This window comes from Mizuhopecten yessoensis, unplaced genomic scaffold (genome assembly GCF_002113885.1).
Source record: "Mizuhopecten yessoensis strain PY_sf001 unplaced genomic scaffold, ASM211388v2 scaffold11069, whole genome shotgun sequence".
In the NCBI taxonomy this organism is placed as follows: Eukaryota; Metazoa; Mollusca; class Bivalvia; order Pectinida; family Pectinidae; genus Mizuhopecten; species Mizuhopecten yessoensis.
In genome coordinates, this window is record NW_018408864.1 from 710,327 (window position 1) to 772,292 (window position 61,966).

At 33.8% G+C, this 61,966-nt stretch overlaps 3 protein-coding genes across 5 annotated transcripts; 1 reads left to right on the forward strand and 2 right to left on the reverse strand.

Moving 5' to 3' along the window:
- The first annotated feature begins 2,092 nt into the window (after nt 1-2,092).
- On the forward strand, nt 2,093-14,211 carry LOC110465339. The gene is made up of 6 exons (XM_021521088.1): nt 2,093-2,711; nt 6,610-6,703; nt 8,674-8,768; nt 10,295-10,415; nt 11,696-11,825; nt 14,026-14,211. The coding sequence occupies exons 1-6, from the start codon at nt 2,421-2,423 to the stop codon at nt 14,054-14,056; spliced, it is 762 nt and encodes a 253-aa protein (XP_021376763.1). The 5' UTR covers nt 2,093-2,420; the 3' UTR covers nt 14,057-14,211.
- Nucleotides 14,212-16,226: 2,015 nt separating this feature from the next.
- Nucleotides 16,227-44,303, reverse strand: LOC110465326 (A disintegrin and metalloproteinase with thrombospondin motifs 1-like). 3 transcript variants are annotated; one of them, XM_021521059.1, is made up of 24 exons: nt 44,103-44,303; nt 43,239-43,305; nt 40,172-40,223; nt 39,062-39,317; nt 38,525-38,672; nt 37,196-37,371; nt 36,408-36,494; nt 36,076-36,176; nt 35,430-35,558; nt 34,863-34,979; nt 31,992-32,086; nt 30,658-30,737; nt 29,888-29,992; nt 29,263-29,420; nt 25,304-25,364; nt 24,826-24,964; nt 24,369-24,568; nt 23,296-23,413; nt 22,380-22,469; nt 18,898-19,067; nt 18,137-18,200; nt 17,552-17,635; nt 16,848-17,096; nt 16,227-16,414 (listed from the first exon to the last, which is right to left on the reverse strand). In XM_021521059.1, the coding sequence occupies exons 1-24, from the start codon at nt 44,157-44,159 to the stop codon at nt 16,386-16,388; spliced, it is 2,832 nt and encodes a 943-aa protein (XP_021376734.1). In that variant the 5' UTR covers nt 44,160-44,303; the 3' UTR covers nt 16,227-16,385. The 3 variants fall into 3 exon arrangements, with proteins under 3 accessions (XP_021376734.1, XP_021376733.1, XP_021376735.1); XM_021521058.1 differs by having other exon boundaries at nt 37,196-37,374; XM_021521060.1 differs by having other exon boundaries at nt 24,369-24,550; nt 37,196-37,374; nt 44,103-44,302.
- Nucleotides 44,304-54,023: 9,720 nt separating this feature from the next.
- LOC110465309 lies at nt 54,024-57,159 on the reverse strand. Its single transcript, XM_021521030.1, has 4 exons — nt 56,973-57,159; nt 56,623-56,789; nt 55,599-55,682; nt 54,024-54,721 (listed from the first exon to the last, which is right to left on the reverse strand). The coding sequence occupies exons 1-4, from the start codon at nt 57,100-57,102 to the stop codon at nt 54,416-54,418; spliced, it is 687 nt and encodes a 228-aa protein (XP_021376705.1). The 5' UTR covers nt 57,103-57,159; the 3' UTR covers nt 54,024-54,415.
- Between the last annotated feature and the right edge of the window lie 4,807 nt (nt 57,160-61,966).

Sequence of the window (61,966 nt, forward strand, 5' to 3'; positions counted from 1 at the left end):
GAGACTAGACATTCAAGAATCACGCCCCAAGGGTTGATATTTCTCTGAGACTAGCTAGGATTTCCCTGAGACTAGACATTCAGGTATCACGCCCCAAGGGTTGATATTTATCTGAGACTAGCTGGGAGTTCTCGGAGACTAGACATTCAAGAATCACGCGCAAAAAGGCTGGGATTTCTCTGAGACTAGACATTCAAGTACCACGCCCCAAAAGCTGGGATTTCTCTGTGATTAGATATTCAAGTACCACGCCCAAAGGCTGTTTTTTCTTTCTTAGACTAGACATTCAAGAATCACGCGCAAAGAGGCTTGGATTTCTCTGAGACTAGACATTCAAGAATCACGCTCTAAAGGCTTGTATTTCTCTGAGACTAAACATTCAAGTATCACGCTCCAAAGGTTGACCTTCACTGACATACCCATACTGCAATTGCAGTGTACAATACTCATATTCAAATAACTTTAAGCAGTCGCGTGTATCCCTAATAACAACTCCTGTCTCATGATCAAAAAAAGTCATTATCATCTAAATTATTTTCTTCCCGGATCCGGTCACTCGAATAACAAAGGTAATTATGGCAAAATGTTAAGATGGAATTTTAGATAAAATGTGATTAATTATTTATGTCGTGCGAGTTCTACGTGAGACACTTTCACACGGTGTTAACTCTGCTCCAGCCTACACTGTACTAATGTCTTCTGATCTATAAAAAACGTCTCTTTAGAATTATTTATAAGACAATGTTTCATGTCGTCTTAACCTATGCATGTTTAATTATCGATTGTTAGTTTGATTGATTTTACGTCCGCTTCACTAACGAGTAGTTCGGTTATCCAGCAGACGCAGAATCTATATCGATCATTCTCGATACCGGATAACGGGTGTTATTTTCACGCCAATCAGGAAAATAACGTTATTCGGGAAGTCTGAAATTAGCTATATAACTAGGGGCCTGTATGATTATAACTAGAATTCGTATGAAATTAGCAGTTCTTAAATAAATATATTAACTTTATGTATTTATCACATCAATACGTTAAGTTATATATATATCACTGTTGTTGGCGCGTGGGGGTCTTAATGTGGGAGGTAAACCGGATTACCCTTAGAAAACCGACGTTGTCGGCAGGAGACCCAATACCTTTTCACGTTGGGGAATCGAACCTAAGTCGCCTTTATGAAAGGCGAGTGCGCTATCCACTGCCCTAACCGACCACCCATGTGACTTGTTCTTATCTGCCGTGAAAAGCTTTAAACTGAAATCACCACGATCATTTCAACGCGCTGGCAGTAACATTGTAACCCGTCGTGATAACAAAAGGCGACTACCATGGTGTCATTATAACCATAAGTCGAAATCGATAAAACCTTGTCATTATAACCATAAGCCGCAATCGATAAAACCAGGTCAAGATTTGAACGAGGTGAACACTGATATTAAGACCATTGAAAAAGGACAAGAAAAATGAGCGCTTTCTCCATCATCGGCGACACACGCCTTTGAACCGAGGTCAAATCCAAGTAATATCAACTGTGACTGTACTGTTCATTAGCAGAAGAGACTTGGATATTATTACTAAGGAAAGGAAAGTTTAATATCTTCAATATCAGTTTATCAAATAGTGCGGTATAGAGGCGACCATTAACCATAATTATATTGTAGTGATGCAGTTGTTGAACAGTTCTTAACATTCAATGTCCACTGTTATATTTGGCAAACACATACATTGTTATGTTAACCCTGGCACAAAAGTGAGGAATATGGTATAACATCTGAATAAACCACAGACGACGTTAAGGATTTGACAGACTGAGATTTATTACTTTTTAATAACATGTTCACGGTAAACCAGTAATTGTCTAAACAATTTTAGAAACATTAGTTTTTTGCATGACTGCATACTGTAGAATTAATATTCATAATTCTCTTTCAATCATTATCCTTATCGGTCGTTTGTGATATATTTATCGTTATTGGCGCTTCGCTATCGATTTTATGTGAGTTCTGTATTTACGAGATTTTCCAGAGGTGCTAGAATTTGAAATTACCAAATATGTATCGGTTGAGGCGGAGCATTTGTTGTTGGATATCCAATACACAGAGAATCATTTAAAGGTTACCAACAGCGACGTGGAGGGACACCAGCAGAACTGAACTGTCCTACATTAATAGTTATCTAATATTGATACGTTTACCTTATCGTTCCTGCTTCTATTATACCAAACGGACTACAAATTATGTTCTGTGAGACGGACTGTGCGGAAAGATGTTCCTAGAATTGTTGTGAAAGGCTCTTGACGATTGAAGTCTTCTCGGTTGTCATGCGATTCCAGATCAATGTTTTACATATTTTAGATAGGTAGATTTGCCTGTTTCTTGTTTTGTTTCAACCTTAGTGGTTGTGTTAGCTACAACAACATGAAGTTTCAAGCATTTGCAGCCATCATACTATTTATAACGATAACCGGCAGCGTTGATATTGTCTTCAAAAGAGGCCCCTACTACGAGTTCCAGAGTTTTTACATGGTTTGGACGGAGACTTGGTACCAGTGTATACAGAGATGTTTTCACTACGGTCTGTGTGAAATGGTCATCTTCCAATCTTCAAGGTGCTTCATGTACCCAGTGGACAATGACGAAATGTCAACATGGACAGGTGCGGGCTGGTTACCTCGTCCCTATCTTGTAAAAAAGAAAGATGCATCCAAGGTAATGTATACGTATACGATACTTTACGTTTATCACTGGACAAAAGACAACTTCTTCATTTACAGACTATTTAAATGATGTTAAAGGTATCACTTTGATAATTACTTTTCATCTCTCGTGCCCATATAGTTACATCGAAGTGCAAATCCATATTGTTAAATTATATACATGTATGATCACTAGAAATACGACATAAAGAAGTTCATATGCCTTATTTTATTTGTGAATGGGTCTCCTAAATGCCTTATTTTATTTGTGAATGGGTCTCCTAAATGCCTTATTTTATTTGTGAATGGGTCTCCTACATGCCTTTTTTTTGTAAATGGATCTCCCAAATGCCTTATTTTAATTGTAAATGGGTCTCCTAAATGCCTTATTTTATTTGTGAATGGGTCTCCTAAATGCCTTATTTTATTTGTAAATGGGTCTCCTAAATGCCTTATTTTATTTTCGAATGGGTCTCCTTAATGCCTTATTTTATTTGTAAATGGGTCTCCTAAATGCCTTATTTTATTTTCGAATGGGTCTCCTAAATGCCTCATTTTATTTGTAAATGGGTCTCCTAAATGCCTTATTTTCTTTGTAAATGGGTCTCCTAAATGCCTGATTTTATTTGTAAACGGGTCACCTAAATGCCTGATTTTATTTTATTTGTAAATGGGTCTCCTAAATGCCTTATTTTATTTGTAAATGGGTCTCCTAAATGCCTTATTTTATTTTCTCCACATTTCCTAATCTTATTTATAATGGTGTCTTCCCAATTCCTGATTATATTTCAAATGGGGTGTTCAATTCCTGATTGTATTTAGATGAGTAAATAGAGGCACATATTGTGTTAAAATATCCATTAAAGTGTTGAAATATCTAGTCATAATTCTCATATTATATTGATATATCGTATGACAAAATTCTCGGATCAAAATATTAGGTCACACATATAATTGGAAATGACATAATACCATTGACGGTGTAAAAGATATTCTAAACAAATATTTCATTGATCACTATGTAAACTGTTAAGGTTTAACAAGCCTCCTAATATATTCTGTAGTCACCCTATATTTCAACCCGCCATAAGTCATATTCGACGACCTTGATTAAAAATCGGAACTTGTATATGTAATTTCAATAGATTGAACTTGTTTATTTGCTATTAAAAAATACACAAAGTCGAAAATAAGTCATTAAGGCTGACATTTCATAAAAAATAGTTTCACCAGACTTATAACATGTCAATCTCCTTTGCGACCAAACTGAGTGCTAAGAAATGATATATTATTTAAAGCTTAATTATATGCCTAGGTCATGCGGCGCTTTATTTCTCTTCTACTAGCTGGTGAAAGAAATTCCGACCTCAAATCAAGATAGATGTTACCATACGAAACCTATAAAATCATAGTTAAATCCCCAGGTAATATTTTCTAGCAGATTATGAATAAGAAAGCATAGGCTAAGCAATCTTGATCGAAAAATGAACTTTGGTGAAAGAAATTCCGACCTCAAATCAAGATAGATGTTACCATACGAAACCTATAAAATCATAGTTAAATCCCCTGGTAATATTTTCTAGCAGATTATGAATAAGAAAGCATAGGCTAAGCAACCTTGATCGATAAATGAACTTTGGTTGATTTGCCATTTGATTACATTCTGTGATGTTTTGAATGTGCTAGACATATTATAAACATTTAAACTGAAAAATACGATAACGTTTATAACATTTCTAGCTTTTTAATAACAACATTAAATGGTAAGAAAGGACAATTTATATGAAGTTGACGTAGTTTTTATGGTCATAGGTATATGGTTTTACACATATACAGTCGAACCTCGTTATCTCGAAGTCGACGGGGTCGTGGGAAAACTTCGAGTTATCCGAGTATTCGAGTTATACGGGTTCATAGATTTGGTATGAAATTTGCTGTTGGGACTTATCACTAGCAGTTGTTGGTTTTATTAATAGTTAATGCTTTTAATCAATCGATAAATGATATACGTAATCAATATAACAAATACAGCTATGTAATTTTACAAGAAACACGCTTACAAAAATAGATAAAGTTATTTCAGAAAAACGTACTTTCGTTTTTAAACGCGATCAAAATGGTTGGACCATTTTGTGAATTCGTTATTAAATATGGACGGGCCTAGTGATTAAATGTTGTTTTTTGCTAGTATAGATCTTGGCAAATCTTTCCAGGTCTGCATTTGTATTTATAAGTCCGTCAAGTTTTACTTCTGAAGTGTTACATTTCAAACCGAACTATCCCGCTGTCTCTGATCTCGTAGTTTACAATGCGGAAATGAAAGTGCGCAAGTCTAAAACAAATCACTGTAATGGAGCGTACGCATAGTTGATTCTGTAAATGAAAACACACAAACAAATTATATCGTACATGTGACACATTGATCCATTAAAGCCAAATATGACACCTGACAACTCCTCAACTCGATGCAATCAACAGCAATTATCGTTTTGTTCTTAAATCTATCGATCGACTTTCAAAGCCATACTGGCTCCTGTTAAAAAATTGAACCCGTAAAGGTGGCCTATGTTGTGATTTTAACTGTGGAACTCTTTTATGCATGACCACGCTTTGTGACCAATTTTCCGGTTTGCACTGTCGTCTGTTTAGGTGTACAAATCATTAAACGGACTCGCAGTAAGTACAGATTACTGTTGATCAACATTGATGCATTTTGTTTTTTATTATGAATAACATGGTTTTGACAGTCCGTAAACTTTACAGTTCTAAGCTTTATCGTAAATGCTTTTTGACTGATTTCATGCTAGTCTACTTACGAAAGATGTTCATAAACACGGAATGGCGAAATGTCGTACTTTTGCGTTTTATATGTATCAAAGAATTAACAAGTGACAAAATGAAATTTGGATACTACGTTGGATTGACGCTATTGAAACCAATATTTTACTTCGAGGTATCCGAGTTTTTCGACTTTTCAGGGTTCGAATTATCAGAGTTTTATTTACTAAGATAAAGAACAGATTTGGCCGGGACCCGAAAGATACTTCGAGATAAACGGGGTCTTCGAGTTAAAAGAGTTCGAGATAACGAGGTTCGACTGTATACCAGTAAAATATGTTACTCGGACATTTTTTTATGATGTTTGTACATTCCTTTACCTCAATCATTAACATTTGAGGCCGGTATGCCTTTCCACATCTAGTAAAGAGAAATAAGCTCGTAGGTATATAAATAAACTTTATCTAAGATGTCATTCCAAAGCATTCAGTTGAGTCGCCAAAAGAGATTGACATGCATGTCATAAGTCTGATATGGTATTTTTATGAAGACATTATTTTTGACTGCGTTAACCTGGTTATTTACCTTTTTAATAGCTAATACACACGTTCAATATATTCAAATTACACACATATATCCCGATTTTTGATAAGGGTCTTTGAAAATGACTTAACAGGGGATTGAAATTTAGTGTGACTATTACACCTTTCAGTTGGCTTGTTGAACATTAACATAATATTTATTTATCATTTAAGACCTTTTCGAGCTTTAAACAATACGCTAATATATGATTGCGCTAATATATGATTGCGCTAATTGAAGTTTCTGTATTTAGTTTCTTTATTGTATATATTATAATCGCGCAAATTAATCAATGCGCTAACATGTTAGGGGTTTGATATTTCATTAAAGAATGTGTCCGCTAAAAATGTTCTCTTGCAGTGTGTACCTTATACCCCAATTATTTAAATATTAAAATTAAGACGTGCAATACGACCTACTATTAATTGTCAGAGATAACGGCCGGGAAAAAACCGTTAGACAGGTCACCAATCAAATTTAGAAGACATCTGTTGTATTGATTCCAAAAAACTGTTGCAGTTTGCATACTTTTGAACATATGTTTTATTTAGGTTTTCAATGAGTCCTGTGCGAACTATTATTCTTGTCCATTGGATTCTTCCTGTGAACACTTACCTCAACTCGGGTTCATCTGTACTCCTATGTGTAAGTCTAGTAAACATACTGGTTTTAAGTTGTGCTTATATAATTTCAATACTATTTATATCGTTCGAGTGCATTGTATGTGTAGTTTTTGTTCAAGATGCAGGAATTGTAATTCAGTAAACGTGACATATCTTCGATTTAAACAGTAGACGCTTACCCTTCAGGATCACCTAGTCATATTCTCTTTTGTTCATAATCTTCCCTAGTTTCATAGATGTTGAGTTCGAGCTATTGTTTTGTTGACACTTCGGTATTCTCCTGTTGTTATTGAAATAAAGAATATGGTACAATTATATCCTGCTGTCCTTAGTGTAGCTCTGCTGCTTCATAGTGTCAGTGACGAAGTAGTGTAGTTTATTTTCCAACAGAAATATGTAAGATAGAAAACGGACAGCATCGTGAAAAAACAATAAAATATGTTGATCAGATATGAAATAGTGTGAGAGGAAGCGCTATTGGCTTGTAACTCTAGGAAATAACTACGAATACATATAATAGAACATTTATTGATTCCTCTAGCAACTACCTTCTTTGATAAATTATACATTTTCAGTTTGTAGTTTAAGACTTCCTTTTCAGTGATGAATAATTCTGCTGCGTTTGTGAAATATATATACATGCACATAATGACGTCAATATTCGTGTTAAGTTCCATGATGATCTGTTCAGAAATGCAACAGCTATATCGATAAAAAGGCGTGTGATTGTGAAATTGAACATTAGTAATAGTGACCGTTATCTAATTGCCATCGTACTCGAATAAGTCCACTGTACGTTCATGTCCAAAGCTAACATGTTTGTGAAGTCCAATGATAATTAGCCAAGCAAGTTGCTATGATGATGACTCAGAATGTGACGGTTGATTTGTTTTTGCTACAATGACCTTGACATTTGAAAAATGATTCCCTGTTCGAACTTTTACAAGGCATGTCAAAAATGTGAATTTCCTTGTATATCTGTCAGCAATGTAGTCGTATGAGTGATGACACGTAGTGTGATGGTGCAATTAACAATATCAGTAATAATGACCTTGACCTTTGACTGATGACGCCCAAATTTTTTCAAAGTTAAGATCAAGATCATAATATCTGTTTAAAAAAAATCCTAGAAAAATGCAGTAGCTAGAATGAAGGAGATTGTGACGATGAAATTCTTTTTTTAACAACAATGACTCTGGCTTTTTACTGATAATGTCTATAAGGCAAATAAACCCATGAAATTTTTTGAGAATCAATCAGGAAATGCAGCCACCAGAGTGATACAAGAGATTTTAAACAAAACTTTCAACTCGTTTTCAGCTTTATATTGTTAACAAAACTAACCAAGAGGTGTTAATTCACAATACTATCAAATAGAATAACATTGTGCAGACTTTCATTGCTTTTGATATTTTTAGTAGGTATATCTTGGCCATAGCTTCAGTCATGCAACAGCTAGAATTTAATTTGAAACTGGACAGAAACATTATCCATTAATTACAGCTGTTTTATGTTACATTTATATCGAAATGTATATAAAAATGTCATTTAAGATTACAAAACATTTTTTTTTGTATATTACATCGTTTGATGTGAAATTCTGCCAAATAAATTTAAAAAAAGGTGAAAGTTAGGAAAACCTTAACTAAATTCCAAGAATGTCAAATATTAGCAGCTAAACTTGCCCAAAAAATACTGGACGAGAAGAGGAAATGTAGTATATGATAATCGATATTTACAAACTTGAATTAATGGAAGAACAGATGTCAAGAGACCATTATAGGATGCAGCAACGAAGGACATAAATAATCCGTCTCGATTCTTTAGTCAGCAGAAAATAGATAACATGAACAATTATGTATTTCGTGATATAAATCTATCAGCGATACTATAATTGTTTACTTTTTATCATTGTATCTCAGTTATCACTTGGTGTATATTTCCTATTCTTTTTGATTAACGATACATTACATGGCATGCGTTCTTCACCAGATTTCACATGGACACTGTGCAAAGGAAGGTGGGTGCCATTCGAAGGCAGATGTATACAGATAAAGTCACCACAAAAGCAACAATCGGACGCACAGGTACCTTATTTTTTGGTGTAGAAAGAAACCTTGTCGGAAAAATAGCAAATAGAATGTTTTATTTCAGCTTTAGTGTTAATGTCGATCAACTTCACCTCCGACTTTTTATGGGAGAAACAGATGGTCTTTTTGTCTTTTGTTTTGTACGGATTTCTCCTTTTCCCTGTTGTTTTACTTTCTTATCGAATATGGGATATGAGTTCCGATTTGTTCTGGTATGTTGACGCTGTGATAGGTCATTTGATGAAAGTTGCATATTTCGAATTTGTATTAGCTCACCTGGTCCGAAGGACCATGCTTAGGTTATGCCATACCGCAGCGTCTGTCGTCCGTCCGTCCGTCAACTTTTCCTTTAAGACGCTACTTGTCCTGCCTGGGCCCAATAATAGGGAAAATAGAGGCGAAGCCTTTAAAATCCTTCTTCTATCGTAAGGACTAAGGGATTTTATCCTAATTTTGTCATAAGCATCCTTCGGCAAAGGGGACTTAATTTTGTATAAACGGTGGGTGTAGCCCCCCTGGGGGCAGAGGGATGGGGCCAAATATGGGAAATAGAGGTAAAGACATTTGAAATCCTTCTTCTCCCGTAGGGATTAAGGGATTTTATCCTGATTTGGTCTGGAGCATCCTTGGGCCAAGGGGACTTAATTTTGTATAAACGGTATGTATGGCCCCCATGGGGGCAGAGGGATGGGGCCACATATGGAAATAGAGGTAAAGACATTTGAAATCCTTCTTCTCCCGTAGGGATTAAGGGATTTTATCCTGATTTGGTCTGGAGCATCCTTGGGCCAAGGGAACTTAATTTTGTATAAACGGTATGTATGGCCCCCATGGGGGCAGAGGGATGGGGCCACATAGGGAAATAGAGGTAAACAATTAAAATCCTTCCACAATAGGAATCAAGGGATTTCATTCCAATTTTTTCTTTCCCCTATTGGGCCCCGCAACTCTGGGTTTGGACTTCCTTTTGGCAGAGTTGCGGGGCCCAATAGGGGAAATCAAGGTGAAAACCTTTGAGATCCTTAGGGATTTTTTCCCGATCTAGCCTCGAGTGTGAGGTTCCTCAGGTTGCTGAGAGTTGCGGGGCCAAATAGGGAACTTCGAGGTTTAAATCTTTGAATTCTTTCTTCTTCTGTACCATTGGAGGGATTTTATGTAATAAGAATAATTTCCCATGGTTGCTTTATTATCTAGGTGAGTGATACAGGCCCTCTGGGCCTCTTGTTGTACTTTCTCTATATTGCACTACAAAGGGATAGAGAAATTATGGTTTAAATATAAAGTCAGCCAGCACTAGAAGTCTTCAAATGATACTTTTTAAACTTTTGTCCACTTTTGATTAAAAAATAATTGAAAATATTACCACAAGCAAAAAGGAAAAAAGGAAAAACTTCTAAACTGAGAATTTGTTACGATAAATGGGGGTTAAGATACACATTATATAAATACTGACGTTATTTACAACATGTATAGAGAAAACTGTTATACTTTGTTTATTAAATTACGTTTATTTATCATTACAGGCTGCATGTGTTGATGACTCAGCGGATCTTGTTTCCGTGTTAACCAAAACGGACGAAAAGCTGATAGTAAAAATGACAGCGCATTTCAGCACCAGTGTTTCATTTGTTAATACTAGTTTCAGTAAGTTTGTAGATATTAGATAAGACATATAAAACTAATACATTCACATCTTTGATGGTGTAATGCAACCGTTGATTTAGCAGTATAGTCGCCAATTTCAAAGAATTGTTATATTCATTCAAACGTCCTACATAAATTACTTTTTATGATAAAATAAGAGAATTGGAAGATATTGACAACACAGCAAGTGTCAAAAAATAGCAAAATGGTCGGAGCGCCATCTGTGTAAGGTCGCTATGGCAACGACGCGCCGGGCTAATCAAAGTCTGAACGCTCATTCCTAAAGACGTTCCTCCTTGCAATTTGGAGTCCTGTTATCTACTAGAATAGTCGAGTATTTTGAGGGGGTATGGAGTACACATTTAGATGGAATCAAGATTGCCCTGGTTTTTATTCAAGAAAGTGTGTTCGCAAATGTAGCGAGGGAATGCTGTTATTTTGTGGCAGAAATCAGTATACCCTAGAATGGCCCCAAACAGTCTTGATCTCTACCCGATAAAACATTTATAAAATATTTAGTTGGACAGAGGGATACGATGCTGGCCGAATCCTCCAATCATTGTCGCTCCGTAAATGTTGGCGCTATAGGATTCAATGCACGAAAGTGTCCTAGCAGCTAATAATGCTCAAAAGGAGGAGTTACGTGCTCTGTTGATTGGTTCGATAATTCCATTTTTCGCGAGAACCACCTTGAGTCAACGTCAAATTGGATAGTTCATTCAATGTTCACAAATGCAATTCCCATAACAAAATGATTCTTTACCTTAAAATGAACATTATTGCTTCTAGGATAGGGAAATTCCACTAAAGTGTTTTTTAAATTGTGTTAAAAACCGAGGCTTACTGAGGTTTTTGGACATACTTGAAAATGCAGGATGTAAACTTTCCATTTCATACACCCCTGGGCATGAGTGAGTGTTTTTCACATTCATTCACCAAAATTAGATTTGAAACCACAAAAAAGGCGTCGTTATGTCAGAGTCGGGGCGTCGGAATGTTCCCGACTTCATAACGTCTCATCGTTGTTGTCCAGTGTGACGTCACAAGCGTGAAATGCTTTCTTACCCTGGCCAGTTCAGCGATATATTCACTGAATAAAAGAAAATCTACGTCATTTGAAGACAATATTGCTATTTTTCCTTTCAGTATATATATCCGTACACAGGAATAGTATTAAATGATGTATTTTCGAGGTCAAGTATAAAAGTTTGTTATGGACTTTCGAGTGCAGGTTTAGATAAACATTGTAATTAAAGTGATCTCCTCTGTTGTTCCTGTAGCGAACCTTTACTGGATCTCTATGGAACACAGTTCATCACAAGGGTGCTTTGCGCTGAGTCCGGACGATGCTGATGCACATTTCACAAGTAGAAACTGCAGTGACGAGCTTTACTACATCTGTGAGAGAACGTAAGTAACAATACCAAATAGGGCATTGTTAATTTCAAAATTTTGTCCCATAAAATTATATAAAAAAATAATATAAATATAATATATATATTTATATTATTTCTCTGGTATAGGTTTTAAGGAATGCGCACACGAACTGTATGTTCCAGTTTGTAACCTGTTTAATAAAACACTTGGGGATGGTATTTTTCCCGAGTGTTTTAATAAAGCTAATGTAATATTACTATTTAAGTCTGGTCTGAGAAACTGTGTTACAAATTATAGACCAGTGTCAATATTGCCAATATTGTCAAAACTCTTTGAAAAACTTGTTGATTGTGAATTCTCATCATTTGTAAACCCTCTAATTTGTAATGAGCAACATGGTTTTAGGCCTACGAAGTCTACAGTAACCAATCTCACATGTTTTACTGATTTTGTGTCTGACGCTGTTGATAAAAAGATTGATGTCCATGCTGTATATACTGATTTTTCTAAAGCATTTGACAAAGTGAGTCACAAGTTATTATTACATAAACTTCACGCTTATGGCATCAGGGGTAACATTTTAAACCGGCTCAACAGTTATCTCAGTGACAGGTAGCAAACAGTGACTGTTAACGGGGCGGCATCTGGGTGGTGCAATGTTTCTGCCGGTGTCCCCATATTTGCGCCCAATTTATTTTTGATTTTTATCAATGACTTACCTGCAGTTTTGAAACATTCTACCTGTTTTATGTTTGCTGACGATAGCAAATGTTGTAAAAGAGTTACATCTTTGTTTGACTGTGAACATTAACTAGATGATATTGATAGAGTATGCAAATTAATATTAAAATATGTTGTTCCAAAACGTTTTCCATGAAACGTAATCCAATTCTGTATTCTTACATGATGGGAGGCGAGTTTTTATCGAAGGCCACCCACATGTGTTAAAGACCTAGGAGTCTGGATATCGGATACTCTTAACTTCTCTCACAAAAATTAAAAACGTTGTGCCAAAAAGTATGCAAATGCTTTGATTTTCAAAACGTTCATGTAAACATTTTAAAAACGTATCAGTAATAAGGTCATTGTACATAACTTTAGTCAGAAGTCAATTGGATTATTGCAGCGATATCTGGTCACCGCACCAAACGACTTTTATACGCCAGCTAGAATCAGTACAAAGAAAGTGTTTATATTTAAGGGATATTATAATTTCCATAGACATTCTTATTCTGATATACGTAAACATTTTAATCTGCCTTCTTTGGAAAGCAGACGACAATATCTGGATATATGCTTCCTTTTTAAATGTATTCATTGGCTGTTCGACTGTTTGTTTTTAGTAGAAAACATTGGGTATTTTAGTTCCGAGAAAATTTCTACGTTCTGCTAGGATTTTACAATTTAGTTGTCCACCTAGTAGGATTAATGTCCGAAAATTTAGCACTATTCACCGTGCAGTAAGAACTTCTAACAGAAATGCCCGTGAGCTTGACTGTATATTTGATTGTACCTTGCCTTCGTTTAAGTCTCGCCTAAAGGCAGTAGGTTTCAGATGATTATTATGCTTCTGTATGCATGCTACACTTTGTATTTATCTGTGATACTTTATTATACTTTTGTTATCATTGTTATCAATTCTGTAATTAGACCATTGGGTCTGTTGAATTGAAATCAATAAATAGAACAGCATCATTCAAAAATAGCATGTACCAAAATGAAGTAAGCGATAATATAATCTAGTGCTATCATGTATAAAAATTACGTAAGGCGATAATACAATGTAGTACGATCATATACCGAAATCACGTAAGGCGATAATATAATGTAGTACTATCATATACCAAAATCACGTAAGGCGATAATATAATGTAGTACTATCATATACCGAAATCACGTAAGGCGATAATATAATGTAGTAAGATCATATACCGAAATCACGTAAGGCGATAATATAATGTAGTACGATCATATACCAAAATCACGTAAGGCGATAATATAATGTAGTACTATCATATACCGAAATCACGTAAGGCGATTATATAATGTAGTAAGATCATATACCGAAATCACGTAAGGCGATAATATAATGTAGTAAGATCATGTACCAAAATCACGTACGACATTATGCTACATGTAAGTTACAATGTGATAGGAAAGTTAACATTGAGGTTTCTTTTACATTATTTCAGTTTACAAAGTCATCAAATTTGTTTACTATTGTATTTTGTAGATCCACCTTTACTAATTACATTGCAAATTAATCAAACAAGACCTTTCCTGGCATTGATGATGTGATTGATCAGAAGGAGGATGAAAACGGACAAAATTTCAGAAGGATGAGTGTAAATCACACACCATGGTGCACACTTTTTTATGTCATAAAACTAACATGGTGTACAATTTCTTATGTCATAGAACTATCATGGCATACACTTTCTTATGTTATAGAACTAACATGGTGTACAATTTCTTACGTTATAGAACTAACATGGCATACGCCTTCTTACGTTATAGAACTAACATGGTGTACACTTTCTTATGTCATAGAAGTATCATGGTGTACATTTTCTTATGTCATAGAAATAACATGGTGTACACTTTCTTATGTTATAGAACTAACATGGATTACATTTTCTTATGTCATAGAAGTATCATGGTGTACACTTTATTATGTCGTAGCACTATCATGGAGTACACTTTCTTATTTTAAAGAACTAACATGGTGTTCCCTTTCTTATGTCATAGAACTTATATGTTGTACACTTTCTTATGTCATAGAAATAACCTCTAGTTCACTGTCTTATGTCATAGAACTATCATGACATACACTTTCCTATGTCAGAACTATCATGGCATACACTTTTTGATGTCATAGAACTAATATGATGAACATTTTCTTATGTCATAGAACTAACCTCTAGTTCACTGCCTTTGGTCATAAATCTGACAAATTGTACAATTTCATATATCAACGGGCGAACTTGCTGTAAAGTTTCATATGACATAAAACTAATATACGTAAACTGTCTTATGGTATAGGACTAACATAATGACAGACTGTCATATGTCATATAATTAACTCACTGTACACTTTCTTATTTCATAGAACAAACACCCTACTCTTTTATATGTCAAATGGTGTTCATTTTCCAATGTCCTAGAACTTACATTGTTACATTTTCAGTCATATCGATCTTGCATAATGTACACATTCTTTTGTCATCAAACTTATGTACCACACAGTCATGCAGTAGTATTTTGAACAAGAAAGTCAATGGATTAGCTTAATGTACACACTTATATCATTGAAATATTTACCGTATTCTGTACATCTTGATATGTCGTTTTAACAACACGGTGTAAACACATATGGCCACAAAATCTTGATAATATTCTGGAGTGGTGAATTAGCAATGGCATGTAAACTGATAAAGTAGAAGGCCGGTATGTTTTATAGGTACCTTGCGCCTGTTTCGGACCTTTTGGCTTTTGCTACATTTCTAAATATGTTTCGAAACATTTCAGACATATGCTTTCTCATGTTCATCTCAGAAAAATGCATACAAGAATTAAATCTTCTTTTCGTCAAATAGGCTGTCAGTTAAAGAACTAATTATTTCACCAGAAGAAAGGTAAACAACACAACATTCACAATTATGGAGCGATGTTCCATTTATCGACAAATGATGATTTAATGACATTATATAAAACTGTAATATAGAACGAAATAGGGGTTGTCATAATGAAAAAATGAATGGTCAATTATATAAAATCTTTGCTTAAATGTAATCAAAATAATCTCAATTAGGTGTTCCTAAAGTGATCTTCTGTATGTGATGTAGCCTCCGATCACAGTTGTAGTGTCTCTGTTTCGCTTTCTCATGCTGCTGGGCAGAGACTTGATCCTTAACATCAGAATTCTGCCCCATTAATGACATGTTACAGTAATCACGTTACTTTGTGTTTAGTTAATGAAATAAATGAAATTTCACTAGTTCCCGAAATTCTTCCTAATAAGGATGTCTGAAGAATGTAAAGCTACATGGTCGGCCGATTTATCTCCCTTGTTCTTGTTCAATAAACATCGTACCATCTTTCATGTCCATGACATCCGTACAATTGTTACGTATATTTCATTAATTTTTGAAAGTATTTCAAAACATTCAACATATACTGCGGTACATATAAAGAGTATCAAATACTTGTAAACCAATACTGATTGTGCAAATATAATTTGTGTGACAACCTACATCTCTCACATACTTTTTTAATTCTTAATGTCTTATCTTTATTTCAATAAACAAATATTCTAAAAACTTACGAAATCTAAGAATACATGTATTTTCTATTTATAAATTATCTAAAACAATTCCCTTTTGTTCATTTCCCCCCTCAATTTTCATGCCTCCTAAAAACGGAAAAAACCCAAAATATCATTGGAAAATGTTTTTTTATTAATTAAACCCAACATATTAAAATGCAACGTTTTGCAACAGACATATGCATCTCACAAGTGCTTTTCCTTATAAGTCAGTACCTCTACCATGAAAAGTAAACTGTAACATATTGCCCATTTGGTATGATAGCATCTCAGCCAACAAGATGTCCAGCATGATTTTCTGTAACAGAAAGATGTATGGACAAGTTAGGTATCAAATGTACAGAGAATAAGTTATGTTCTTTATCTCAAAAAGTATGACCAATGATAATGGATCCTTATAAAAATCGACTTTTAATCTATTTAATCAATAATTTAGTTTAAACGAACCTTCTAGAACCGACAAAAAGGTGAAGTGTCAGTCATTTTTTCTGTTTTTCTATACTTTTATATCAAAGCAAGATTATTAAGCATTCGAAAGGATGCTATAAAACATAGGAAAATTCTTAATAAAAGTTAGTCGAGTTGCATTTCTTTTTCTAAAATTCAGAAACGAAAGTAACATAGCGAAAAAGTATCAAGCAAAAAGACCTTATTAACTTCAACACAAACATAAAACATAAAAACAAATAAAGAAACAAATCAAGAGAATGCGTGTCCCTTCAGTAATATACCATCAGTTTCACACGTATTTCCCGTGTATCCAGGCTGGCATTCACACTGACACGTGTCCATGTTGAAACTTCCATGTGTTGTACAATCAAGCATGGTGACACAGCTCCTGCACTCCTTGCCGGAATAAAGAGGTTTACAGTGACAAGTCCCACCAGTTTGACGCTCATTACACGTGCAGTGACACGTGCGCTCATCCAGAGGCGCGCCGTTCAAACAGTACTTGTTACATCTGCTGCTGCACGTGGGTCCTTAAACATATCAATATCATAAATTAATGCCTTCTCTTTCTCTTTTTATTTCATTTCTTTTGAAAATATTGGTTTAATGTTGACATTAATCATGTAAGGCTCAAAATTACAGGAAACTGCAACTTATTGAGACTTACACTCGAGATCAGTAGGGACTGATCATTAATGAAAGTGACCGAAGAATATAAAAATTATACATACTGCAACTTGCGTATCCTTTTGACGTTTGACAGCTACACAATAGTGTGTTATTTGACATCACTTTCGAGATCTCGATTTTATTATCTTATGCTGATTATACCATTTGTAAAAGGGTTAATCTTACAACAAATCGCATTTGTATCACTGGATGCATCGCTAAACCGGATTATGATAATGAAGCTGTTTTGTTTTATAAATCTCAAGTACGACCTATTTCAAACAAATGCAATTGGAGCAATGCATTTGAATGTTACCGTAAAAGTGGCTGGGGCAATCACAGGAACAGAGGGTTTGGTTCCAGGCCCCGCCATTCTGACACACATTTGAACAGGACGACACTAAAATATATAGATTGTTTCATAAATTATATGATTACTATATAGATTATTTGATAGATTATATGATTAATCTATAGATTATTTCATAGTTTATATGAATTATAGCCATACACACAGTATGCCACAATGCATTTATTAAAAACAACACTGAACGCTATTCTATCATTATATCAATCTACAGTCAATACAACATTATTTGTTTATTAGTATTTAGCAGTAATATAATAAATCTCAAAGCGTTGATTTACAATGGAGATTTTAACTATGGAAATTAATATAACTGGTGTTAACGATATATGATTTCAAAAATGTGTTTAAACTAAATATGAGAGGAATGAAAGGGTTCAAGAATAAACTCATATTTAATTGATTGTATATCAATTTAGTTGAAGAATTTAAAAATACGTCTTCAACAATTATGTTCAAATATCTAGCTTAGAACAAAGTAAGTTATATTGAAGTATATTTACAAAATTTTCCCGGATTTGAAATATACATTACCTGATAGTGGTACAGAGTAGGCGTAATGGATTCCCGTTGTGTGGTTTGACAGGTGCTGGAACGCCTGGGAATTAGGTAGAATGTTTAAGTTTCAAGTTAGCTAGGTGAACCCCAGTTATTACTAACGTTGTCTCCAGAGTGGTTGATTTAGTCAACTGGCGTATTATATTGTACATAAAACCGAGAATCACTTAGGAATATAGATGTTCCAACTATACCAACCTATTCATTTGTTTTAACTAAAGGCTAAGAAACCTAACGTTTGTCAAACTAAAAACTATGCGGGTCTTTCCCTGTTAAGCAGAGTCTAATAAAGTTGATCAGTCAAGTCATCTTATGATCTTCGGGGAAACCATTTGTTTTTAAAAAACGTCTTCAGAATGGACCAGGTCTTAAACTTTTCATTGCTGATAAAATATAAGGGATTGCATGCATTTTCAGAACATGTTTGAAGGTATGCAACCAAGATTCTTACAAACAATTCCGTAAGATACGCTATCATGCATCATGGAATATGTTTGTGAATAAAACTATCATATGCCGTTTAATAATAAGATTATGCTCTTCAATTTTTGATACAAAAAGACAAAATCTCCATTCTTAATCAATACAAAATAATCAACATTAACTAAGGAGATGTAAAGAAATAAAGACAACAGGAAACATCCACAAAACAACGGAAGCTATGAAGAGCAATCACTACTAGATGTGTATAAAATCAACTGAATGTTGTAAAGTATCCGTATCAACATGACATATACCTTTATGATAGCCGGTGATGTTATTGGGCCTTTCGTGTACAAGTACTGTCTATAAAAGAGGAAATACCAGTACGTGCCGTCGAATTCGACCGGATTAGCCAGGTCATTGAATATCCAACTACTGACAACATAGCTGGCTAGGACAGGCAGTCCGTCCTTACTCCAGATCTCTACAACGAATTTATATGTTACATAAACACGTAGATATGGTTGGAATATGCTTGCAACTTTTTAGGGTATTTTGTTCAGACATTGTACACGCGATTTTGATAAAAATGTACACTGACATTACAAAAAGCTTCAACAAAATCGGAGCTCCATTTTTGGAAAGAGAGTTAACATAGATTGGTTCCCGATTGTATGTAGCATTAGCATGGACGAGAAAAAAATCCTGCAAAATAGACGCGCAAGACATCCTTCAGTACGGGAACTACATTTGACTATGTTTTAAACAAGGAACTGCATTAAATAAATCGTTGGTAGTAAAATATTGATTACCGTGTCGGCTAATATCATTAACCTTTCTGTGAAGTTTTTTTGTATACGGCCTCTGGTACACCATTATTTCTTCCGTTCCCAAATAATTTCTTGGTTGATTTAAACGTAATTGAGAATATCTACCTTATTCAAATTGTTGCATTTGAATGTCAGCGTCAACTTTTACCAACACATCGGGTGAAAGGTGAGAAAAAGACTACACGATTATAAAGGTATGTGGGATAATATGGATGCTCTCTCCCCCGACTGTAATGTGTCTTTGGGCGAGAAAGTCTCATATGTAGCTATATTATACATCGAAATCGCTTGTGTGTCTTAAGAGCACGTCTTCCATGAAACCATGCAAAATGGGGAAAAAAACGTCCAGATGGGTGTTTCTAATATAACGCAAACAGTTTGTTTACTGTAAATGATAACATATCAGAGTTAGAAATAATCAATAAAAAATCATAAATTATGTATCTATTTTTAGTAACAGTTGATATACGAATAAGTTGAAAATCTCAATTGAACTTGTCAAAAATTGAGAAAAAAACATGGTAATAAAAGTACCTTGGAAAAATAAGTCAAACTCAAGACTAATTGTTCAAATATAATTGAAGAGTTAAATGATTGTTTGCAGAACTTTTATAAATTAAAATTTGAAAAAATAAAATAAAGGGGAACTTGTGTGCGACTACTTTTAGCAAAATCTCTTAAGGTGGGTAATACAAATGAATGGAATTAACTGCTTAAAAAAGATAAGTTATTAAAGTAAATACTATAAAAAAAAGTGATGGCAAATTTAATTCAATATAGCAATTTATGGATGAAATGTGCATACATTTGCACTGAAATTTCACCTTTATTTGTAACTTAAAAAGGATGTAATGTCACAATTTTGACTTTCTTACAGTTCAAATAATAAAAAAATATCGGGCTTTAAAATAAGTTTATGTTCTTTAAAAAATAAATGTGTTATTGATTTGATTCTTCAGACATAATTGGTATTTTATTGATCCATTTGATGTTGCAATGGTGTGGTATTTGGAATTTCATGCTTAAAAAACTTTATTTAGGAATACATTTAATAAGAAAGTATAAAGAATAATTCAAATGTAAAGGTAAAATAAGATGTGGTATCTAAAAAAACATTTGTAAAAAAACAGTGTATTATAAGAAAAGAAATGAGCAACAGTATTTGAGTGCTTTCCAAAAGAGTTATTTCCCTTTCCGGAACTCTTCAAATACAGTGGTGCAGAGGTAGCAGTGTACAGTAGAAATGGCTTGACCCTAAATATAAAGGGCATGTGTCACATAAACATGGATAGTGAATTCAACCTGCACAACACACCTACATATATATACATATTTATAAACTACATTTTGATTTCATTTTGTTTAGAAGACTGAATCTTTTTTCAAAAACTGTTTTCCCCAGATTTGAGACTTGTGAAAACCATGGTAAACACATAAAAAAAAAAAAAAATATGCAAAAAATCATGATTTTTAACCCAAAATTTGAACCCGCAAATAGAATTGTTTTACTTAAAACCTGTCTGAAATTAAATATCGCCTACTCGGTAACAAAAATACTCACGTCTTAGCATAGGTCATTCCGGTGGATTTTTCACAATATTTACACATGTGCTGAGTACAAAAATAGACTACATGAAAAGCTAGCTTTTGTTGTGTAGACACAGATTTGTAAATGTCCAAAACTGTAGTCTCAAACCAAATTCGATTTTATTTTTGAAAAATTATGAAACCCACTTCATCATGTATATGCCAATTTTAGTGCTGATTTTTTATTTTTTATTTTGATACATGTTATATTACAGGGGTTATTAATTGTATAAAAATATCACCCATGGCCACCGTACGCTACTGTACACTGCTACCAGACAACAACAAATGAAAGAAATGTCAGACTGCAGACGATCATGGCTAAATGTGATTTCCCCAATTTTTCTCATATACTATGTGAAAAATCAAATAGATACCAAGACACCACTGTTTTATATAACATTTATGACTGTGGTAAGGACACAACAGTACATCTTAGAGCATACCAGAGTGAAAAGCCTGCTAAAATATACTGAAAACAACAAAATTTCATAAATATCCCTTTTTGACTTATTGATTTCACATCCTGTGATTATTTGCCGTCACTGGATTTTTTAGATTTTTTAGTTTAATGACCAAGTTTTACTAAAAAAATGGTTTCATTGAAAAAAATACCTACCTTAGAGTTTCTGAGCTGTAGAAATGTGGTAAATTTTGCTGAGTCAGCAATTTTTGAATATGTGTCATATTGAGATAGAATATTTGATGACTATTAAAGCTTATACCATTAATGTTTCATTATATTTTCCCAGGTAAAAGATGATCTTTTAAGTAATTAATGTATGAATAACAGTTACTAAGTAACTGTAAGTAAAAAAATCCGTTCAAAATGCCTTAATCTGTCTTGAAAATGAGATAACTTTCTATGCAATAATCTATTTTTAGATTTTGTAACATAAAATCCAAGTGGCTCAATATTTTTGAAAAAATTTGCATGTGAAGTTATTTTACCATAAGCAACATGTGTGCCAATTATGAATCAATTTGGAGAATATTGCATCTGGACGATTTTGCATGGTTTTATGGAAGACATGCTCTTAAGGCAAGTTGGCAAGAAAGTTTTCATAGGAACCGCAACAATACCCTAAAATCTCTAATGTGTTTTAGGGCGAGAAAGTCTTCATATGTAGCTATATAATACTGCCGAATACTCCAGATGTGTCTTAAGACAAGAAGCCAAGAAAGTCTTAACAGTTATCGGAATAATACCCCCGAATCACCGATGTGTTTTAGGGGGAGAACGTCTTGATATATAGCTATATTATACTCCCGAATATATGATTTTGGCGAAAAAGTCTTCATGTGTAGATGAATAATACCCCAAAATGTCCGATGTATCATAGGGGGTGAGTAATCATACATATATAACTTGTTCATACCCACGAAGGTTTGATGTGTGTGGGTATACTCCACCCAGAACTGAATGTTATAGGCTCCAGTCGGCAGGACAGCAATTGTCTCTCGATCACCTTCAATTAAAAACGGATTATATACTTAAATAAGTCGTACGAAATGTTTGATACATTTAGGGAAAAAACGTGTCATCGGTTATGAATGATGTGAATGAAAAAAAATTGGATTAATACAGTAAAATAAAGTGATAAACGTGAACACAGGATTAATGTTGTAGTACAACTTTAAACAAGTTTATTGATATTTCTTTAAAGAATATTAGGAATAAGATTAGCGTTCTATTCAAACAAAAACACAAAGGGATGATAAACATTATGTTATACAATGACTTAATGCAAAGCGCATAGACTCAAACAAGCATTTTATTCCCATTATCAATGACTGTTCCAAAGTTTCGAAACAGTAAGTTTTCTTTATTTTATGCTTCCATATAAATATACAAAATTGAACATGGTAAAATGAAACATTTACAAACAACTTTCTTCATCCACTGTCACAGCTTTTAATCTTCCAGATATTCCGTCTTTGCGTATTGCAGAGTTATCTTCTCTTGGGAGCAGGTATTGATTTTTACGTCATTGGTTTGCGTGAGAAAATGACGTCGTTTTCTCAAAAATTGATGACGTTACTGTCACAAACAAGTGACGTAACAATCAATACCTGCTCCCAAGAGAAGATAACTCTGCAATACGCAAAGACGGAATACGCATTATGAACAGCAATATACAAGTCTCAATACAATCTGTGCCGTAAAATTAGCACAATGGTACATTAAAAAATTCACAACTCGTTTTAATGTAATATTGTCTATGATAAATATTTATTTCTTCTAAGGCATTTTTTTGCTTGTTCACCAGAATAGGAACTATTATTTATACCTACCCTTGGCCAAGACGTCCGTATATACGCCGCCATAATAATGGCACGTTGAATTGTCCCCTCCACAAACACCACACGCATCAAATACCTTGTTGCCCGTCTTGCCTTCACAGTCAAATTTCTGTCAGTAAAGTTTATGTAATATAAAGGAAATTCAAACAGGTGTCAACATTCGGTGACGCAATATCATTTCAAATAATAGATAGGAAACAAGAACAGCACTGTACGAAACAACTTTGAAAGATCGAAATGGCTTATGTTTTTTGGGGAAAGGGAGATCATGTCTGTGGAAGGAGAACACATTTTAAGTGGAAAAAGAGCTTTGTGATTTTTTTTTATATCCAACGGTTCCAAACATCTGTTTGTACATGCATCAAAAATGTGATTTTTGGCACATTTTTGATGTGAGGATGTTCGTTGGGGTCCATTCTTCGAATTCGAGAGCTTTCATTCTATTCCCGTTTATAACATCATTTGGTTTGCGCTTTGTTGACGTAAGGCCTTAAAACGTCTAATATGACGTTAAACACATCAGTTAAGGACCAAATATAGCTAAACTGTCAAATCCTAGAAAGATTGTCTGTCACCAACGATCAAAGACAAAGGTAAATTTGATTTCCTTTGTCTTCCCTTCGTGTATTAATTGAGCGATAAAAAGTTTCCAATCTCTTCAACCTAAAGTGTATATAAAGCGTTTGGGAGAATGTCATTCTGTTCTGTAAAAAATGAAAAAAAAAGTTTTTGTTCTTCATTTTTGCTTTCAAAAACCTATTTATAGCATTTGATTAAAAATTTCTAGAAGGATTGAGCGAGATGAACATCAACTATTCGTTAATACGTTGTTCAGATTTCCAACACACACTGCCGCCGCTCCAGTATTAAAACTCATGTTTCATTCGGACGCTGGTAATGATTTTGCCATACACCATGACACATTACAATTCGAGAGTAGGAAACGCTTATCCTTAATTACTGTGATATATAAAAAAAACAATACAACACAGTTCCTGTTCCTTAATAACAAACATCATAGGTATATTCTAAAACAATGCATCTTAACCCTCTGTTTGACTTACGGTACAAAATCCCTGTAGGCAGCGACCATGCATGCCCGATCTCCTAGGCCAGTTATCTTTGTCCCAAGTGTTTTCAGCCGTCGTGTCACATGGCGTTCCGTCCGGCATGAGACCAAACCTCGTGAAACTTGGCACCTTGTATCCGCTTACAGGGTCACACTGGACTTCACACTGACCAAGCACTGGAGTTAGAAATGTCTCTACAAATAGTGCTGACATATTATTATAGTTATTTATTGTTAAAATCTTTATCTGTAATAACTATTCTCCATACATGGAGATATTGGACGTGGTAAGATCGGTTTGTGATGCCGACACCTCAAAGTTGATGTAGCTAGTGGCGGCGTCTTACGTTTTAAATATTACAGTTATACTGTTTTGCTCAATCATTTACATCGACTTCATATTAGAAAAAGATGCTGATTTAGATTTTATGGAACATCTAGTAACACCTCACCTGCCTCATTGTTATATCTGACCCCGGTCGGCTGGTGTAATGATCCGTTGATGTGCCCAGCTGCTATAAGGCGAGAACATGTCTCCGAGGCCCGCTGCTTGATCAAAGTAGGTTTGTTTTCACTATCACCGTCACAGGGCTACAACATCGATTTGAATGATGTCACGCTGGTTATTTTCTATACATTAATTATTTCAAAATGTTAATGTTTAGGTAGCATCAAAATGGAGCTCAAATGTTCATTTATATATTGTAATATTTCCTTTTCTCATGTATCATTTGTGCAGTCATTTTGTTTTCTGAACATGTTTCAACGCTTTTTATATATAAAAAGAATGATGTGATTGGAAGAAAATAAATTTGGCATACAAGTTTTAAAGTTAAAACATAATTCCAATTACTAATGATACTAGTGTTTTGTTATTCATATATAAGAAAACAAATTAATTTCATACTTTAAAACATCGAAAATACCTACTCTTGTGCTGCAAGTTGATGCTTGATAAGAATTTCCCACACAAGTTGCGTGATTCTTCGGTCTAAATTAAGAGAATTATTTTAACTGGAATCAAAAAATCAAAAAAGATCAAATCTTCAATACATTCAAACCTTAATTCAGGGACCACTATTAGGAAGTCAATGAAGTGGTACTTTATTTTAGTAGTTCTTCTGATACAGGCAACGTTACTAAATATGAAGTGTTTGAAAAGCGGTATCTCTAAAAAGAGATGTTCCGTTGAACAGGTTTGACTACAAACAAAAAAAGTTTTAACATGCATTTTAAAAATGATATCAAATTGTAGATAAATAAGACATGAAAAATATTTACAAAAAAATCTACTACTGAAAAGTAACAATGTCACTGAAAAATAGATACTTCCGAATAGTAACAATGTAACTGAAGACACGATACTACTGAATAGTAACAATGTCACTAATAAATAGATACTACTGAATAGTAACAATGTCACTAAGAATAGATACTACTGAATAGTAACAATGTCAATAAGAATAGATACTACTGAATAGTAATAGTAACAATGTCACTAAGAATAAATACTACTACATAGTAACAATGTCACTAAGAATAGATGCTCCTGAATAGTAACAATGTCACTAAGAAGAATAGTAACAATGTAACTGAAGACACGATACTACTAAATAGTAACAATGTCACTAAGAATATATACTACTCAATAGTAACAATGTCACTAAGAATAAATACTACTACATAGTAACAATGTCACTAAGAATAGATGCTCCTGAATAGTAACAATGTCACTAAGAAAAAAAACTACTGAATAGAAACAATGTCACTAAGAATATATACTACTCAATAGTAACAATGTCACTAAGAATATATACTACTCAATAGTAACAATGTCACTAAGAATAGATGCTACTGAATAGTAACAATGTCACTTAGAACAGATACTTCTGAATAGTAACAATGTCAGTAAGAATAGATACTACTGAATAGTAACAATGTCACTAAGAATAGATAGTACTGAATAGTATCAATGTCAATAATAATAGATACTACTGAATAGTAACAATGTCACTAGGAATAGATGCTACTGAATAGTAACAATGTCACTAAGAATATATACTACTGAATAGTAACAATGTCACTAAGATTAGATACTACTGAATAGTAACAATGTCACTAAGAATATATACTCCTGAATAGTAACAATGTTACTGAAGACACGATACTACTGAATAGTAACAATGTCACTAGGAATAGATGCTACTGAATAGTGACATTGTTACTATTCAGTAGTATTTATTCTCAGTGACATTGTTACTATTCAGTAGTATCTATTATTATTGACATTGTTACTATTCAGTACTATCTATTCTTATTGACATTGTTACTATTCAGTAGTATCTATTCTTCGTGACATTGTTACTATGTAGTAGTTTTTATTCTAAGGGACATTGTTACTATTCAGTAGCATCTATTCTTAGTAACAATGTCACTAAGAATAGATGCTACTGAATAGTAACAATGTCACTTAGAATAAAAACTACTACATAGTAACAATGTCACTAAGAATAGATACTACTGAATAGTAACAATGTCACTTAGAATAGATACCTCTGAATAGTAACAATGTCAATAAGAATAGATACTACTGAATAGTAACAATGTCAATAAGAATAGATAGTACTGAATAGTAACAATGTCAATAATAATAGATACTACTGAATAGTAACAATGTCACTAAGAATAGATGCTCCTGAATAGTAACAATGTCACTAAGATTAAATACTACTGAATAGTAACAATGTCACTAAGAATAGATACTTCTGAATTGTAACAATGTCACTAAGAATAGATACTTCTGAATAGTAACAATGTCACTAAGAATAGATACTACTGAATATTAACAATGTCACTAAGAATAGATACTGCTGAAAAGTAACAATGTCAATAAGAATAGATACTACTGAATAGTAAAAATGTCACTAAGAATAGATACTGCTGAAAAGTAACAATGTCAATAAGAATAGATACTACTGAATAGTAAAAATGTCACTAAGAATAGATACTTCTGAATAGTAACAATGTCAATAAGAATAGATACTACTGAACAGTAACAATGTCACTAAGAATAGATGCTTCTGAATAGTAACAATGTCACTAAGAATAAATACTACTACATAGTAACAATGTCACTAAGAATAGATGCTACCTACTGAATAGTAACAATGTCACTAAGAATATATACTACTGAATAGCAACAATGTCACTAAGAATAGATACTGCTGAAAAGTAACAATGTCAATAAGAATAGATAGTACTGAATAGTAACAATGTCAATAATAATAGATACTACTGAATAGTAACAATGGCACTAAGAATAGATACTACTGAATATTAACAATGTCACTAAGAATAGATACTTCTGAATAGTAACAATGTCAATAAGAATAGATACTCCTGAATAGTAACAATGACAATAAGAATAGATACTCCTGAATAGCAACAATGTCAATAAGAAGAGATACTACTGAATAGTAACAATGTCTCTTAGAACAGATACTTCTGAATAGTAACAATGTCACTAAGAAAAGATGCTACTGAATAGTAACAATGTCACTTAGAATAGATACTAATGAATAGTAACAATGTCACTAAGAATAGTAACAATGTCACTAAGAATAGATGCTACCTACTGAATAGTAACAATGTCACTAGGAATAGATGCTACTGAATAGTAACAATGTCACTTAGAGTAGATACTACTAAATAGAAAAAATGTCACTAAGAATCGATACTACTGAATAGTAACAATGTCACTTAGAACAGATACTTCTGAATAGTAACAATGTCAATAGATACTGCTGAATAGTAACAATGTCACTAAGATTAGATACTACTGAATAGTAACAATGTTACTGAAGACACGATACTACTAAATAGGAACAATGTCACTAAGAATAGATACTGCTGAAAAGTAACAATGTCAATAAGAATAGATACTACTGAATAGTAACAATGGCACTAAGAATAGATACTACTGAATAGCAACAATGTCACTAAGAATAGATACTAATGAATAGTAACAATGTCACTAAGAATATATACTACTGAATAGTAACAATGTCAATAAGAATAGATACTCCTGAATAGTAACAATGACAATAAGAATAGATACTCCTGAATAGTAACAATGACAATAAGAATAGATACTCCTGAATAGTAACAATGACAATAAGAATAGATACTCCTGAATAGTAACAATGTCAATAAGAATAGATACTATTGAATAACAAGACCACTGAAAAGAAACAAAATTTGACATATAATAATTGAAAAATGAAAAGACTGATAATAAAGGGATTGATATATCTTCTTGTTTAATTTAACCATTGAAATTAAGGCTTTACAGTCAAATAAAGTTGATCTTTTTCTATTTCTAAACAATTACTATTTTTGTTACAAAAATAACAATGGTCATTTTCGCTTGTGGCTTCACAATAGCTCTTACATTTTTTTAATTTAGCAATGTTTGTTTTCAAAAGTTTGGGACTATTTGTTATGATATGTCTATGTCTTCATTAAGAAAAGTCACAATAAACAGAATAACTGTTGTCCAGATGGACCACAACAATATTTCAATTGTTGATTGCTTTTTTTCATCCTCTCGTGCTTTGCATTTGTACAAAATATCAAAATATTCACCAACTCGTTAAATATACCTATTATTAATCAAGAGAACAAGAATATCCTCTAACTCATTTTGTGTAATCGTGATGCTGTAAAAAAACAAAACAAACAAAACTGATAAATTTTAAAAAGCAGTTAGTATATACGAATTAAGAAACTTCTAACACAGTTTAAAAAAACCGATAAATTTTTCCCTATAACGTCAGACTGTAATCTTATGTTAACAGATATATATATTGTTTCTTCACGTGTATACATACGGTGGGTTTGTGCAGCTACGTGTCCGATACGTTAGTCCGGTACCGCACGTGCGTGTACACGGTACCCACGCGCTCCACTGTGACCAACCACCAGCTTGCACTGTCAAGTTGTACTCTTTGGCATGGTCCCACGTGTTACACCCGTTTTTAAAACATATCTACGAAAATTGTAAATCTCTACCATAAATCAAAACGCATTTTGTTATCAGTTATGTATCAACATCTATAAAACTGAGAACAAAACTGCACGAATATCGCTATTTTATTAAACATTTTCAAAACATTATTTCGCAGATAACTGGCCAGATAAATTAAAGTATTATTTGAATAACCAGATTCTAAATATTTAATCTTATTATATATTGAATACCCAGATAATATTATTTTGCAAATTAAGGTTATAATATTCTAACCACAAACTGACACTATATATAAAAAAAAAAGATATTTTGATATCATACATATTTACATTGTAAAATGATGGAATAGAGCTATGCTATCTACGTCATATTGAGAAGTTATGCCAACATTCAGGCAACACAAATGACATCGAACGAAAGAAAGCCCTAAGATCGGTAACAAACATGGGCCGCAATTGAAATCTTGATATATTTAGAGTATATACCTTTCCGTCATCACAATATTGCCCTGGGATGTTGTTGTTGTGTTTAAACATACGACCGTACAGCGGACCTTTATTCATATCCACACAGGTAAACAATTGGCACACCTGAAACAAAACATTGAATGATAGGTTGTAGAAAACAAAAATTGAAAAGCCATGAAATTTTGCGAAATGCAGCGTTTTATTAATAATTTTGAAAACAGTAATACACATTTAAAAATGAACATTCCATGGCTCAGGTAAACACTACCTACAATGTGTGTGATTGTTATAATCATTGTTACCACAATGCAGACGCGTAGATAAACAAATAATTGTAAGCTACTTCAAAGGAAAACGCAAACGAAACATGATCATCCCGCTGCGGACACCTGGCTACACCAGACAGTGTATACAATTGCTGACGTGAAGTATGGTCAATATTGCCATTATTGCCATTACAAACGCGGCGATACAATAAACACTTGTTTACACTTTAACATATTTGTGCAATGATAGGTTATTAAAAGGCAGTTTAAAGAACGCATTTATCATCTGTATATATAATTGATAAGTAATTAAATCTATTCCGTCCATTTGTAATTTTGCCTTTGCAATGACGATTTCGCCAAGCTAGGCTTGTGGCGACATTAATACCGTGTACAATGTAGGTCGGTATGATTGGATGATTATATGAATTGATGTAGGTTTGTTTGGTAAGACTTTAATTTTCTGTTCTGACATGCGTCTTCCGTTTTGATGAATATTGTCTTCTTCAGTAAACAACTCACATCTAAATGAGGATATTTTCGGAAACGAAATCCGGTCTCATGTAGAATTTCACAAACTTCATCTGGAGTATTCATCTGACCTATTAAAAATAAGGATTATATAAAGTTAACCATCAATGATATTAACGGAGGAAAGAAAATGTTAGTATAAGAATGTCTGGTCAGAATACGTCATTCAAGGATTAAATGAAAAAACTGCTCTGTTAAATAAAGGATCACATAATTGCAGTTTTATCTGTTGAGGACCACACTCAGGAATCACACATAACAGTAGGGCAGACCTGCCATCTAAATTAAATGCCATTACATTTGATTAATTTTGGTCACAATGCCTCAATGTTCTCTCTGACGTCTTTTCTCTCACGATGTTTGTTGAAATATAGTGATAGAGTAGAGTGACGTAGAACCTCTCAAATTAAAATAATATAGTGGTAGAGCAGAGTGACGTAGAACCTCTCCCATTAACATAGTATAGCGGTAGAGCAGAGTGACGTAGAACCTCTCCCTTTAACATAATATAGTGGTAGAGCAGAGTGACGTAGACCCTCTCCCATTAACATAATATAGTGGTAGAGCAGAGTGACGTAGACCCTCTCCCATTAACAAAATATAGTGGTAGAGCAGATTGACGTAGAACCTCTCCCATTAACATAGTATAGCGGTAGAGCAGAGTGACGTAGAACCTCTCCCTTTAACATAATATAGAGGTAGAGCAGAGTGACGTAGAACCTCTCCCATTAACACAATATAGTGGTAGAGCAGAGTGACGTAGAACCTCTCCCATTAACATGATATAGTGGTAGAGCAGAATGACGTAGAACCTCTACCATCAACAAAATATAGGGGTAGAGCAGAGTGACTTAGAACCTCTCCCTTTAACATAATATAGTGGTAGAGCAGAATGACGTAGAACCTCTCCCATTAACATAATAAAGTGGTAGAGCAGAGTGACGCAGAACCTTTCCCATTAACAAGATATAGTGGTAATGCAGAGTGACGTAGAACTCTCCCATTAACATAATTATTTGACAAAGGTTGAGACACATGCTGACGGAAGATTTCTGATGTTGATATCAAAATTGTAAAAGGCTTTTGATGTGTATATACATGATGTTGTACTACACAATGTCTCACATACCATGACAGATATTTAGTGAATGATTCCAACCTCGAAATAAGAGTATACAGATTATATATATAAAATCCTGAAATTATGATCTTTTATCCATGATTCAACTCAATATGTTTATTATCTCTCCCCAATACACAAGGTGCTTCAAACGAAGGCTGAAGCACCCATATGACGTATGTTGCTCTACCTGGTATAAATTTACCTAATAAGTGTGTCTTTAAAGAGATAGACTGAAGTGGTGTAGTAACGTTGGTCAATGGAACGTCTTCTCTCCACAGACATGGGGTGTGACCAGAACTATAAGGAAAAGGATATTTATCAGATATAGTAAAATAATTTAACATATTATCTAACAATTTATTCATTGTTTGCAACATATGATGACAGGTGCGTTCCTTACAATTGTAGTGATATAAGTATGACACATTGTCATGACAAATAATCCTTAAATAAAGAAGGAATGATGCACCACCTTAAATGGTCGATGAAGAAATCCAATTAAATATCTACTTAACCCTATGACCATTTCGTTCTTTAAGAACCCACCGGTTGTACTCAATTTTGGAAACAATTTTACCCTTTAGATTATAACAAAAGGAGTATGCCTTTTTTTGGTATACCTGAAAAATAACAATGTTACATGTAAAGGTATACCTTAATATAACAATGTTACAAGTAAAGGTATACCTTGATATAACAATATTACAAGTAAAGGTATACCTTAAAATACCAATATTACATGTAAAGGTATACCTTAAAATAACAATTTTACATGTAAAGGTATACCTTAAAATATCAATGTTACAAGTAAAGGTAAACCTTAAAATACCAATATTACATGTAAAGGTATTCCTTAAAATAACAATGTTACATGTAAAGGTATTCCTTAAAATACCAATATTACATGTAAAGGTATTCCTTAAAAAACCAATATTACATGTAAAGGTATACCTTAAAATAACAATTTTACATGTAAAGGTATTCCTTAAAATAACAATGTTACATGTAAAGGTATACCTTAAAATAACAATGTTACGTGTAAAAGTATACCTTAAAATACCAATATTACATGTAAAGGTATACCTTAAAATAACAATTTTACATGTAAAGGTATACCTAAAATATCAATGTTACAAGTAAAGGTATACCTTAATATAACAATGTTACATGTAAAGGTAAACCTTAATATAACAATGCTACACGTAAAGGTATACCTTAAAATACCAATGTTACATGTAAAGGTATACCTTAAAAAAATTGCTACATGTAAAGGTATACCTTGAAATAACAATGTTACGTGTGAAGGTTTACCTTAAAATAACAATGTTACGTGTAAAGGTATACCTTAAAATAACAATGTTACATGTAAAGGTATACCTTAAAATAACAATGTTATCTGTAAAAGTATACCTTAAAATAACAATGTTATCTGTAAAAGTATACCTTAAAATAACAATGTTATCTGTAAAAGTATACCTTAAAATAACAATGTTATCTGTAAAAGTATACCTTAAAATAACAATGTTATCTGTAAAAGTATACCTTAAAATAACAATGTTATCTGTAAAAGTATACCTTAAAATAACAATGTTATCTGTAAAAGTATACCTTAAAATAACAATGTTATCTGTAAAAGTATACCTTGAAATAACAATGTTATCTGTAAAAGTATACCTTAAAATACCAATATTACATGTAAAGGTATACCTTAAAATAACAATGTTACATGTAAAGTTATACCTTAAAATAACAATGTTACATGTAAAGGAATACCTTAAAAAAATGCTACATGTAAAGGTAATCCTTAAAATAACAATGTTACATGTAAAAGTATACCTTAAAATAACAGTATACCTTAAAATAACAATATTACCTGAAAAAGTATAGTTTAAGACAGCATTGGGACATGTAAAAGTATACCTTAAGACAGCATTGCGACATGTAAGAGTATACCTTACAATAACAATGTTACATGTAAAGGTATACCTTAAGACAGCACTGCGACAGGTAAAAGTATACCTTAAGACAACATTGCGACAGGTAAAAGTATACCTTAAGACAGCATTGCGACATATAGAAGTATACCTTAAGACAACATTGCGACAGGTAAAAGTATACTTTAAGACAGCATTGGGACATGTAAAGGTATACATCAAGACAGCATTGCGACATAAAGGTATACCTTAAGACAGCATTGCGACATGTAAAAGTATACCTTAAGACAACATTGCGACAGGTAAAAGTATACCTTACAATAACAATGTGACATGTAAAGGTATACCTTAAGACAGCATTGCGACATGTAAGAGTATAACCTACAATAACAATGTTACATGTAAAGGTATACCTTAAGAAAACATTGCGACAGGTAAAAGTATACCTTAAGACAGCATTGCGACATGTAAGAGTATAACCTACAATAACAATGTTACATGTAAAGGTATACCTTAAGAAAACATTGCGACAGGTAAAAGTATACCTTAAGACAGCATTGCGACATATAAAAGTATACCTTAAGACAACATTGCGACAGGTAAAAGTATACTTTAAGACAGCATTGGGACATGTAAAGGTATACATCAAGACAGCATTGCGACATATAAAGGTATACCTTAAGACAGCATTGCGACATGTAAAAGTATACCTTAAGACAGCATTGGGACATGTAAAAGTATACCTTAAGACAGCATTGCGACATGTAAGAGTATACCTTACAATAACAATGTTACATGTAAAGGTATACCTTAAGACAACATTGCGACATGTAAGAGTATACCTTACAATAACAATGTTACATGTAAAGGTATACCTTAAGAAAACATTGCGACAGGTAAAAGTATACCTTACAATAACAATGTTACATGTAAAAGTATACCTTAAGACAGCATTGGAACAGATAAAAGTATACCTTAAGACAGCATTGCGACATGTAAAAGTATACCTTACAATAACAATGTTACATGTAAAGGTATACATTAAGACAGCATTAGAACAGGTAAAAGTATACCTTAAGACAGCATTGGGACAGGTTAAGGTATACCTTAAGGCAGCATTGCGACATGTAAAAGTATACCTTAAAAAGGCGTCCATGTCGTTTCTACTACAGGTGCTCCATCCTGCTCCGTACCCTCCCATAACTCCTACATTCGGTGGCTTGCAACCTCGGTCTGCGTCATGGTACATACCAAGTCTACAAAAGGTATCAGTTAACTCTGTCTTTAACTGTTTTACTATCATGCATAACCGCTTTTCTCTTTAAAAAAACCCCCCGAATTCAATTAAAGTTAAGAAAGTTTTTAATTCTATGATCAATTGTTAGCAATGTTTGTTTAAGAAATACAAGTCTAGTGTGCTTACCGGGTATCTCATAGCCTTTAACATGTTTGAATTGTATAATTTTGTTTGATTTAGATTATAAAAAAACTCATTTAGAAGGAAAAGGATTGACAAATTTAGTTGAAAACATGAAAAACCGAAATAGCGAAAAACTGCAGTTACAACGAAACGAAATACCGGAATAAAACAGAAATAATATAATAAAAAAACAAAACACCGAAAACAATGACGAAATCCACAACCCGGCAGATTTCTGTGTTACGAATATCCTTTGTTTTTAAATAAACTCAACTTGTTAACTTACACGTGTCCGGTCTCGTGAGCTGTAGCGATGTATGTTATGACATCATGACTACTTTCGTACCCACAGCGGTAGAGGGGATGGCATACCCTTGACTGATACGACGTTCCTAATAGACCTTTCCCATGATGTCTGAAAAATGAGGTTGATATTTTATTACTGGATAACATTCAGATCCATCATTTGTGTAAGTTGATTAAAAGGTTAATCAGACTGCTCAAATTCTATTTTTCATACGAAATATACAAATATGGATTTTGATTTTTTTCAAATATTTTGTACTTTTGTGAAATGGATCATTCACTACCTGGTTATTCTCGAATCTCCATGGATTACGCTCACTGTCGGTTCCTGCATCATTGATAGATGTCAAAGCAAAATGGAAGGCACGATACTAGCTATTTCATTGGTCTCTGGTAAAAAAATCTGACCAATCGCTTGTCTGATACGTGTCCTTTGAAGATTACAAAGACGCGAAATCCGACTGCTCGAAGCCAGTAAATTTTACAGTCTTCAATCTTGCTTTGACATATTCCAGGATTGCAGAGAGCAACCTTTCAAATAAATATTTGTTAGATAAATATAATAAAACATCATTTCCACTCTATCTATATTGACATGACCGCTGATAAGGTAACACGTTACTGACCCGGTATGCATGAACACGTGATCATGAGGAAGATGCTGAGTGCCTGTGCAAAATGTGCCCAGTAAGCCTGCGTAGTTATCACCGGAAACTTTATACCAGCTCTGAAACACGACAGTCACGGTTCATTTTATAAATGTTGCAGTGAGTATCCCATAGATGTCTGTCTTTCTGTGTTTGAGTGCTTAACAGAAACATCTACAAATGTACCTTTCTAAATCATGCAGTCTGATGATAAGGAGGGATATATTTCAACATTGTATTTTATTTTATTTTTTAACAATATTCTGAAAAATATGATGTCAAAATAAAAAAAGAAGTTTTGGGTCACTTACAGGGTCCGTCTCATAGAAGTTGATATACTTTATTTGTATCGTGACATTGTATCCCAACATTTGCGATCGAGACCACTCCATTTGTACCTGAAACAAGAATAACATCAGCTTAACATTTGCGGGGCACATTCCTTCCTTTTGATAAGGTAAAGCTACTACATAGTCAGTTGTTTCACTTCTATCACTTTGAGTAAGACACTTACTCGCAGCCATAGTTTAACTCTTAGATATAGGCGTTAAAACAATATATACATGACACTTGCTTGATTTATCGAAAAACCTTAGTTACCTGACACCTGACTAAAAACGCATATCGTCTAAACTCGTTTGAATTAACGTTAATTGTTACTATTACCGTGGTTCTCGCTTTGAGGACGCTGCATCACTTGGCTTGACCTAGATTTATAGTAGGTGCTGATTATGGAGCAGAAGACACTCACCCTTCAGAAACCTAGGCCTTTTGTCTCTTTCAAGAGTATCAATATTTGTCTTGCTTTTTTGTTCATAATTCATCATGATTTTATGGGTTTTAATTACGATTTACGATTTTGTTGTCACTTAGGTATTATCTTGTCAACACATGAACGTTATACAAATACAAACTTAAAGTGTTGTTACGTCAGTCATGCCTTAGTGACAAGTATGATAAATGCCTTAAAATAAAAATCCATGTGCTGTTATTTAGTTTTTTTCACATAACATTTTACTGTTGTTGAACAATGATTATTAATATGTTATGTTTACAGAACAAGTTTAACAATGTTGTATTATCCGAAACCGAATCTTACCATGTTGTATTTCAGTATCATCAGCTCTAACCGTTTGGCAGTATCGTTTGTGCCCATCAGCTTGGTAAATGGAGCATCTGTGAATACGGCTGTCTCTATAGTTATGTCGTGGGATGGAACAGCTTTCTTGTGGAGAGTTGAATACTGTCCTAGCTGACCTCTTGCGACTGTATCATCTCCTTGTACAAAATCACAACAAGTGAAATACGTTATTATGAAGTACATAAACTATCTGACTATTGAATGCTCAGTTTGCTATGAATATCAAACACAATGCAAAGTGATATGTATATCCATTTAGCGTTAAACAGCATTCTGTTCCTAGTAATGGTCCTATAATACGGAACAGGATTGCAGACAAATTGAAAAACGCGCATTAGCGCATTATGATCATTTATTTTTAATCCTGTTCCGTGTAATATGACCATAACTAGGAACTGAATGCTGTTTCATGATTATATTTACATTTTTGTTTTCATTTAAAGTTCAAAACGCAGTTTAAAGTTCCTGTTTGTTAAAAAGGTAGAACAGCCAATGAAATTACTCATGAAATGTTGTTTCTTGACATTCCCCGTAAATAATATCGTTCGAGGAAATAATTTAATTAATCAACATATTTAATTCACCTTTTGTAATAGCCTTACAAAACAGTGAATATTATTGAATCATAGTGTTTTTGTTTTGCTCATCTGCATGCTAGTGCGGAGGGGAATAGCAATCCGGTAGTTAGCCGGACCCGTGTAGATGTCACTACGCCTGTGTTATGGTCTCAAAACACGTAATTGGCCTTGGTAGTGTTAAATAGTTATATATTATTTTATAATATTCTTGTCATTTCTGCGCTTGTCATTTCTGTACATGTTCTTTAGTGTATGATTACAATAATATTTGGACGTAAACATACTACATGACGGTATTAACAGTTATACAATATAGAACTCTGTTATATTAACAAACACAATCAATTTTACAAATAAAATGTTTTCGATTGCACCTTATTTTGCGAACTCATCTTTCTATATAATTCAGTCAACGTTAATTTCATACTTCACGGTTATATAACTTTTCGATCATTGACTCTGACTTTACAAGACACCATGTGATATACAAGCGTCTTTGTTTTGTTTTTTGTTTATTTTAAAGTTTGTACATATTGACATATTGAAGGTTTATGTTTAATGCATAAACTTCATACATAAAAGAATAAATCAATCGCATGTATAATATGATCGCAAATTGAATTAAAATACAATTAAAAAAACAACACGATGTTCTGTTCTCCTCAAAGATTCCGAATGATACAACTATATAAGTTGTTGAATATCTTACCTCTATCTTGTGAACTTAATTCCCGAGTATTGTTTTTACGGGAGATAAGGATGTTGCTAGTCACACCTGTCTGTTTGTCTGTTGACTGGAGATGTCCCGGAACGGAGTCAACTCTGTATAAATGTCTCGGAGTGGAAATTAACCCAGTCTAACAATAGAAAACGGTAATTAAATCAAAGTGAGTTATATGCATTTATTAGAGGTATTATTTCCGTCGATTTGATGATTGCACTTAGTGAACGTTTTAAAAGAAATGAAATATACCTAAAAACTATTAGATCTTGACAAGATATCTCAGTTCAGAAATGGTTGTTCACCAAACACCAAAATACATATCTTGCAACATAATGACAACATCAAAAAAAGAAACACTTGACCTGTAATAAGTGTTTTTAGAAAATGGTAATTGTAAAATGCATGTATTACAGAGAAGATTTATTGAACCCATAATTGATTTATAGATACGGTTTGGCACGTCAGATAATGTTCATGCACAAGGTAGGTGTATGAGATAGAGTTATATATTAGTATATATACCACACCGTCACAGTAGGCTAAGGTCACTGTCCCATTATGTGACGTCACCTCCCCTGATAGAAAGCAGTCTGGGTGAATTCCAGTCCATACGTGTTCATGGTCTCCACGAGTGACTAAAACCTCGGCCCGGGGGTGTAACACGGACCTAACCGATCTTGCTCTTATGTAAAGGTTCTCCCCAAACGCTGGTACTTCTAATTCGATGTCTTCGTTTACAGACCCTCGCTTGTGCAACACGTCTAAAGAACTGCTATTTCTACAGAAATCAAACAATATTTATAACATAATGTGACCTCATAAAGTCATCAAAAATAGTATCTACGTTTTATCAATGAGGTACAGGAAAACGGAATTATAAGTAGGACAACAATGGTTTCGTTGTGTTGCGACGTTATAGAAAAGATTATTATAAGCATTGTTCGTGACCTAATTATGCAAACCTCAGGTCCAACAAAACACTAAGGGACCTATATGATTTTGTTGCAGCCTAAATTGATGTGTTTAATGTAATAATAGACGTTTTATTACTCTGGGTAAAAGTGCATTATCTTACCGAGAGTTGATGAAGACACCTGAGAGGTTTGATATTATTTTGAATAAACACATTTTCCGGTTTCTATGATCGAACGAAGTATTAAATAGTATTTTCCTACTTTCACGGATCTTACGGAAAACATTCGGGCTGGTGATACATGAGGTACACTACACACTTAAATAAAAGCGAGTTCATCTGATAGAATCTATTGATTTTGATGACTTATCTGTAACTGATGCTGGTTGTTTTGCACTTTATTGAATATAATCTGAATTCCTTATATTATGTTGACGCTATAGTATTTAAAATTGATGAAAATGTTTGGCTTGTTTCTAAATAACGAACAGATGGTGCCGGTTTCGTGAAGTACCTAAGCTTATTCCGGATTTTCTGTCAGTTTTTGAGCTACTTGACCGGCATTTTGTTTCCTATCACTTTACACAAATTGAAGAAATACGTAAACGGCCCTAGATTGGGAACAGTCGAGGGCTTTCGTTCCCGTTATGGTTATACTTGTATTAAGGAAAGAAATCTGAATCTCAAAGACTATAACAGATGGCTTGTTAGGCACTTACGTTGTAATACATGCGTCGTGGATAGTAGACAGACGGAAGTCCTGGTAGCCAGCTAAAGCAAAGTAACACAACACGATATGGTGATGTTTAATAGTTATACATCTTATCACGACAAGTTTGTCTCAATCTGCATACTTACATTCCAATAAACATATGGAATGAATTATTAATATATAATAAAACAATCTACTTCTTCCTAAATCAACTCGTCCATCAATTTGTTTCGACATATGTATCAAAGCATGGTATGTATTCAGCACTAGATATTAAGCTTTTCTCATTATTTCTGCTTTTATAAAGGACGGTGCAGTGACCAGGTTATACCTTTATTTGTTTGTCGACAATGCTGCTTATGCAATTACCATTTTTTGGTTACAAAATAGATAAACAAAGGGTGATATTACTAAAAGTACCTCATTAAAATTACACACTTCTATAGAATTAAAAGGCTACTAATACAAAGAGTATTTCTAATATCCTTGTCTTACTAAGACGATATTTGGGTTATTTATTTCAGTATGCCAATTTCGACATAGGCCAAGTTCACATTATATCCCTTAATTATCCGCAGTCGGATACTGTAAAAAGGATTTTTTTTCGCGCGTGCAAATGTACACGTTATGGTTCTGAAATATTTATACTCAACATAGTATTCGATATATTGTTAGTCTATAAAAGCTATAAGTAAATATTTTGGACTGTGTATATTTTGGCGCTTATTTATTCAATGCGAAAAACGCGAGCGGCACAATTTTTCACTTTCACAGTTAAAAAAACATTGAAAATGCAAATGTTATTTGGAATAACTTTTCTTATTTTCTCTAGACTCTTATGTACCGATTTCAACCTTTGCTTTGTGGTGTTTCTACAAATAGTACACAGGTAATTGAGAGAATGTTAGACAGAGTTGTCATTAATGTCACGCAGATTTGTGAGTTAAGAATTGCAAACGCTCAGCAAATATTTTTGTACAGAAACACAACTATTTATAGTTGGTTATTTCTAATGTTATTCGAACATTAACAAAACTGTCAGACAGAGGTATTCGAACATTGACGAAACTGTCAGACAGAGGTATTCGAACATTGACAAAACTGTCAGACAGAGGTATTCGAACATTGACGAAACTGTCAGACAGAGGTATTCGAACATTAACACAACTGTCAGACAGAGGTATTCGAACATTGACGAAACTGTCAGACAGAGGTATTCGAACATTGAAATAACTGTCAGACAGAGGTATTCGAACATTAACAAAACTGTCAGACAGAGGTATTCGAACATTGAAATAACTGTCAGACAGAGGTATTCGAACATTGACGCAACTGTCAGACAGAGGTATTCGAACATTAACACAACTGTCAGACAGAAGTATTCGATCATTAACACAACTGTCAGACAGAGGTATTCGAACATTGACGCAACTGTCAGACAGAGGTATTCGAACATTAACACAACTGTCAGACAGAGGTATTCGAACATTGACACAACTGTCAGACAGAGGTATTCGAACATGAGTACAAAGGTTTGACAGATGTGTTCGAATATGAATACAGATGTCGATGAAAAATATTCGAACATGAATAGACATGTCGATGAGAGGTATTCGAACATGAATGCAAATGTCGATGAAATATATTCGAACATGAATACAAATGTCGGTGAAAGATATTCGAACATGAATATAAATGTCGGTGAAAGATATTCGAACATGAATATAAATGTCGGTGAGAGGTATTCGAACATGAATACAAATGTCGGTGAGAGGTATTCGAACATGAATATAAATGTCGGTGAAAGATATTCGAACATAAATACAAATGTCAATGAAAGATATTCGAACATGAATACAAATGTCGGTGAGAGGTATGCGAACATGTATGCAAATGTCGGTGAAAGATATTCGAACATTAATACAAATGTCTGTGAAAGATATTCGAACAAAAATACAAATGTCAATGAAAGATATTCGAATATGAATACAAATGTCGGTGAGAGGTATTCGAACATGTATACAAATGTCGGTGAAAGATATTCGAACATGAATATAAATGTCGGTGAAAGATATTCGAACATGAATATAAATGTCGGTGAAAGATATTCGAACATGAATACAAATATCGGTGAGAGGTATGCGAACATGAATACAGATATCGGTTAGAGGTATGCGAACATGAATACAGATGTCGGTGAGAGGTATCCGAATATGAATATAAATGTCGGTTAGAAATATTAGAACATGAATTCAAATGTCGGTTGGAGGTATTCGAACATGAATACACATGTCGGTTAAAGATATGCGAACATGAATACAAATGTTTGACAGAATTATTGGAACATGAACACATATGTTAAATATAGGCATTTGAATATGAATAAAAAACGTTTTGCAAGTGTATCCCAACATGAAAACAAATATCGGAAAGAGTGTTCGAGCATCAATACAAATGTCGGTCAGACGTAATCGAACATGAATACAAATGTCAGACAGTGGCATCTGTACAGAAACACAAGTATCAGACAAATAAATCCGCACAGAAATAAATATTTCACATAGATATGTATGTACAGGAACACAATGTTTCAGATGATGTTTAGATAGCATTTCACACAGGCACATTATGTTGTTGCCGTACTGTGAAAGGACGATGAGAGAGAGAGAAAACAAAAACCGATACAGAATTGAAAAAAGTTAATCAGAGACAGAATTATCATCCAGTGATTTTATATTGATTAGTGAACAGGCTTTGGTTTTATAAAAGAGCCAATATGAGTTAATTTATAAATAATAAAAAAGATTATCATTAAAAACAATTATTATTTTATATGGCATTTCTTTGGATGGGGAGAAAATTCCCATTAATCGATAACAAAATTGTATATAAAGTGACGTTTGATTTCATAACGAAAACAATCATGTTATTACCGATCATTGCTTAAGTTGTTCAGGTAACGAAACATTAATAATTCTGTTTAATTATATACTTTGAAACATTTTAACTGTTTGATTGAACAATTTATATATATATATATCTATTATAAACCATATTGTAATTGCATTACTTACCGTTTTTCAAGCTCAGAGAGACAATGAAGTCTTCAAGCGACTGATCTGATGTCAGGCAAGTGGTGATCTGTAAACATCTTCATGTTCAATTTTATATTATTCAAAAAATAATGTCGTCGTCATCGCTGTCATCATCATTATCATCGTTTGCGAAATCGTCTCCTTCATGGTCATCAAAATCATCGTCTGCTTCGTCATCGTCACTGTCATCATCATTGTCTGCGTCATCATCGTTGGCGTTTTTCATTGTCATTGTCTGCGGCGTCGTCGTCGTCACTATCATCATCTTCATCGTCATCGTCGTTACTGTCCTCACAATTGTCTGCGTCGTCATCATCGTCACTCTCATCGTCACAGTCATCACCGTCATCGTCATCATCGTCGGCGTTTTTTATTGTCATAGTCTACGTCGTCGTCACTGTCATCATCATCGTCTGCTTCGTCGTCGTCACTGTCATCATCATCGTTTGCTTCGTCATCGTCACTGTCATAATCATTCATCGGCGTTTTTCATTGTCATAGTCTGCGTCGTCGTCATTGTCATCATCATCGTCATCTTCGTCACTCTTCTCATAATTGTCTGCGTCGTCATCCTCGTAGCTGTCCTCATCATCGTCTGCGTCGTCGTCATCGCCGTCGTCTTTGCCAGACTCATTATCATGGAAACAAACCATAATTAAAGAAATAAATGTCCATATTGTCGTTTTAATTAATTTCAACAACGTTTTATTTTATAATAAATCAAGTGATTTACACGCAATATGACATCATATCATATCAGCACCAAATTAAGTAATGAAAAAATAATAAATACACAATACCAAAATATATTTACGACGAAGGAAACACTGTTTTACAAGTTACCTGGATAATCAGACAGAGGATTTCCCAGTGTCCCTTCCAACTCCACATGACCACCATAGTTGCAAACTGTAAGTCGTCCGGCACTTCACGTCAACAGCATGCACAATAATGACTGCCTACAAGCATGTGTGCGGTTTGAAAAGTGCATGGACACTAAAAAGGTTTTTAACATGTGGAAATGCTAACAGGCTTGGGTCTTAAAGCAGATATCTTAGTACCTAGAAAACTCTTATCTTGACATGGCGATTGAGTTCAATTTACAATTGCATAATAATGCTACCGATATCTACTGCGTGTCTGATAAGGGAAAGGTCAATGCTCTTTCTTCACAATACATGAGCTAAGTTTGAGAACCTAAGTGAATTCATAACGTGTTTCCTATCAAAATTGTATTGATTCATGAAGACATTTTATTTGTGTTCGCACTTTTCTTTTAATAGAACTGCTTTTTTGCTATCTTGTGTTTTTGATTCCATCGAATGTAAAGAAAACCTGTAAGTATCCGCGTAGCAGAGGTTTACAAAAGTTTCTTACTTAGGTTTTTATTTCATATCCCAACAAAAATGTGGGGAAAAAAATCACTGAATTTCAAAAAGAAATGTTTTTGTTTGGTTTCGAAATATGCTACATTGTAGTAATACCATTGTAATTCTTTTACGACATCAGTTGTAAAATCAAAACGTCACGGGATGTGTATGTTGTATGTTGTGATGTCCCGTGACAGGCAAATTTTGTGTGAAGTCGCTTCCGAAGGGAGTAGTATTTTACTTTTATAATGGCATGACTAAAACATATTCGATTCACCTGGCCTTATTACCTTTTTAGGTTTTCAATGTTTTCCATATAAATATTGTTTCAAACTTTGCCGTACGTTCATCCTTTTTTATTTAGAATTTGATTCTTCTTTTCTTCTTAAAATGTGTCATACTTAATTGGGGCTAGTAATTACAAGTCTGTTATAATTATCTAGATAAGAATAAGCACAGACACTGGAAGACGTAACTGTACATGCTATCGTCTTTGATTAATAAGGGTAACCACGTTAAATCGAGTAAACGAAGAGAAATGATTAGAAAAAAATTCTCACGAAAGAATAAATAATAATTACTGAAATCATCTGAGAGACCCAAAGGAATGTCAAAATGCTGATTGGTGACGTAAACAACAATAAATATAAACAACGGACAGCACTTAATGGTGAGTTATAATATTCAAGAACTGAAGATATGCTTTTTATAAAGACATAAAAAAAAATTGCCAGAGAAGTGCTCTAAATAGACTCGTTATCAGTATAATGAAAGACTTGACGTAGACAAACTGTTTTTATAAGCAGGTGGTCAGATAAACAGTTTTCCTGTAACTGTTCTTTATTTTTTATTGTCGTATACCTACTTTATTGAAACCATATAGCTCTATAAAACGTGCACAGACGTATTGGCCGCAGGATTGTGATAAGAATATAGGTACAGTGCATAAAGCTTGTATGTTTTAAATTTGTTTTCTGTTATAAGTTGATGTACAATGTACTTGTAAGCTTTAATGTTTCGAGGAATAGACATTTGTAAATAATCAATGGTATTGCATTGTAGTAGACAACAAATTAAAATTCTCTAAAACGGTCAAAATAATAAGATGGATGAAATAAAAATATGTAACACAGAAAAATATGTGTCTACGTTTTGGTTGTAAAAAACCCAAATGTAATTTAAGCAGTATACATGCGTAAATTTCTCAAGAATATATTTTAACAGACTAAATTGAATGAAAAACCAGTCTTTCATGTGCTATAGACACGGTCTATATTGGTTCATTTTGTTTATGGTGTCAGCTTTTACTTGAACTTTTGTCGTGATGTTTTCTCTGTGTTGTACTTGAATAGCCTTGCATACTAGCTGAAGCTAACAAGTCTTTAGATATCAAAAGGCACAAGTTTCGCCAAGCAATTAAAGCTATATTGTAATAGTCAGTCCACGATTGCTTTCTATTAAAACACGTGTTCACTTAAAGAGATTATCTGTTTATTCCATAGACATCCGTGCATCGGTATTAATGTGAAGTTAACACTTGTACTTAAAGTTTTGTCAAGAAAGCAAACAGGCAGTTAACCGAGACATACCATCCTAACTGAGTGATACACAAAGCTGATTACAAACGACTAGTATAGTACAATTGACGTGATTTGAAAGCATAATAATGAAGTACAAGTGTCCGAAATGTTCTTCCACAGCCTCGCCTTACCTTACAGCAGCGTCGTGGGGGAAATGTACGTGTTTACCTTTCTTTTGTAAATAGTAGAAGTTCTTGAAAGTCATGGAGTGAAGGGTTTGCGTCTAAATGAAAATGAACTCGTTAAATTATTGAAATATATCATACCTATTCTTTATGAAATCGTGTACAATGAGGAAAAATATTTCACTGAAAGTAATAATTTAAAACAAATCAAAATTGTTGACTGTGTGTTCGGTATATCGCGTTAAAATTTGAAACTTTTAAGTAAGAACAAAGAAGAAACGTGTAGCTCTCGCGTTTTTATCCTATTCTAGATAGATAACTCGAGATTGTTTTGACTTTCATAGTTTGAATCAAGAAAATCATTAACATTTGCTCATGTCTTATGTTATCTCCGAAAAGGCAGGCAACGTTCTGGATGCTTGATTTAACACAGCTGGTGAAGAGAAGAAACTAGTAATATATCTATATGTAACGATAATATTCTTGGATAACTTGATACAACTGATGGAGAGAGCATTACTGTATTATCTATAAACGTTCATGGAAATGTTATCGTTTAGGTTATTCACTGTAATAACACCTAACATGAAAAGCAATTTTATTCATGATTTTTTTTTTGCGTTTTTTGTTCAGTTCTACATTGTAATCAGTGTTTTGTTGTCGAGAGCGATGCACTATTCAAATCTACCAACTGTATGTGACTGGGACCACGTCAAACGTCTCCGAACTACCTTTGTTTTCGCATCTTATCGTTCGAAATTTAGACATTGTCCAGTTTTGAACGAATTAAGTATTCAAGTGAAATATAACACTACGAAATCAAGTAAATATTCTGTTTCCGTCCCAATAACACGGCATCCAAACCCTGGCTTCGGATTGGTCGAAATTTAGTAGATGTCCTATTTTAAATAAAATTTGAAAGTTTTGACAATGCCACATCTAACACAATTGTTCTTCCAAAATCGCTGAAGTTGGCTTCTTACTGGTCAAAAATCATATTGTCCTTTTTCCGATCAGGGTTGTCATGTAGAGCTAGGTATATTGTGACACCTTTAACTGTACTGTGTCTTCATTTTTGTAGATGTAAAAGATAACAGACGTTTCCTTGGCGTCTAATTGTCCGATTTTCAAAAAGTGTGGTACATTCTGTTTGTAGATAGATGTGTTATGGCACTGTTAATACTATGTTGGTTTTCATTATTTTACCCGATGACCACAGAGACTTGGCTTCTGATTAGTTTGAATTAAATAAGATAACCAAGATATTCACTGCACATTTTACGAACAGTGATGGACTGATGGACATGCAGAATAACAATTACATCTATTAAAATTTAGAATGTTTTTTACAGAACTATTATTATTTTTGCATATGATACTGGGATTAAATTGATATTCGTCTCAGTTTATATCTATGATTTGTCCCGGTTCCAATTTGTTACAAACTCACGCACAACCTAGAAAATAAAGGTGATATTGTTTGTTTTTGTAATATTATACACATTTATAAGTACAATAATACATTTAATATTAATCAGAAGTTTTCTTTTTATTATATATATGCTTTTTGTTCAACTGTTGTGATGTGTAGCACACGAGGCAGATAGAAATGGGGAGGGCATTCCACTGTGGTGGTCGGCTACTGGGTGTGTCATTTGTAGCTGTGGGTAGTATTAAGAACACAAATAAACGGGAACTGAACTCCGATAGGCTAAAAAGGAAGATGTATTCCACGGGAGCATAAATATAACACTTAAATATATATTTATATATTGGGAATAGAAAGGGGATATATATGTATCTTTAACAATAATATTTCTCCATCACCAAATGCAGGTAAGCATTTTCGAATATGTAAAACACGGTTGAAGAATAGATTAGTTTGAAAGATTCATTATACAATGGAGTCTGTCTAAACCTCGAAACTGAACTATTTTGGGATCATATAGTTTGGCCGGTTTTTAGAGAGTCTGCTTACTTTGTCAGGATTACCATAATCATTCATTTTCCCCTTTGGAGCTGACACAGGTACAGAATACAATTGTCCGCTGAAAGGGGGGAATTATTTGGCGGGGGGAATGAAATGCTACCAAGAAAAAGCTTGAATGTGATTCGTTATAGGTGTACCAACGACAAAAAACTGTCGGTACCTTCAGCCTTAAGCTGCTACGATAACTACGAATAATCAATCATGGTACTATTAAAGTTATCATTCTTTAAGTATACTTCAGAAATGACTCAATAAAATATATCATATTATGCGCTAACATAAAGCGCACATAACAACATTACTTTTTGATATCATAATCTGAATGTATACTTAATGTTATTAAACAGAGAGCAAAGATGTAAGTCATGACATTCTGAAATTCAGAACAAGCAAAGTAGTAGCTTGGATGATTACAACCACGTGGGGGATCAATCGATCCCTCTGGCGACTTTAACGCTGGGGCAGTCGAGGAAAATATATAACAACTATTGTACATACGCTTACAGCCGAATCGATTTTGTGGGCAACTCGTACACAATTTACACCTTTGTGTGCATACGCTTCACTGTTCATTTGTCTAGTGAAGGTGACAGTGTACATATTACTCGTACTAGTCATCAAAACGTCACCTAGAAAATTGTATTGGTTGTGTAAAAAGAACTTTTTATAATCCATACTAACCAACATGAAGAAATGTTTAGAAACACAAGGACCATCAAGTTACAGTTGATACTTGAGTTTACCTCGAGAATATTATTGAAATAATGAGATAAAAATATTTTTTTTATACAATATATATGTACATCATCCGTTGTAGGTGTGACATTTGTGTTAATTGCACGACTGGAGTCCCAAGGGGGTAGATTACGTGAATTATTTGTCTGTCCATTTTCCATTTAACAACAATGTCGTCAGGTTAGATAACAGGGAATAAGAACAATGATCCCCGTCAAGATAATAATTCATAAATAAAATGTGTAAGCACTGTCAAAGGTTGTGTTGCATGTTATGCAAAAAACAAACCACAATCAAGACGACTGCATCACCCGAGAGAAGAAAGCCATATGCTGGATCAAACTTTGCCTATTTTATATCTGACCAGGTGGTTCAATGATAAATTACTAGTATTAGTGAGACTTGAACCCGCTTATACATCAGATTAGTGAAATGGACAGGTTTTACCTCTCCAATATTCTTTAAATTGGTGTGTATATTCATTTTTTTATCAAAAATGAAAGAAATGTATTGGTTAACTTCTTAAATTCACCCTATTGCACAAAGAATAAAAACATGGAAATTACCAGCTCATTATACATGTACCTCTATATCTAATGCAGCGAGACAAGACAAGTAATGTCAACAATAGTTATTTACAAATGTTGCACGTCTTTATAACTCGGGGTAAATATACACAGGTTGCTGTTCTTTTTTAGTATTAATAATTGCATCTATGCATTTATTTTGTCATTAAAGGAGTTGGATGCGCTTACATTTGACTCAATTATAAGGCGTTTTTCACAGCGTTGAACTTGTGACGTCACAAATGTTGGTCAGTCGTATCAAAGAGGTCGCCGCTGAGATAAATGTGTGTTTTTCCAGAAAAATCGCAATATCTCGGAGACAGAGACTATCACTTCTATAGCCTTTTGTTGTATAATATGAAGTATTTTCATAGACTGATAACGCAAATCATCCAGGGTACACTTTAAGGATGGTTTTCATCACAATACCGACAGTGAAACATCATAAAAGTACTCAGGAATTTGTTTTAAATACAGAACTAATCGATTGACAACATTACCATTCTGATATTTTTTAAAGGCCATTATATTGTCAGTACAGAGAACAATGACATCATTGCTTTGATCCTCATTCCAAGGAAGCGAATTACAAGATTGAAACATGCCATTTGACTTGCATATCGTCACATGTCCATGTCACTCGCAGTATTATCAGGTAAATTGCTACTTCTTTTTGTGTATAGACTGCTTGGAAAAGGGCGTCATGGCAGCACAAGTTGGTATTAGACACAGGCACTATACAGGATCTCAAATGGTGGGACGCAGCTATGGTAGCGTGGAATGGCACCAAGATAGAACACAATGTTATCGATATGCCAATGCCAATATGGGAGTTTGTTATGCTATCTTCAAACTTAAAGCATATAAGAAGACTGTATGGATGTATAACAAAACTGACTCTAATATTATGAATGACGAACTAAATGTTATTGACTGGAACTTAATTGCTGCTGATATGGATACCCATGAATTTAGGATGTTTTTAACTAAATCTATAACTGACCTGATGAATGATTATTAATCTGGTAAGAGACGCAAAACATAATTAGCTTGATAAACTTCAAAAGTCTCTAAGTGATAAATCATTGCCCCCTAATAAATGGTGGAAAATTGCTAAATCCATAACTAATTTTAACAATAAAACTGAACCGATTCCACCATTGAATGTTAACAATACACTGATTCAATATCCAACTGATAAAGCTGAAGCCCTTAATTAATATTTTACTTCTATAGCCACAACATCAGATACACTTGCTGAACCTCCAGTATTAGACATCTCCACTCTATCAAAATTAGAAAACATTATAGTCTCTGAGCAAGATGTTGATGATCAAATTACTATAGTAAATGAAAATAAACCAGCAGTAATAAATTTAAGGCCAAGGTATATAATGAAATATGTTTTAATAATGATATATCTGATGTATTTAAAAATTGTGAAAGCAGAAATGGTAACATAATCTTATGTCAACTGAGGAATGAGGTGAGCAACCTGAACTATGATCTGTTCAAAGATCACTTGAAAGAGTCTCCATCTTGTCTGTGTGGTGATGCTTATGAAACTGTTACCCATTATCTTTTACAATGTCCAATGTATACTGATGCGAGACAAACTTTAATAAATGAGATTTTTGGTGTTTCTGGTTAATCTTGATACTAAAATACTTCTTAATGGAAGCACTATGTTAAACAATACTGAAAATAAATCTATACTTGATAGTGTTCTTAAATATATATACAACACAAGAAGACTTGTTTAATTAATCAAAACAATCTATAAATTTTGTTTTATATAGTCATAACTGATAAAATACTGTCCCTAAACCATTATGTGATTCTACTGATTGTTATATATACATTGATGTTTATACTATACACCTAAAGGATTAAGCTTTGGGTGCTGTTTTTACTGATGGGTGCAATAAAGTAAAACATAAATGTGCCAGATTTGAATGCTTAGTGTTCTGTGGTTGAATCTGGATTCTTCTCCAGTGGATGATATGTGAACGGTAGAGGCCGTTAGAGCCTTTTTGTCTGAAACTCGATGGGATGAAAGATTTACACATAGAACACTGGCAATACATCTTACACATACACTTCATTTTCAAAATCTTCTAGCTAAATTGCCTCATTTTATTTTTTATATTTTGATGTTGTTGTATCCCTTACTTTTTATCACTCCTACCAATGATATATATTGATACTAAATGGTTCTGTACTTTAAACTACTTCATGCAACAGCAGCAGGGTATGAACAGAGGACATTAATGATTTGCACCCCCCCCCCAAAAAAACCCACCAACAACAATTTCTCTGTTTAATATATCATTAGGGGATTGCTTTCCTATTACTAATTACTTATGATTGACTTTTTAATAAGAGCATTATTTAGCTAAAAATATCAATTAAATATGTATATGTTATTGAAACATACATGGAATTATCTCCCCTTTACCATCTGCTATATATAGACTGGGGATATATGCTACTTATTATATATAAATTTGCATCAATATTTTCTTACTGACCGTTTCATTTATCTTTGTCTTTGTCATGTCAACCTAAGGAGATAACTTGTATAGGCCTAGCCTGCTGTTCAATCCTATTGTTTACTCAATAAAGTATGATGAAATGAAATGAAATATGCCAATGACAAAAGACGCATCACATATTGGCTGGGAAGAAGTTTTGGGAAATATACAAGCCAAAGGATTGAGGACACCGGAGATGTCTGGTCAATATTCCAATGTTCGCGAATTGATGGCGATATTGTAGAGCTAGAGTCGTTTCGATCACAAATCCAGGGAAAAGTAGTTCAACTACTCAGCGACAATAGCTTATCGACGTTCACAACGGAATGAGCAAGCAGTTAACTGAAATTACTACCAGGTTACTACCTGGGCGGAAGTGCTAGAAAATCCAGTGAAAATAAAATTGTGTCAGCCAAACACATATACGGGTGAAAGTGTGGTAGAATTTTTAAATCGACCAATGAATCATGTGAATTGGAAACTAAATTTATTAGTGTTCTGTTACGTGGATACCATTTGGGGACCATACAATAGAGCGGTGTGCTTCTCATGACAAAATGTACAAAATGCAGGTTTACAACAGTTTATACAACAATGACCCTCAATCAGTTGAAATAGATCATCTAGCAAGATGTGACACTACTAGCACTGACTTCCATAAAGCGCCCATCAGACTTAGCACCCAATGTTTTTGATTCATGACATCAAACTGATGTAAACTAAAACAGATTTGGTTAAAAAAGTAAAATTCAAAAACAGGCTGAACACCTTTCATTTAACCATTATGGTTGCTTATATTTCCCTGTCCCTAACTAAATTGTTTGTTAATTACGTATTCAGGACGTCAAACTGATGTAAACTAAATCATATTTGGTTCAAAAAAGTCAAATAGAAAAAAAATGGTTAAAACCCTTCATTTCACTTTTGTGGTAAAGTGAACCTCCCCCAGCCCCGCCCTTAACTTTTCTACCCCAGACTTGATTATTTTGTGATTTATATATTCAGGACGTCAAACTTATGTTAACTTAAACAGATTATGTTTAAAATAGTAAAATATAAAATAAAATTCTCAAAACCTTTCATTTCACCATTATGGTGAAGTGAAGCCACCCTGCCCCACCCTAAATTTCCCTTCCCGAGACTTGATTTTTCTGATTAACACATATAGGACATCAAACTGATTTAAACTTTATTTCACCATTATTTCTTTTAAAAAAGACAGATAAACAAATATTCTGAAACCCTTCATTTCACCATTATGTTGAAGTTAAGCCCCCCTGCACCAACTTAAATTTCCCTACCCCAATCTATTTTTTTTTGTGATTTACATATTCAGGACGTCAAACTGATGTTAACAAAATTAGATTTGGTTTCAAAAAGTCAAAAAGAATTTTGTTAAAACCCTTCATTTCACCATTATGGTGAAGTGAAGGCCCCTGCCCTACCCTAAATTTCCCTACCCGGACTCAATTTGTGTGATTTACATATTTAGGACATCAAACTGATGAAAACTAAAACCTATTTGGTTTAAATAGTAAAATTCAAAAAATCTGAAAACCCTTCAATTCACCATTATGGTGGAGTGAAGTGAATCGCGGTTCATTGCACCATTGGCTTCATATTGCCATACTACAACGGCATTTCATCGCTTCACCTCGATCAAAACAAATCACTATAATAGTGTCATACGTTTGGCTGGCTAGTATAACATTGCATATTTAACGGTTTGTCGTGGCACTTCAGTAATCACGACCAACCATCTGACTTACATTGGAATCATGGCCACATAACATGCTTGTCTGGAAAATGACTTTAGGAAATGTTGACATTTGATGAGAATGAAGTCTTTATATACAAAACAGAATTTTTGAATATTTGTTTATTTACATATAACAATAACCTGCCGGGATCCATATTTCTTCCTTGAAAGACTGACCAAACATAGCTGTATCGTATTGTGTACGGCGACCTGTTTGCTCAAATCAATGAACAGGTATTCAATTTAGTGATATAAGGGAGATAAATCCTAAATAATTATGACGTATTTACACTATAATGCAAATCAGTATGAGAAAGTCATTTTAAGAAAATGATAACAGATTAAATTCACATTATTTTAAGATGAAATAAACATGCATTGTGGTATTTGACATATATTTCCGATTCGGGTGTCGTTGATGAAGCAAAAGGCGTTTACCCTTACATGTGTTACCCCTGTCCTTGTTTAAGGGTCTCTACGTAAATCTTTCCTTTTGCTCACATTACAAAGTGACCATTGTTTTTGATGCCAAAGAGTCGGCCGTACCTACAAAAGAAACACGTTACCAAAATACAGAGTAAACTGGCTAAAAAACTGACCACGATGATTACACTGCACACAGCAATGTTCGTATCCTCGTTTTCTGTACACTGGTCGTTTACGCTACGGACTTTGCATGAACGGTCGCCTGAACACGAGTATTCTACTCCAAGACAAAATACAACACCCATCACTCCATTTATCCCAGCTGTTACGAAGCAAATGGTGACCCCGACCACAGACAGACAGAAAAGTCCGATCATCTGAAAAGGAAGAGTGCATTCATGTGTTACATAAACGAGACTTCGAGATTAAAACTATAGGTATAGATGTGTTTGTATGAAGATTGTTTGCATAAATAAATGAATGTTGAAAATGAACGATAAAATAAGCAATCGACAAATTTGAAGATTATAAATGAGTCGAACAAAATGCCTCTTTATTGGAATTTCTCTCAATACTCCAAAACTAAAAATATAGGTCTTGTGAGCGACACTTAAATATATGATTCGTACATGCGACATAGCAACAGTATGCCTTATCAATGACATGTTTTGATTTACTTCACATAGGAAAGCTTTGTGTTGTAAAGAACATGTGATTCAACCCAGTTCCTTCTCTACATTTATGATTGATCTTTCACTAAAGCAATGTTTTCCATGAGGGGAAAGTATAGAACAAAATCATTGTGAAAACCTATTGTGAAACCGAAGTCTCCTAGAATGACATTGTTTGTTGCCTTCAACGAAATTTTTATTTTATTTTCTATCATTTATTTCAGAAAGTCAAACTGTTGTCTACCACGTGGTTTAAAACTCAGGTATTGCTTTTTTATTTTCTCTATATTATGCATATGTGTAAATACCCTATAAAGACTTGTCTATTCAAGCATATACTCTTTTGAAAGTTATTTCATATCAGTTTAGTACTAAGTACATCTTTGTCTTCTTTAGAAGTTAGGCACGTAGTAACATAGAAACAAATTCTATATAAGCCTATACAAATATGAAGAACTATCTGTCTCCAGGTAACAACTCATCCAGATACGTGATATTAATGCAAAGTGTATTTCTCCAGGCGAGCAATATGAAACAGATGATTATGATCTGATGTTACAGGGTCCTCTGTATACATACTTACCAGACATTTAGTTTGTGCTGATACAGAGTCTTCTGTTTGTATCCGATTTGAAGCCATGAATGCACAGATCCCAGCGGCGATTAGCTGATACAAAGAAGAGCCAAATATAAGTTGAGAAAAAAAGAAAATTGAATAAATACACAGATAGAACTTCATAAACGCATTCAAGTTATAAAAGTTTACTATTGTTTACTTACCAAATATGTTCCCCAAATAAATACGTAGACTACACGTTAACATAAAAAACACCAACCATTCTCATGAAAGACAATAATTATATTCAGAATTGTTTATCAAAAGTGATATGTATGTATTATGCGATTTCGGATTATTCCATGGTAACAATAATTCGTCTTCGAGGGTTTAAATTAAGATGGAGACGATAACGACATCAGTGCCGTCTAAACAGATATGCTATCAGACCATAAATCATGACCATGAAATGATGAGGCCCTTATTGAAACATATTTTTATGTAATTTATTCTTAAATTTATGTAAACACTACAAGTATACATTCAAGTACAACGTAGTGTCCAGACTCGTAGACGATAGTCATCAAGTAGAATTGTCCACAGTGAGACGTAAATTAGTCTCCAGAAATAAAGAGTAAGGAAGGCCTAATTATAGCGTTAGTTTGTTTTATTGATGATGCTTGCCATATCTGACTTTATCCAGGTAATATTAATAAAATGCATGAAAGCCGACGAAAAACAATTTAATACATATATCTTCTATTATATCGCGTTAATTGTTTTCTCTATTCGTGGGTATTAGAGCAAAAAAACACGCCACAAAAATGGTTTCTCTCTTAAAAATGATAAAATACTTCTACAAGTATAAAGATTGATATGGTGTTATGCAACTGTTGATAAAGGTGTTTTCGAAACAAACAATATTATTTCAATGAGGCGATATCGTGTGTTAACAATATGTCATTAATGCACATATATTTTGAATTATATAAATTTATATTAAATATAAATGCAAGAGTAATACACAAACAATTAAAGCCGTTGTACCTACCATGATCCCTGTTGCGATATGAAGAGGCACTACATATGGCATGTCCGGGGCTCCGTAGTATATACCTATCGCTCCAATAACCACCAATAGGACACCTAGGAAGCAGTATATCACGCCAAAGGCCCGACTCTTTCCCGAAATATTACTTCGGTGTTGACGATATACTTCTGAAACATGACAAAATATTTCTATATCATTGTTGTCCTTATCATTTCCATGGTTTTTATCCCAAACTTTTATTTCAAACAGATATCATGGATAATATCAAAAAGATGTATTACGTCGTACACTGTACACTGTCTTGTCGAATGTAAGAGCATTTGGGTCCAGCGGATATGAAGTAAACCTACCTTGATTTTGAGTCTGAATCTGTGACGACGCATTCTGTAAAGTGTTTGGGTATGCGACTTGAAAATGGACCGGTGAATTGTAAGTGTTTCGTTGACCATTTCCGCTACCAGTGTAATATACTGGCTGCATCCTATAAACTGATCGTACACAGGTGCAACAATATCGATCCCAACGTGAGCTGTTTACAAAAATATAACTCAATATACGGAAGCTCCAAAGCGACGAGAATAATAATCTCGATTACGGTAAAATGCACAATCAAGGTGAAATACGTTTATATCATTGCAGTTGTCGTTTTCATGGGGGAAAATGCTTTCATTCTTCTCTACAAAAATATTCCTTATAAATCAAATGGTGAGATGCATCCATGTTACATAATTATTTTATCAAAAAATCAGCAAACAAAAACAAAAACAAACGGAAGGGTCGAACACTTGGGACATTTACACTGACAATCCAATCTTAACAACCAAATCCCATTGACCATCAATGTGATAGTCCAAATCATGGGCTGCAAGTCCTACGGGGAAAAGATCATGGAGAGATGTCTGCCTGGTACTTTAAACAACTTCCTTTTGTTTTCTACATCCTCCAATATATACTGGAGAAGACACCGTGGTCCAGAATTGAAAACGATTTCATGTATCAAACGAGATCACGTGTCAACATTTATTCAATACTCATTGTGTCAGGCTATCGCAAAAACGGTTTCGTTCCGAGATGTTTTGAGATAGCCTGACACAATTAGTATTGGATAAATGTTATCGTTTGATACATGAAATCGTTTTCAATTCTGGACCGCGGTGTCTTCTCCAGTATATATTGGTGAATGACGTCTTTTGTGTAAAGTTCTGTTTTTGTTATGTACCAATATCACGTTATTATTTTGTCCTTTGTTTGTTGACGCTAAGATATATGATTTCAATCTATTTTACTTATATAAAGGAGAGCAGAATCGTTTTCTGAATATTTTAAAAGCTAAAATAGACATTACCTACAAAGAAACCTCTATGTTTGAAAAGGCATATTGTAAACATTCCATGTCATATCTAAGGTAGTTTTTGACCCGAGATTTGTATATTGCTACTTACCTGTATATTGCTACTTACCTGTCCTGAAAATGTACTACCTCTCCAAACAGAACACGACTATTAGAACGCACGATGGAAGTATTTAATTGAGGGCACGTTGAGGGTGGAACCTTGATTATGATGATTGTGTTGGATACACACTGCAAACCAGTGAATACACTTGTCTGCATCAAAATATGTTCATCATAACAAAGGGAGTTGTCGAAGTACCATTATATCAACTGGATTTATTCGAGAAATCCGACTTCGCTCAATGTCGGCAAAGTCCGACAAATGTCGTGAATTGTCGGTGCGACACACGTATACAATTTCAGAACACAACGGGTACACATCGCGGTAACTGGGGCTTGACGAAGTCTTTTCTTTATATAGCTGTGTTGTCAGTTTAACCTGTATGTGAATTGAACATTGATTCTACAATTCGTAAGGGGTAAACAAATATTACTACATCCAAACTATAGAAAATATGTTACTGTTGCTTATTTCTTATGTACTTACTTACTTTAAAACGTATTTCTAAATGTCACTTCACTGTTATATCTAATTCTGCAAGTGAAGTTATATGTACACATTCAAACCTATTGTGTGTTTCATGAGTTGCAGTGTGGATCATTGAGTACTGAGAGAGGGATACGTTATTGAGCGGCATAAAAATGAAAGACTATATTTTGCAGTACATTAAAAAATTACATCGTTTACAAGTAATAAAATGAACATTTATTTATTCAAACACCAGTAATCAAATTATGTCGAATTATGACGATTGGATACATATTGTTGGGTCTTTTAGTTATAAGATGTAAAAAGATGTGGGGAAATGATATATAATATGCGTTCACTAACATATAGACTTCATGGAAGGTTACATGTAGCTACAGTGAAAAGGTCATATAGTTAGTGTATTGCCGGGTATTACACAGCGGGTCCGGGCGGGGATCAGTGTCTTGACAGGGTCGGTGAACCGACCCACTTACAATGTATCCTGGTGAGGAGAACCCTATCGCCTCATGCGCTGTTAACAGTGCATAACATGGGCCGAGGTGCTGCTAACAGTACCATCGTTCCTAGGACATATAGAGTGCTATAGGAACTACAGTACATGTATTAAGGGATAGTCAGGGGCTTAGGCATCGTTACATAGTGGTTCGCTGTAAGATCTATAGGGAGCTAGGAGCACGTGGTCGCAGTCTACTGGTAGTACTGTTAGGTAGGATAGGCCATTACTCTACATACGTAAGTGATTGGGTTTCTTAACAATAGCTGTCATTGTTTGGCCCTAATGCTATGCATTGCATTTGTTAAACTTGTTGTACTTATTCATTCCGTGTTGTTAATAAACAGTTACTTGTATTTTGAAACACCTTGTTGAGTTATTGAATGAATTGCTTGTATTGCCAATACATCCAGTGTTCGAACCTGTAATGAAAACAGGTCTGTAACCTGACGAAAAAGGCGAGGTCTAGAGAGGACTGCAGGGGAAGTTGTCGACTCGTTACCATTACTAAAAACTGTACGATCACGAAACGGATTCAACGGAGTGACAACGAATGCAAACCCTCTCCGGACCTCCCCCTATTACAATATTATAGTCAACAAACATATTTAAAAACCCGATATTGTTGACGAACAAACCTCCCCCGATTGCAGAATTAAGTTAACTACATAAGAATCCTATTATTAGCATTATCTAACCTCAATTGTAATTTTATAATAAACATGTTTGTTAAAAAGACATGTAAGTATCTGTATGTGGTAGGAATGACTTTGTGTAAGAAACACATTTTTTTGAGAGGCATATTTCTGTCGTAGAATAATGAATTTTAACATGCTAGATTAAGTAAAAGATAATATTTACAATGAAGGAAGTTTTTGGTGGTTTCAGATAGCAGAGAGAATAATGATAAACAGAGGGGTTATTTTTAGATATTTCGTTATTAATTCACCTTCACATCTACTTTGTTGGAATTGGGAACGATATTAGTTTACTGATACAATTTGACTACAAAATGTCAGACATAAACGTATCTGGGAGAGGTATGGTTATATATGTTTAGATATATTGTAAACATATCGAGTATCGGTGTATGAGAACTAGTACACAGACAACCTGATCAATATACTAGTGCAAGTTCAATGTTTCTTAATACGTTAAAAAATAATGAAAATGCATAAGAAATGAAAAGACGTCATAGGCTTAAAAGCTGATATGTACAATGTGTTTTTTTACAAGGGTGATAACTTGTCCGACCCCATATATTTATATCACATGAAACTAAGAAGGTAAACAATATATACAGATCACTATGCCTTTGTAGTGGCACAGCATTCATGTTTCAGTACAAAATGTTGGTAAACTACCCAATATGTTTCTTCAATAAGATTCATCAGTTTAGAAATGTGCATGTAAGCAATAACATGTGATTATCAGACGTGTACCAAAGTTTAAAGACCGACTGGTTTCATTATCAGACGATGACTAAGCCCGTTTTCGTTTAAAGTCGGACCACTGTTGTTTGTTTATTAAATAAGGTCGGACCTAGTAATCTGATGCTGCTTTCTAGCGAGCCTTGACAAAGCCTTGCAAGGCCTGAATACACATTTGCAGGTCCGCCAGGATTAATACCCGAAATTGTTACATTTATAAACCGTCAAACCGTTGTTCCGCATAAACGAACAGATGTGATGAAATTATAATTTCGTATGTCACTACAGAACAAACACGTTATCAGTAGGTCTTGAAATATTGCGACAAATTTGATTCGTTAATTGTTTGTATAAAAAGAAAACCTCTATGTACATGTGCAATGTGTTTGTCTACCAAAATTAAATGGCAGTTAGTCCTTATTTATTTTTGCATAAATCTAAATTTGCAGTTCATTTCTTATAGTATCTTTTATGAAAATAGAATTGGAAACATGACTGAGATATCACTATATTTCATAAAAACATGTTTTCCGCTCTAATAATTTTTAATATTATAATAATAAATAATATACAACATTTATATAGCGTCCTATATACTTAGTAAAATTACTCTCAAGCGCTTTACAACATTTGGATAATAGTAATGGTTATAATAGTCCCTTTCACATTAACTGCGGTCCTACTATCTCGACATGCGCATAACCACTTCCGCGAGTAAGTTCTTGGTAACCACAGACGCAAGAAATGGTACGATCTTGTGTTGTTTTCAAGTGTTTTAACAGAGCTGATGCTTGTGGCAAGGAGCAGGGAATAAGTTTTTTTCGTTTTCCCGTAGACAAGAAAAACCGTTTAGCATGGATAAAGGCTGTAAACCGTGACAAGTGGACTCCGACGAATGCTAGCTACATTTGCTCCACACATTTCGAGGGAGGGTGGCACAGTTATGATTACGAGGACGTCAATTATCGGCCAACAATATTTCATTATAAAGAGAAACGATCGACACCAACAGAAAAAGCTAGGGAACAGAGGGTATCTAAAAGAAAACTTGAACAGGTGCACAAACATAGATGTGGTGTTGTATTAAAATAATGTATACGTATCTTAAACTCGAAACATTTTTTTAAATCATATATATTGACCCAAAACATTGAAAAGTGTCAAAGATCAAGTAATTTGTTTTAAGGTCTGCATGGATGTATAAAAGACAAAACATACTTTTAGGTAGAATTGTGATATACATGTACTACATTATGACATATATAAGGAAAATATCTGTCACATGATTTTAGTTTTTTATTAAAATCAATTACTTGAACTATCAAACATATCATCCACTTATCAAGAAGAAAGGGGTATAGAAATACACAAAAATAAGATAAATAAATTTTAAAAAGTAGTAACTAAATTGTTTTTTTGTTTTGTTTATCAAAAATAAATAGTTTCATTTATACTTGCACGTATAAACACAGAATCTA

Excerpts from the sequence above, each read along its gene's own strand:
- LOC110465339 (XM_021521088.1), top strand. The coding sequence starts at position 2,421 with ATGAAGTTTCAAGCATTTGCAGCCATCATACTATTTATAACGATAACC. Across the intron at positions 6,704-8,673 it reads GTTCATCTGTACTCCTATGT|ATTTCACATGGACACTGTGC; the intron begins GTAAGTCTAGTA and ends GTTCTTCACCAG. Across the intron at positions 8,769-10,294 it reads AGCAACAATCGGACGCACAG|GCTGCATGTGTTGATGACTC; the intron begins GTACCTTATTTT and ends TTATCATTACAG.
- LOC110465326 (XM_021521058.1), bottom strand. The coding sequence starts at position 44,159 with ATGGTGGTCATGTGGAGTTGGAAGGGACACTGGGAAATCCTCTGTCTG. Across the intron at positions 39,318-40,171 it reads CACGACGCATGTATTACAAC|AAATAGCAGTTCTTTAGACG; the intron begins GTAAGTGCCTAA and ends TGATTTCTGTAG. Across the intron at positions 36,495-37,195 it reads TGATACTGAAATACAACATG|GTACAAATGGAGTGGTCTCG; the intron begins GTAAGATTCGGT and ends TTCTTGTTTCAG.
- LOC110465309 (XM_021521030.1), bottom strand. The coding sequence starts at position 57,102 with ATGCAGCCAGTATATTACACTGGTAGCGGAAATGGTCAACGAAACACT. Across the intron at positions 55,683-56,622 it reads ATATCGCAACAGGGATCATG|CTAATCGCCGCTGGGATCTG; the intron begins GTAGGTACAACG and ends TCTTTGTATCAG. Across the intron at positions 54,722-55,598 it reads CAGCACAAACTAAATGTCTG|ATGATCGGACTTTTCTGTCT; the intron begins GTAAGTATGTAT and ends CTTCCTTTTCAG.